The 72089-nt window shown below is 41.0% G+C and overlaps 1 protein-coding gene across 10 annotated transcripts; it reads left to right on the top strand.

The window, feature by feature from the left end:
* Positions 1-14022: 14022 nt before the first annotated feature.
* LOC114049754 (Fc receptor-like protein 4) lies at positions 14023-44228 on the top strand. Of its 10 annotated transcripts, XM_027871146.1 has the most exons (9): positions 14023-14110; positions 14351-14474; positions 20007-20027; positions 21167-21412; positions 21806-22072; positions 22317-22601; positions 28556-28843; positions 29453-29590; positions 35482-35601. In XM_027871146.1, the coding sequence occupies exons 2-9, from the start codon at positions 14444-14446 to the stop codon at positions 35535-35537; spliced, it is 1332 nt and encodes a 443-aa protein (XP_027726947.1). In that variant the 5' UTR covers positions 14023-14110; positions 14351-14443; the 3' UTR covers positions 35538-35601. The 10 variants fall into 10 exon arrangements, with proteins under 10 accessions (XP_027726947.1, XP_027726951.1, XP_027726950.1 ...); XM_027871150.1 differs by lacking the exon at positions 35482-35601 and adding an exon at positions 44190-44228 and having other exon boundaries at positions 14034-14474; XM_027871149.1 differs by lacking the exon at positions 35482-35601 and adding an exon at positions 36382-36854 and having other exon boundaries at positions 14034-14474.
* The last annotated feature ends 27861 nt before the right edge of the window (positions 44229-72089 follow it).

The following is a 72089-nucleotide window of genomic DNA, read 5'->3' as shown; positions in this document are numbered from 1 at the left end:
TAGCTCCAGGATACAACTTTGAGAACTATCCCATCTTCAGCCTGGAATATTTCTTTACAAAACTATGGTAATTTTAAATGTTGTTATTCTGGTTTATAGATGAGCCTTCTATGAGTTTGGTGAATGGTACCATAACTCTTGAAACCTAATTTGTCCCTGAGGGAATGGGTAAAATGCAATAAACCTGAGAACCAAACTCTAGGACCATAGTGACCTTTCCAAGGGGCAGACATCCCAGGAGGCCCAGACTCTATCCATAAATGACAATAGGGAACCTACTAACCAGTGTCAAGGCCAAAGAACTCTGCCCAAATTTCTCCATCATTTGCTGTCACTTCCTTTCCCCTCTGTTGTAATAAGAGTACAATAACAAATGGTAGAATCATAAAGAGGAAATGTTTGGTATAGTGTCATCTGTGTCAACATCTATTTTCAAGAAATGGATACCATGAAAGGTTTCAACACACAAAAAGGTATTCAGGGTGCTGACATCTGGAAATCATTTTCTGATTCACTCTGGACCAAAAAGCCTTCAGTCATTAACTAAAGTTGCAGAGAGAGGCAGACTTCAGATCAATATAAGGTAAAACTTCTTGACAGTGCCTTGTGGGACTTCTAAAAGCCAAAATGGTGGAGTAAGCAGTAAATTGCCATAATTCTCCCATAGTCACCTCTAAACAACCACAAAATAATTCCCCAAGACAAATCCTGGAACACCAGAATCAGCCAAAAGACAGGGTGAAGCAATCATTGAACTCAAGAAACTTGGAAGATTGAAAGGAAAGGTCTGTCTCACTTAGGTAAAAGAAGAGTGAAGTCCAGGACAGAAGCATCCCTGCAAGTCCCACCTCAGCAAACCAGCACTAGATCCTAAGCCTCAGTGTGGTGGAGCAAGCAAATACCCACACCAGGACCCCCCAGTGCCTCAGCATAGCCAGGGAAACGTCAGACTCCGCCTTGGAGAAGCAGCACATGCTTCAGCATAGCCCCAGGGAAACAGGCAACTGCTCAGCAACACAATGATCCAAGACAAATACAAAGGACTCACAAAGAAAAATGTCATTGGGGGCAGCTAGGTAGTGCAGTGGATAGAGAACCGGCCCTGGATTCAGGAGGACCTGAGTTCAAATCCGGCCTCAGATACATAACATTTACTAGCTATGTGACCCTGGGCAAGTCACTTAACCTCAGTTGCCCAACCCTCAAAAAAATTGCTAAAAAAAAAAAGAAAAAGAAAAATGCCTTCCATAACCAGACAAAGAACTGATCGACTCTGAATGCAGATTGAAGCATATTCACTTACTTTATTCTTTTACATGTTTTTTTTCCTCTTTTGATCTGTTTCTTCTTTAACCATTGTGACTAATATGGAAATATGTTTTACATGATAGCACATGTATAACTTATTTAAAATTGCCTACCATTTTTAGAAGAGGAGACGGGAGGAAGGGAGGGAGAAAACATTGGAACTCAAAATCTCGTAAAAATGAATGCTAAAAATTGTTTTGACTTGTAATTGGGAAAAAATAAAATACCATTAAAAAAAAACCAATTAGAGCCTTGCCAAGACTGAATGTGCAGGCTCAGGATGTGGTAGGTTCCCCTACACTAGATATCTCCAAGGAAAGAGGCTGTCAATCATGAGAGGAATTCTTGCTCAAAGGTGGGTGTGACTAGGTAACTGTGAAGCAATGTGGTCTATGATTTTGTGAACCATCAGAAACTGAACTTAGGGAAGGGAAAAACAAGATGGAGGCACTGAGTTCAATCCTGATCCCTGGCTGCTGCTACTGTGAGTCAAAGAATCCACGTAACCCAACAACAGTGCACAGAACGACCCAGCCCTCCCAGTACCTTGAATCATGAAGTCACACAATGCTAGAGCTGGAAGTCAGCCAGTCAACCAGCATTCGTTAACAGCCTACTGTATGATGTCAGGCACTATGCTAAGTGCTGGGAAGATAAAGAAAGGTAAAAACAGGAATAAAAACAATGCTCTCAATTAACAGATGAGGAAACAATGCTAAAGAGATGAAGAGACTTGAAAGTTACACAGCTGGCTCACAACAGAACCAGGACTAGCATCTATATCTCTTAGTCATAGGGGCGTGCTTGTAAATGTATAACGACCAGGTCTGGGGTGGGGGATGTATGCAAGGCACACTTTTAATTTTAGTCTGCCTTATTAAGCATTTCTCCATCAATTTCTTAAGTCTAGATGATCAACAAAATGTGCCGGCCGCGCCGTGCACTCTCCTCCTATAAGGAGCAGGCTGCCAAGGTCATACTTACCAGTCTTCGGTGCCCACCCGGATAAACACACAGAGACGAGCTGATCAGGAGGTGCCAACACTGGAGCTTTATTCAGAGGCCATCACAGCAAGGCCAAGCAGGAAGGCCAGAGCAAGAGAGCAGGAGCAAAAGAGAGAGGAGCTCCGACCACTACTGTCCCTTAAGTACCTTCTTAGCCCCTCCTCCTCAGCCCGCCTACTAGTCATTGATTGTAGGGTCAGATACCGGAAGGGGATGTCTGGGGTTAGTGCTGCACCAAGGGAGAGGACGTGACGCAGGAGGCTAGGACCAGATACAGGAAGGAGACGTCTGGGGTTAGTGCATAGACAAAGGGAGAGTACGTGACACAGGAAGTCAGGCCCAGATACCGGGAGGAGGCGTCTGGGGTCAGAGCTACACAAAGGGAAAGTATGTGACCCAGGAAGTCAGGTTTGGACACAGGAAGGAGACGTCTGGGGTTAACGTTGCACCTAGGGAGAGGACTAGACAATGGGAACTCGTTCTCTGCCATCCCACTCCCACGTGCACAGCCCCTGCCTCAGGAGCACGTGCTCCAGCTACTTCCTTGTATCCTGTTCCTTCCCCAGCTTACCACAGCTCCACATAGCACTGCCCACTGCCTCGGGAGCGTGAGCTCCGGTTACTTCTCCGTATCCAGTTCCCATTCCAGTTCACCACAACTCTGCCTAGCACAGCCCCTGCCTCGGGAGTGTGAGCTCTGGTTACTTCCTAATATTTTGTTCCTACCCCATCTTGCCACAACTCTCACATGGCAGTAGCCAACATCAGACAATCCCTCACAAACAAAACAATAAATCAAACCCGTGGTGTTTGCAGATTTTAAGGTTTAAATGGTCATGGTGAAAATTTAACAATGGTCTCTTCTGAGCAAAGACAAGCTGGCTCCAGCATATCCCTGTTTAATCCCCAAGCCAGTGGTTGTCTATTTTTTAACCTTGCCTGAGTTACCTGTAGAAACTGGGGAAACGGGGGGAGCCATGCCCAGTGAACTCTTCTCCTTAGAAAGCACCAGTAAAGACCAGCTGCTGTCAATGTAGTTATACATGCCTGTCATATGCAGTAACCAGCATATGGTTAACCACCTTGTTCTCTCTGGATTTCAGAGGATTATAAGTCTCTGCTCATCAGGATTATCCTTCCAGTCAATCAAGTTTGCAATCTCCAAGTCACTGACCCCTCACTCTTCCTTACCTACTCAATCCAATCACTTGGTAAGTCTTGCCAATTCTACCTTCACACATATCCCCCATTCATCCCCTTCTCTGTTTTCTCATAGACTCCACTCTTCTTCAGGCCCTCATTGCTTCTTCCCTAGACCATAAAAATAGCCTCTTAATTTCTTGCCCTGCCTAGAGTGTCTCCTTTTCCTAATCTATCCTCCCCACTGCTGCCAAAATGATATCCCTCCAGCACATGTCTAAACAAGCCGCTCTCCTACTCAATCAGCTTCCTGAGGCAGGATGAAAGGCAAACTTCTCTGTGCAATAGTGAAAGCCCTTTTCAACCCAGTCCAGACTGGCCTTCCTGTCTTCTGACACCTTCTTCCACCTCACACACTCCACATTCAGTCTTCTTGCTGTTCTTCCCACAGCACATACTATGTTAGTTTCCTTGCCTTGGAACAATCTGTTTGTCCCCAATCACTCGTTTTACCTCTATCTTTTAGCACTCCTGTCTTTGTTCAAAGCTCAGCTCACATTCCACCTCCTCCATGAAGCTTTTCTTGATCCCCATCCTCCAACTTCGTTTGCTATTGCTTTCCCCTACTTTGAATTTCCTTGTATTTACTTTGTGTACGTTTTGTGTGTACTTCCATGTGTATACAAGCACACCTAGGAGATATTGCAGGCTTGGTTCCAGATCATCACAATAAAGTGATTATCACAATAAAGCAAGACACACACATTTTTCAGTTTCTCAGTGCATATAAAAGTTATGTTTATATTATACTATAGTCTATTAAGTGTACTATAGTATTATGTCAAAAAATGTACATACCTTAATTATAAAGTAATGTATTGTTAAAAGATGTGAACCATCATCTAAGTCTTCAGTGAGTTGTAATTTTTTTCTGGTGGAAGGTCTTGCCTTGATGCTGATGGCTGCTGACTGATCAGGATGGTGGCCTAGCATTCAGCCTATCTCAGCTTTTGACATACCTTTCTCATTAAGCTTAATTGTTTCTAGCTTTTGATTTAAATTCAGGTACATTCAGCTCTTCCTTTCACTTGAACACTTAGAGCCAACGGGCTCTAGGGTTACTAATTGGCCTAATTTCGACAATGTTGTGTCTCAGGGAATTAGGAGACCTGAGGAGAGGGAGAGAGATGAGGGAATGGCTAGTTGATGGAGCAGTCAGAACGACATTAATTAATTTAGTTCACTCTTATATGGCATGGTTTGTGGCATCCCAAAACAATTACAGATTACTATAATTACAAATTTTATTGATTTGTAATCAATATTACTGATTACAGATCACCATAACAGATATAATAATAATAAAAAAGTTTGAAATACTGAGAAAACTACCAAAATGTATCACAAAGACATGATGTGACTACATACTGTTGGAAAAATGGCACCAACAGACTTGTTCAATGCAGGGTTGCAACAAACCTTCAATTTATAAAAATGCTATATCTGTGAAGTATAATAAATGAAGTGCAATAAAAAAAGAAGTGTGTCTGTATGTTGTTTCCTCCAATAGGATGCAAGATTCTCGAAAGCAGAGAGTGTTTCATTTTTATTTTTTTAGCCTTATTTACCAATGCATTACCTGGTCCATTTCAACACAGTAAATGTTTATTGATTGATTGATTAATGCCATCCTTTTGTGATAGGCATCATTTTTTTCAGTGGTCTAGGACAAGGGGTCCTATGTTGGGGTCCATTAACTTGTTTTTCAAAAAATGCTAATAACCATACTTCAGTATAATTGGTTTTCTTTATAATCCTATGTTTTTTAACTTATGCACTTAAAAACATTATTCTGAGGAGCCCATAGGCTTTATCAGGTTGACAAATAAGGTCATGACACACACAACAAAAGTTTCCCTAGAGATTGATGCAAGTCTAGTGGGGGGAGGAAAACACATTTATTTTTCCACTGCCAGGCTAATGAATCACAGAAAGTCACAGGTAAGATAAGTGAGGAAGTAATATGATAACAAAATACAAAGATGTATCTAAGTCCTGCTATCCCTTTGTGAAGTGAGGAGTTCTATGTTTGAACTGGAAGGGCAACTGGTCATGAATTGAGAAAAGATTGGCCACACCCCTGGAGATCTTTAAAAAGCTAAGCCTACCGGGCCTAAGAGACAGTACAGTCTTAGAGATCAAGGTGCTTTGAGGCAGAAAGCAGTTTTGCGTTTCTACCAGAAGGCAACATGGTGAGGAAAGAGGATTTTCTCACCCCTGAATTGGTCTTGGAATCTAGCAGCAGTAGCAGTCACCACATCTAGCAATGTAGCAATAGATTCTCATGGTAGAAGCAGAGAACACAGGCATATGCTCTTCAAATACACTCAGACACAGAAGTAGCATTCAAGGCAGGAAGCAGATGCAAAGAATGAGTCTTTTGGCAGTAAAGAAGAAAGTTGACTCAGTATTCCAAAGAGAACTAACTCTGGAATTGGAGAATTGAACTATGGAAAGGAGCAAGTACAGAACACAACTGAGTGACCCACCCATCAGAGACGCTGTGCCCAGGGTGAGCAGCACAATGGCCCCATGAGAAGAGAAAAAAAATAGGAGCACTGCTCTATCAGAGGCATGAGATGCCTTAGTCACATTTATTCCCTATATCACTGCCTCATTAACAGTGCCCTCTAAATTAATTCCCACTATTCCCACTGACACTGCACACATTTGCAAGAGAATATACACCAGGATTATGATGTGTGTGTGAGTAATTTGTAGCTACTCATCTTACTATGCCATCTTAGTAAATACTTTTATTTTTAGGTAATTCTGTCTATGGACTAACCATTAAAGGTAAACTTATTGGTTACTGCTCATAGGTATGGACCCATTTGGGAGAATAATCAGTTCCTTGGAACCCACAAACCTATAAATGCTGAACTTGGAACGTAGTCAGTACTTGGCATACACTACATGTTTAATAAATGTTTATTGACTGAAGGACTGGTTGCTACATGTGAATTACCTGGTCAAATCTCAGGGCTTGTGTCCTACCCTAGGAAAACTCCCCTTCACCTCAATCTTACCCTTGCCCTTTATGTTACCTAATTACTCAAGATTCCATGAATAGTAGAATTTATGTTTAGTCAAAATATTAAAAACCTTATAAAACAAAAGTATAAATGAGGGTCATCATGATTCATATAACCATAAATAATCTTTAACCTCCCAACTCACGCTGTCCATTGTTCCACCAAATCCCTCAAGCGTGGACAGAAGGGAGTGTAGCCAGAGCTTAAGAGACTTATTTGCCCCATCTTTGAAGAATACATAGTATCTCCGTGGTCTGGCAATTATATACGCTCTTCTTGGTGGTTGGCAATCCATTTCTGCTCTCAGTATGGCTCCGCTATGCTTGCGTCTATAGTTCCCAATGCCTGCCTGCTTCTCACTCATCTTGAGATATTAGTTTTCTTCACCTGGATCTTTTCCATGCCCAAAGGCAGAAGCAGTCTCACTATTGAAATTCTAAGAAAGGAGGCCATTTGAAGGTTATAGGGAGAGTTCTGATCCAATCTGATTATCATTTTTGTCTTTCCTGTTTATTTTCAAAATCCCTTGCCCTTTCTCTGACATTTCACATTTCTTTCTAGATTTGAGAAACCTGCCCCTGGATTTGAGTCGTATAAGTGTAATGGCATACTGGACAGGACTGAATTAAGAGTCAGGAGACATGGGTTTGGGGCTTGACTCTGTATGACCTTAGACAAGTCGCCTCACTTTTCTGAACCTCAGTTTCCCTTTCCATGAAATGGAGAGTTTGAAACACATGACCTCTGAGATCCCTTCAACTCTAGCACTCAAAAATTACATTATTTTGTAGATGAAAAAACAAGTAAACCCAGCACAGAGTAGCAAAGGGACTCCTCAGTTCATTTCTGAGATGGAAAGATAGTCCAACTAAATAGGACAATAAGGTGAGAACTTTAGGAAGTAGTGAGAGGTATAGAAGTCAGAAAGGTTGGAGAATTTCTGCTTTGTGTTAACTTAAGTCTCTTGACTCTTTCAGCTGTGGTCATTCGTCAAGTCCGTGAGTCCCATGTTTGCTTGCTTTTTAGAGTTTCTCACTGAGACTTACACTTACAGTGAAAACCACAGGTTGCCTATGGAGGCCCCCATCTAAAGGGTCCCTCTTCTTGTCCAGTCCATTCTGTGTAATGTCTTGGGGATGTGAGTGTCACGCCTCTCCCCTGTTCCCGGGGGTTGGGGTAGACCAGGTGCTGAATACGCCAACGTACTCTCGGGAGAACATTGCCATTGGCCCTTCTACAGAAGCAGCCTCCCCCGAGAAGTGTCAGTGGTAATACCTGACCCACAGCATGTGGACATACCCATCCGAGATCAATGCACACCTATGTCTGTGGTCACACTCATTCTAATGCTGCTCATGAGACCCACGTGTCATACTTGATGAATAGAACTTACACTCTTTTTCTCAAGGCATTTCTGGGGTGTCAGAAGTTGGAGACAGAAAACTTGGGTTTGAATAACAGCTCTTCCTTTTACTACTTGTGTGACTCTGTGTAAATAGTTTCATCTCTCTCTGCCAATTATTTTTTTAAAATTTACAAAATGAAGGTACTGGACCAGAGAGGGTCACTAAAGTCCCTTCAAGCTCCACATCTACGAGTCTATGATAGGAGCTTTTTACTGTCAAATCACCATTTAGGGAGGGTGGAAACACCTGCAAAGGAAGAGCAGAGTATGCAGATGGGAAAATTTTTTTCCTCCAACCACGTATCTATAAGGCCTTTTGTTTTCGGCCATTTGTTTTCACCTGAAAGAGTGAAATACATTTTATATACATTATAAAACACACACACATATAATATATAAAATAAAAATTGTATAAACATATTACATTATATAAAATCATATATCTATGTGTAAATATGTGTGTATACACATATACATACACACACATGCCTTATTTTATATAGAAGAATACTGAGAGCCAGAGTTCTCATAGTGGCATGAAGCAACTTGCTCAAGATTATAAAATAAGTAAAGGGTAGAGCCAGGATCCTCCAATCTAGGACTCTTTATATTATACTTCCAAGTATTTCACAGATTATTATTAGGAAATCACTTTGTAGGCCTTGAGATGTTGCATGAATGTGACATTATTAATAATAGTGTTCTTTCATTCATTTTGTATACAATTTCATTTTTAAGGAATGACTGGGAATTGTGTTGAGGGAGAAAAAAAAAACAACCTCTCCATGCTACTATGTTCCACCCTCAAGAAATGTGGATCCAGTACTGTCTTTCTCTTAAACTACCCCAATTCTAGGGATGGGGCTGCAGACACCTTCATCTTAGTCCTTTGTCCATTCTCAACTTCAACTACTACACAGAAAACTATATTGTTGCCCAGTCCTCCATGGAAGCTAGTCTTCACCAAGAGAAAATAACCTCACAGGTCCTGACATGCTGTGGGCTCTATGCCCCTGAACCTGGAAAAACTCAGTGGTTTTATAACAACGACAACCATGACCACTGCAACAATTGACACATGGCATTTTAAAGTTCACAAAATATTCTTATTAGATTATCTCTATTGGACCTCACAATGCTGTATTAACATAGGTACTAATGGTATAATTATCCATTTTATAGGTAAGCAAATTGAGGTTTTCCTGACTTTGAATCCAACATTTTATCAGTTACCAGCTACTGGAATTGATGGGGACAACTTCTTTGTCAGAAACTCCTGTCATCAAGGACCCCAATCCCCATCCGTGGATACTCCCACCATCAGACATTGGAGGCAGGGCATCACTGATAAAGTGGGTTAAATTCATTACAACAGCCCTAGCCTCATCCCCACCTGTGCAGGCACAAGAAGGCTATAACCATCAGCCCCATAGTGTAGGACTCCCTCAAAAACTATAGCCCAAATTTCCTTCTACCCATGTTCTCTACTACTACTACGTGCTGGAGCACATAACTCTTTCTCCTATTTCTGCTTGAATTGGTAGGTTGGGTCTCCAGAGGGTTTCTACAATGACAACCACCAACCAACTTAGCTGAGGAGAGAGGACTGAATGCAAAGAAAATACCTTTCCTGCCTAGCACATTAGCTACAAGGATTCCCAGGGTACAGAGATACTTCCTGAAAGGTACTGAGACATCCATAGACCATCTGAGTGTGTCTGAGTCACAAATCATGGGAAGAGAGACAAGATGGAGACCTCCAGCTCCCCTCTTGTCTTCCCAGAGTCTTTTTCTCCAGCAACCTGAAGTGGGGTTGGCATTGTCCATCTTCTTTCTGGAAGCTGGAAGCCACAAGTGCTCAAAGCTCAGAAAGCCTGAAGAACCCAAAGAAAGCTATAGAGATTCACAGAGCTTGAAGAGACCAAATCTCTCCTCTTCTTTGCTCACACAAACTCCATCCAACCTCTCACCCAAGCACAGGGCAGTGATCTCTACTAGTGAGGAGAGAGTCTCACATCAAAGCGCTTTGGAAGTTGGATTACATAAACATAAGGTAGTTTTTTTAAGGTAGTTAGAGAAGGAAGGAACTAGCACTTGGGGAAATCAGATATAGTTTCATGCAAAAGGCATTGCTCAGATTGCATATTAAAGAAAGAGAAGGTTTTTATAAGTTGCAGTTAAGGAGGGAGTACATTCTAGGCATGGGGGACAAACACTGGGTAAAGGCTCAGAATCGAGAAAGGTAACGTCATGTGTCACAAAGAAGTCAGTTTGCCTGGATGATAGAGTATGGGAAGGAAAGAAACATATAGTGAGACTGGAAAGAGGTTGGGGGCAGATTGTGAAGGGCTTAAAAGCTAAACAGGGGAGTCATGATCCCAGACCTTTCTTTTAGGCCAAGGGAAGGGAGGAGACTGAAAGAAGGATAATACTACTTATATGGAAAACTAAGGAAATGTTAAAAAGACTGGAATTTGAAAGGGCTTAGGGATTGCCACTCTGGTTAATTTCTGACTCTTATCTCTTTCATAGTGTTTAATCAGTGAACAAGGTTGAAGGTTACCCTTTTCTAGACTTCTTAGGTTCTCTGGGTAATGTCATTCCCCTGACCAATGGATTCCCATGGTGTTCTGGCTGAAATCTATCTCTGTTACACCTTTTGGCTGAGGGCTGCAGTCTCACTACTTTGCCTGCTCCCATGGGCTGGTTGCTGAGCTCCCACATAGTTTCTGCTGAAGATGGTCCTTTCTATCAGACATGAACATCAGCATCGTTATCTGTTGCCCTGGAGACTTGAGCTTCAGAACAAACTCAGCCTCTTGGGGACATTCTGCTGTTATAACAAAATCAGTCCTGATCCCCTGGGTCCACTTTGTCACAGTTCGGTCTCCACCACCAATCTCTGCCTTGTATCTTGTCTCTCCTACCAGTTTGGGACAGAATTAGGTGCGAGTTATTCATGTGAGGGAGTCAAGGTGCTGTCCTCTGATATTTGTGGCATAGAGTATTAGAGTCAGGAAGAAATGAGTTCAAAGCAAGCCTCAGATACTTACCAGCTGTGGGACCCTGGGCAAGTCACTTAACCTTTCTTTGCCTTAGTTTCCTTATATGTAAAATGGGGGTAGTAATAACACCTAACTCACAGGGTTGTTTTTATCAAATAAGATACCTATGGGAAGCATTGCAATCTTTAAAGGGCTATGTCAATGTTAACTATTATGATTATTACCACCACCATCATTATTATCCCATGCATTTGTGTGGATGTATTATGAATGTGTAAACAGACATGTATGGACAAGAACATAAGAACTATAATGGTGAATAGGTGGAATGTAACAGGAATACCACCAAGAGCCAGAGAGTTTGAGTGTGATTGTATGGCGGTATTCTACTACTGCGAATCTAAGGCAGCTAGGTGGCAGTGGATAGAGTGTCAGGCCTGGAGTCAGAAAGACCTGAGTTCAAATCTAGCCTCAGACACTTACTATCTGTGTGACCTGGGCTAGTCACTTAACCCTGTTTGCTGCAGTTTTCTCATCTGTAAAATGAGCTGGAGAAGGAAACGACGATTTCCAGTATCTTTGCCAAGAAAGTGGGGTCAGTCATTAAGAGTTAGACACAACTGAAAATGACTCAAAAACAACAGTTCTATCACTGGGAATCTAGACATGGCAGGGTGAGGGAAAATTGGAACAAGTGAGCCAACATAGAAAAATGAGTCAGTGCCCACACGTCCTATGAGAAGAGTAATATTGTGGTAGTCCTCCTGAAGGGTCACACCTCACATAGGCATGCCATTGCCTTAGAGGGGATATATAGGAGGCCAAAATATGGTTCCCTGTTCATATCTTGTTTTCCTCCCTATCCTAAACATCCTCACTATCTATCCTATATACATAAAACACATTCCTTAGCCTGGTAAGCCAGAACCTCTCTTAACTTTCAAAGCTTCTGAAATCCTGTCTTCTTCAAGACACCTTCTTGTATTGATTGGAAGAAAAAAGCTCATAGATTCTTCTGACTTCTTTGGTCATGGAGCTCCATTGCCTCTTTCCTATCTCCTCGCCTCAAATATACATCTGCTTTGGAAGCATGTCACTTAAATACTTTTATTTTGCTTGTTTACGTATTAGCTAAATGTTTTCTTCTCCTTTAGCCTTAGACATATGTACACTTAATAGTGTGCCTTTCTTAGACTGTAGGATCCCTATGGACAGGGAATCTGGCTAATTATTCTCCATAACAGTGGCACAGCAGATTGTTGTTCATCTTTCGTTCTTGAAGAAGACCAATGACATGAGGAGGGTGATGTCTTGACTTACAAGTGAATGGGATTGGAGTAAGACAGAGCTGTGCAAACTCATCAGCCTCACTCTTGCCTCTAGAGTCATCAGAATCCAGTGGCCAGATGGAAGTCAGGACGATTGGTGATGGCCCAAGATGCAGTGGGAGAACTTGGCCTTTTTAAGCTAAGGTCTTTCCCAGGTCTCAGTTTGTCTGAGGCAACAGCCATTCAATAATTAAAGGCTAGGTAAGAATGAAGGTGAAAGATGGACTAATTGGCCTTCACAAAAAAATCAATCTGGGAGAGTAAGACCCTCAGAGTTTCTGGCCAGAACTGAAACAATTGCTATTTAAACTCACTGAGTCATCAAAACCCAAACAATGAGGAAGTGAAGCTTGGACTAGGACCTATTATTTGTCATTCAATGAGAGCCAGAGTGATCTGAGTTTAAAGGCATAGTCAAGTAGCTCCATTTGAATCCCAATGGACTTTATCAAAGCCTGGTTTTCCAGAGCTATATTTCAAGAAATCATAAATGAAAACTACATGAGGAGAGGATTCTGGGAAGATGGTGGAGTAGGTCAGAAAATTTCAAACTCTCAAGAAGGAATAAAATAGGAAAGGAAAAAAAATCTTGCCCCCAAAAGCCAAGATACTTTGCAAAGTATAAATGATTAAAATTTATATTCCTTTAGACAGAGGATCCACATATAAGGGTATGACTCCCCCATATAGATAGAGGGAGAAGAGAAAAAGGAGGAGGAGCAGAGGAAGAGATGAAGGAGGAGAAAATAGCAGCATTGCCCAACTGGGACTGGCTGGTTGGGTCCCCAGGGGGGCAGCTACTATGACTCACAGATTGTTGTTTGTCCTTTGTTCTCGAAGAAGACCAATGACATCAGGAGGGTGATGGTTAGGTGACTAACTGGAGTGTTAGAGGAGACAAGGAGAAAGAGAAAAAGGATGAAAATGAAAACTCATTGACCTGACATCAGAATGAGAGACCCATTATACTGTGACCCTCAAGTGTGAGAAAAGAATATTTCTCTTTTATATTTAATAACTAATTATTATATTAGGAGAAAAAATTTTCCCCTTTTCTCCTTCCTCATCCAGAAACCAACCAGTGTGGGAAATCTCTCTTAATGATTTGCCCAGGCCAAGATTTAATCAGACAATAAAATAAATTCTAGGTTTGGGCTAATGGGTATATTCCTACTCATTGTTTTTGCTCAGACAGGTCCTGGGAAAATGTTGATTCTCCCTATTATCAAGACAGGTGATAAGGAAATGTCTCTTTGAAAAAGTTTTGAGTATCCTAAGTCACATACCCCAAGACAGCCCACCTCTCATTTGCTTAACCAATCAGAGCTGAGTATGAACCTCCTGGGAACACCTCCTCTTTGAAGATCATAGTGCCATGAGGGGTCTTTGGTCTAAGAGAGATGGCCAAATTGACCATCCTAATAACTTCCTGGACTTATTGATAAAATGATTAAATTACCCAGAAACTATGTCTCATGAACTTTTTTTTTTAATTTTTTTAAGGCAATTGGGGTTAAGTGGCTTGCCCAGGATCACACAGCTAGTAAGCATCAAGTGTTTGGTCTGAGGCCAGATTTGAACTCCGGTCCTCCTGACTTCGGGGCCAGTGCTCTATTCACTGTGCCACCCAGCTGCCCCTCTTGTGAACTTTTTAGTCATTACACAAGTGAGCGATCAGATTTTCACAGGGATGACTATAAATGAGGAAGGAAACACTATGTGTCTCAAAATAGTGGAAGGAGATGCCCCATGAAAGATGCAAAGCAGATATAGTTGAGATTCAAAAAGGATCGCAGTCTGACATTCTCCCTGAAATCAGGAAGAGTAAGTTGAGGCAATTTCTCCTGGGAAACTGGACCTGAAGAAACCTGTTCTGTTGGGGTGTAGCAGATGAAAAAGTTAATGATTGTTACAGGCCAAGGCAGGTTAGGGGAGGACGAAATGTCTACTGCAGCTGTTCTACTAAAGAGAATGTCTTGTGATTTTTCAGTGTCTACAGGGGAGGAAATGTTGGTTAATAGCAGAGGGAGGTCTCTTTGACTTCTCTTTTTCTAATTTCACCAGCTCTGTTTTGAAGAGCATGTTGGAAACTCACTAATTTTGATCTTCAAGTTGCCATTTTCTATTGCTTGGAGAATCTCCCTCCTACTACCCCTCATGCTGCTGTGGGCATTGCTATTGATCCTTGGTGAGTACAATGACTCAGAGGAGGACCTGGGGTGGGGCCAGAAAGAACCCTGGTTTTCTGAGAATGTACTTCCTTCTGGAACAGAAGAGTCTGTCCTAAGGAAGCTGGGATAGAAAGATAATCTATCTCTTCAAGAAGATGGAAAACTTAGTCTCTTCTTTAAGGTCAGGACCATGGGACCAGGGCAAAGCTGAAGAGAGGGAGGACAAGGCAAATCTGGGATGCTAGGAAAACGAGAAAATGGACAACCTTGATATTGTGGAAAAAAGTACTGACATCAGCTTCTAAGTGACCAATGTGTCATTTTTAATTTTAAAAGTTCCAGAAAATTGCCTAGATACAGATTTTAAAGACTAATTGATCTGTGTTCTTTTGCAAAGGAACCAATTTAATTCAAAAGACTTTTTTTTTCCTGAAGCAAGGCACTGAATGAGGGGACTGGGGTTGCAAAAGCAAAAATTGAATGGGGCCTGTCTTCAGGTTTCACAGATAGCTAAATTCAAAATATGTTTATAATAATAGAGAGTATTTTCAAGAGGGTGAATCTGTAGACGACTGAGCTAAGGAAAGACCTGCTATAGGATACAAAACTTGAGCTGTGTCTTAAAAGGACCTAGAGATTCCAAGAGGAAACAACCCATTTTACATGGAGAGGGCCATTTGTGCCAAGGTACTGAGGCAGGAGACATAGAAATGGTGCATATTCTCTACAAACAGTATGTATTTCTGTCTGCATTTCTGTCCTGGTACAGCAACCATCATATCAGTTTTATTGTAATGGAAAGTACACCAAAGCTAGCAATAGGAAATAAAAACAGAAGGGTAAGTGGGAGGCAAATTAGTGAAGGACTTAAATGCCAGGTGGAATTTTTTTTTATTATTTTATCCTAGAGGGATAAGAGTGATTAAGAATTCTTGAGCTGGAAAGTTATGTGGTCTCATTTGTGTTTGAGAAAAATTAACTTGGTGCTATGGAATAGATGGATTAGAAAGGAGAGAGATTGAAAGAAGAGAAGCTAAGTAGGAAATTATTGCAGTGATCTCTGCCTGAGATCTGAAGTAGGGTAGTCAGCCAGTCATTAAACAGCTATTGTTTACTATGTGCCAGGCATTGTGCTAAGCACCAGAGATACAAAGAAAGGCAAAAGACAGTCCCTGCTCTCAAGGAGCTCACAATCTAATGGGGGAGACAACATGCAAATGACTATGCACAAACAAGATAGGCAAAGCACTAGCATTAAGGGGGATCAGAACAGGCTCCCTATAAGAGGAAGGATTTTAATTGGGACTTGCAGAAAGCCAGGGAAGCCATGAGGTGGTGTGAGGAAGAGGGAGAGAGCTCCAGTATGGGGGACATTGAGTGAAAGTGCTCAGGGTTGGGAGATGGAGTCTCTTGTGCAAGGAACAGCAAAGAGGCCAGTGACAAAAGATCACAGAGTGTGTTTGGGAGGAGGGGAATGTAGGGGGTAGGAAGAATGAAAATCTGAGGGGTCAAGTTATGAAGGGTTTTGAATGATTGAAGTTTTGTATTTGATCCCAGAAGTGATAAGGAGCCACTGGAGTTTATTGAGTGGGGGTTTGATGTGGTCAGATCTTGCTTTTAGGATGATCATTTTATCAGCTGACTGGAGGATGGATTAGAGTGGGGAGAAACTTGTGGTAGGGAGACCAACCAGCAGGTTATTAAAATAGTCCAGGTATGAGGCAATGAGGATGTGCATCATGGTGGTGGCAGAGTCAGGAGAGAGAAAGGGATATACCTGAGTGATGTTAGGAAGGTAAAATCAACTGGCCTTGGTAACAGATTAGATATGAGCAGTGAGAGAGGGCAAGGAGTTGAGGATGACACTGGGTTGTAAACCTAGGTGACTGGGAGAATGAGAAGTATCCCCAGTAGCAATAGAAAAGTTAACAAGAGGAAAGGGATTGGGTAGAAAGATAATGAGTTCAGTTTTGGACATGTTGAGTTTAAGATGTCTAATAGGCAGTTGGAGGTACAAGACATGAGGTCAGGAGAGATCTTAGGGCTGGATAATAAGATTTTAAAGTCATCTGCATAAAGAAGACAATTGAATACATGAAAATTGATGAAACCACAAAACAAAATAATATAGAGGGAAAAGAGAAGAGGGCCAATGACAGAGCCCTGTGGAACACCCATTGTTAGTAGGTACAAGCTGAATAAAATCCAACAAAGGGGACTGAGAAGTAGTCAAATGGGTAAAAGGAGTGGTCAGATAGTACAAGGAGAATCAGAAGAGAGTGGCATCACAAAAACCTAGACAGAAAAGAAAATCGAGGAGAAAGAGGGTGACTGATCATGTAAATGGCTACAGAGAGGTCAAGAAAGATGAGGATTGAGAAAAGGCCATTAAATTTGGCAATTAAGAGATCATTATTAACTTTGGAGAGAGCAGTTTCATTAAAAAGATAAGATCTGAAGCCACATTGTAGAGAGTTAAGGAGGAAGTGAGAGGAAAGGAAGTGGAGGCATCAACTGAAGAGAGCCTTCTCAAGGAGCTTAGCCATGAAAAGGAGGAGAGATAGAGGACAAGAACTACTTGGGATGGATGGACCAATTGAGGGTTTTTTGAAGATTAGTGAGAGATGGGCACGTTTGTAACCTGTAGGGAAGTAGCAAATAGACAGGGAAAGGTCAAAGATCAGTGAGAGTGCAGATGATAGAGGAGAAAACCTGCTGGAGAAGATGGGAAGGAATGGGGTCACTTGTGGATAGAGAGGGGTTTCCTTTGGCAAGGAGAAGGGCCACTTCTTCATGTCAGATGAGGTGAAGGAAGAGATGGTAGCAGAAGACATCTGAGTGATTTGACATAAAGAGGAGAGAAGAGGGAATTCTTAGTGAATAGCCTCAATTTTTAAATATGAGGCAAGGTTCTCAACTGAGAGGGGAGAAGGAGGGGGAACTATGAAAGGTATGAGGACAAATGAAAAGGTTAGAAAAAACTGTCATGGTGAATGGGATAGTGAGTACATTAGGGAGGGGACCATTACCAAATAAATTTGATTATTATACTTCTTTATAGGTCTGGAAGTAGTATCCCCCCATCATGCTTACTTCTACTCATCACTTTCCTTGAGAGATCATATCTTCTGTTCCTCTGAATGAATTGTGTTATTATTTTGAGTATAGAGTATTTCATTGGCAATTTAACCGGTATAACAATACATTTGTACATTCATTTATGGAGTATCACAATTTTTATGATATTGGCACTGCCCATCCAGGAGCACTAAATATGCCTCCTGATAACTTAAACTGTTCTTTATTTCTTTAAGGAGTACTTTGTCATTGTATAAATATAGGTCTTGAGTGTGCTTTGGCAGATTAACTACTGGATATTTGGGGGGGGGGAGTTTAATTAAAATTCTAAACTAAAACATCAAAAAAGAGCATTTCCATACACATAGCAGAACACAAAAAGATTATTCTGTATGAGCTGATGAATCACCCTTTTATATTGCTTGATTTTTTAAAAAAAAAAAAAGTATGCTTACATGCTATTTTTAAAACTGTCTTGCTTGTCTGTGGTCCCTTCTGAACTTCCTTTTCTCTTCTTAGCATTAAAAAATGTTTCAATGGCACTCTTGTTTTATGTCATCATTATTTCTAATCCCATCTGCCTCTGTCCCCAATTAAAACATTAAAGAAATAAAGAAAAAACTCTATAACAAATAAGCATCGTCAAGCAAAATGAATACACATAGTGGGCATGTCCAAAATGCACTTCTCTCTCTGTACCTTTTGTCTGCCATCTCTGTCAGGAGGATGGTAGCATATTTCATCATTTCCTTTGGAGATATGGTTGGTCATTGCATTGATCAGAATTCTTACGTCTTTCAATGTTGTTTTTCTTTACAATGTTTCTGTACTTCCATAAATTGTGTCCTGTTTTTGCTCACTCCACTTTATTTTAGTATATGTTGTTGTTGTTGAAAGCCCTTCCTAACCACACACACATACACATCCATTCTCCTTACCCTTTATGTGTCATTCGCACCCCAAGCCAAATCCCACTTGCTCTTTGATACAGTGACTTTGGCTTTCTTGCTGTTCTTCAAACAAGACACCATGTCTCCTAATGCTTGGCATTTCCCCTGGCTGTCCCCCATGATTGGCATGCTCTCCCTCCTCACTTGTGACTCCTATGCTTGTTTCCTTGGCTTCCTGGCTATCTAAAATCTTGTCTTCTACATGAATCTTATCCTAATCCTTCTTAATTCTAGTGCCTCCCTCTGTTGATTGTTTCTTATGGAGCGTATCTCTAGCTTATCAGCATGCAATTATTTGTCTGTTGTATTCTCCATTAAATTGTGAGGGAGGCACTAGAATATTTCCTGGCATATAGTTTTTTTTTTTCATAAAGGCAACAGATAGTACTGAGAAATATATTTCCCTTTAATTATACCATAAGTTTTTCAGCTCTAGGTTATCCAATTGTATTTTCAGCACTATCTAGTCTGTGTTGTTTATCTTTCTCTTTGATTTGTCCTGCCCTGAGAAAGAAGTATGAAAGTCTCCTATGGATATAAGACATCTCCAAGGGATTCATGATGGAAAATGCTGTCCTCATCCATAGAGAGAACTATAGAGTCTGAATGCAGATCAAAGCATACTATTTGCCCTTTTTTCTGTCCTTCTTCTGTTTTGTTTTGTTTCTTCTTTCTCCTGGTTCCTCCTATTGGTTCTGGTTCTTCTTTACAACATGACTAATGTGAAAATATGAAATATACATGTAAAGCCTATATCAGATTGCACACCATCGTGGGGAGGGAAAAAGGGAGGTAGGGGGAGAAAATTTAAAACTCAAAAGCTTATGAAAGTGAATGTTGAAAACTAAAAATAAATTAATTAATTTTAAAAATGAATAAAAAAATAAAGAAAGAAAAAGATAAAAAAGTATCCTATAATATAGTTTTAGTGTATATATCTTTTTGCAATTCAGTTAACTTTTCATTTATATATTTAGATGCTATGCCATTTGTACTTATATGTTTAGTATTGATAGTAGTTAATTGTCTATGGATCCTTTGAATATAATAGAATTTCATTGTTTGCCTCTCTTGATATTATGAGGGAGGGCAGTAGTACTTGAGGGATTGGGAAAGGTGTCATGCTGAAGGTGGGTTCTTGAGGTGAATCATTAGGAAGACAGGGATTTTATGAGTGGATGTGAAGAGGACATGAAATGCAAGCATAGGGGACAGACAATGCAAAGGAGAGAGTCCAGAGATACAGTGCATGGGGAAAGAACATATGGACTAACGTTTTAGCAGGCTCACAAAGCCTAGGAAACAGCATAACATATGGTGAGGCTGGAAAGATTGGTTGGGGCCAGGTTGTGAAGACTTTTTTAAAAAGAGACTTGATCTTTTAGGTCAAGTGTTGCAAAAGAATTGAAGAAAATAGATAATATCTTAGAAGGATCTGAAGAATTTCTGAGAAGCTGGAAAAGTTGAAAAGTTTTGGGACTCTCCACTCAGTTTAACCTCTGGCTCTTATCTCTTCCTCAGGTTTGGTCAGCGCACAAGCTTGTGAGTTACCTTTTTCTTTGCTCTCTGGGGTCTCTGGGTAATGCAGTCTCCTTCAGCATCACCGGATGTCCACAGAGGTCTGCCTGAGGTGGCCCTGCCTGCCCTGCACCTCTTGCCTGAGGTCTGCGGTGCCACAACTCTCTTCCCTGACTGATCCCATGGGTCAGGCTCAGGCTGCTCTGAGTCCCACAGTGGTTTTTGTTCAGGATTCTTCTGCCCACCAGATGTGAACACTGATAATTATTTGCTATTTTGAGGATTTGGGAGCTGACCCTGGGCATCCCGATGCAAAAAGGACCATCCTTTAAATCATAAGCTCTTATATTTTAGAGCAGGAAAAGACTTTGCAGATGATCTATTTTAACCTCCTCATTTTACAGAAAAGGGAACTGAGGCCCAATTAGGTGAAATCTTGTGTCCAGAATTACACAGCTTCAAACCAGAATTCAAACTTAGGTCCTCTGAAAATGGTGCAATGGAAAGAGTATGGATCAAGAGACATGGGCTCAAGTCTAGGCTCTGACACTACCTACCAGTGTGACCTTAGACCAGTCACTTCACCTCTGAGCCAAATTTTCTCATCTGTAAAATGGTGATAATAACAATCACACTGTCTCTTTCACATATGTGAGGATGAAATATGATAACATGTACAGATAGCATTGGAAACACTCAAGTGGAAATAAACTACATCTTGAGTGTCTAATTTGATTGGATGTCAGTTTCCAAGGAGGCTTCAGAACCAACCCAGTCTCCTGGGGATCTGGCTTGCCATTTAAGCAACACAAGTCCTGATCTCCTGGGTTCATTCTGGCACTTTTGATTTCTCCTCCCCCCAACCAATCTTTATTCAATATCTAACCTCTCCTGTCAGTTTGGACTGGAATCAGATGGAGGCTCAGCATTTCAGGAAGCCAAGGTGCTAGTCTCTGGTTTTTATTAGATTTCAAGCTGGTAAGTGGACTGTGTATGTGTTGGGAGCCAGAGACAGGGGACCTAAATCTGGAACCCTAAGCTTCAGGGTTTCATCCCACGGTAGTGTGGGGCCAGGACTTCCCTGCTTCTCTCCTACCTCTCCTCTACTCCAGGAATTGTGTACAGGCACCTTCATCTTCTGCTGTTCTTTTTCTCCCACCCAGCCATTTCAAAGAAAGCCGTGGTACATCTCAGCCCTCCATGGACCACTATCTTCAAAGGGGAGAAAGTGACTCTGACTTGCCATGGATTCAACTCCTCCAAACCAGGGACAACATGGTGGTATGAAAACCAACAATTGCGAGACAGTTGGTCTACAAACAGCATTGAGACTAATCAGACTGGAGAATACAGATGCCAGACCCAGGACTCAGCCCTCAGTGACCCTGTGAACCTGGTAGTTTCTTCTGGTGAGGACAGAGAGCCTCACCAAGCCTCAGGGCATTCTAAGTGCAGTCTCCCACAGGGAGGGAGGGACAAGAGGAGAGCACTGGGGGCTCTAGAATGCCACATGATATCACTGGGACAGCAGCAGAGCTGAGGGTAACAACCTTCACTACTCCCCTTCAGTGATTTAGAAAGCAGTTGGGTACCCTGAGATCCCCTGGCAGCTAGGGGCTAACCTTGACCACTGAGAGTAGTACAGTAAAGGATGGGACTCCCTTCCCCAAGCAGATATGTTGGGATTTATCTGAGATACACCAGATAATCTCCAGGTGCATGTCCCTTTAGAAACAATCGGAAGGAGGACAGGGCACAAAGATGGGAGTTGAGTCTCCAAGGTCTTCTGGGTTCTCTTACAGATCTGTTGATCCTGCAGGTCCCATATTCTGTATTTGAAGGAGACACATTGGTCCTGAGATGCCAAGGACGTGATCATGTTGAGACCGCCACAAATGTGACATACTATAAGAATGGAAGGATATCTTCTTATTTCCTTAAATACTCTAATTTCTCCATCCCACGAGTTGGCTTAAGTTACAGTGGCAAATATCACTGCACAGGAGTTTTTAGGGGTACTTTTTTTGCTCAGAAAAGAAGTTCGAGAAAAGTAAACCTCCAAGTCCAAGGTATGAGCTTCAATCTTGGGGGGCAGAAAGAGGAAGGGGAAGGGCTATTCAGGATCAAGGTCTATGCGTGGAGGGCTGGGTAGGCACATAACAGAAGGGAGAGCTCATGGCTGGAGCATAGAAGGGAAATGAGATGGAATCATCCATGTGTCCTTTTATCTGTTCATCTGAGAACACAAGACATGTCACCCCAGGAGCTCTGACACTCACTATCCAGGGCATTGTGTTTGTCTCCTCTCTCTAGAACTGTTTCCATCTCCTGAGCTGAAAACCACAACCTCCCACCCCACAGAGGGAACCCCAATGACCCTGAGCTGTGAGACCCAGCTTCCTCCACAGAGGTCAGACATAGAGCTGCACTTCTCCTTCTTCAGAAATAACAGAGTCATCATGTCAGGCTGGAAGAAGTCTCAGGTGCTCCAGATCCCAGTCATCTGGAGGAAAGACTCAGGGTCATACTGGTGTGAGGCGAAAGCAATGACTCAGAATATTTGGAAACAGAGCAACCATGTGAAGATCAGTGTGAAAAGTGAGTGTCAGTAATACAGGGCTGGGATTGAGAAGTTAGGGAAGGGCATTGGCATTAGGTTAGACATTGGGATACTTTGTAATGTGCTTTTCCTCTTCCTCTGGGAATCAAAGTGGTATTGGAGACAGCCAGCTAGCTTTCCTGTGGGTCTTCTCTTGCATTAGGATATTGATAGAGTTGTAAGTAACTTGCTGGGGGTCAAGCAACAGAAATTTGCTCTAAGCAAGTGGTGTGAATTCTATTCTAAGTAAGCACCCTCAAATTAATTTTAACAGTATTTTTTCAAAATTTTGACTTTTAAATTCTTTCCCTCCCTCCAGCCCCTTCCCCACCAATTGAGAAGAAAAGAAATACTATATCCATAATACGTGTAAAATTATGCAAAATATATCTCCATATCAACCATATTGCAAAAACAAAGCAAGCAAAATAAAAGAAAATAAAAAAATATGCTTCAGGCTATGCTCATAGTTCATTAGTTCTCTCTCTGGAGGTTGATAGCATTTTTCACTATAAGTCCTTTGGAATTGCTATGGATCATTGTCTAGTCAGAATAGCTAAGTCTTTCACAAGTGATCATCATTACAATATTGCTGTAACTGTATATGATGTCCTCCTGATTCTTCTCACTGCCATTTGTATCAGTTCATGTTAGGTTTTTCCTAAAATCATTCCTCTTGTCATTTCTTATATCACAACAGTATTCCATCATAATCATATACCACAACTTATTCAGCCATTTCCCAACTGATGGGCACCCCTCAATTTCCAATTCCTTGCCATCACAAAAAAGTGCTACAAATAAATAAAAATATACATAGATGTATATGTGTGTATATTTATGTATATATATGCACATGTGTATATACGTATATATACACACACACATATGTGTGTATATGTGTGTATATATACATACACAGACATATATACATATATACATATACATACACATATATATGTATGTCCTTTCCCTTTTTCTTTGATGTCTTTGGGATACATACTGTATAGTATTGCTAGGTCAAAGGGTATGCATGGTTTTATACCCCTTAGGGTATAGTTCCAAATATACATATACATACATATTATATATATATATATGTTTCTCCAGAACTGTTAGACTTGTTCATAACTCTACCAACAGTGGATAATTGGTCTTGCTTTTCCACATCATCTCTAGCATTTATCATTTCCATTTCTGTTGTGTTAGCTGATGTGATAAGTGTGAGTAGTATCTCTGAGTTGTTTTAATTTGCATTTCTCTAATTCTTAGTGATTTAGAACTTTTTTTAATGTGACTATTGATAGTTTTTTTTATTTCTTCCACTGAAAACTGCCTATTCATATCCTTTGGTAACTGATAAATTGGGGAATTGCTCTTTTATAAATTTGATTCAGTCTCCTATATATTTGAAAAATGAAACCTTCATAAGAGAAATTTGCTATAAATTCCCTTCCCCCATTTCTTGCTTTTCTTATAATTTTGGCTGCGTTAAAATTTTTTTAATTTCATGTAATCAAAATTATCTATTTAACTTCCCATAATCCTCTCTGTCTTTTATTTGGAGATAAAATCTTCCCTTATCCATAGACCTGACAGGTAATTTTTCCATGCTTCTCTATTTGCTTATGATATCATCATTTATGTCTAAATCATTTACCTATTTTGACTTTATATTGGTATATGATGTTTGATGTTGTTCTATGCCTAGTTTCTGTCAGACTGCTTTCCAAATTTCCCAGAAATTTTTGTTATATAGTGAGTTCTTGCCCCAAAAGCTTGGATCTTTGGGTTTATCAAACACTAGAATCTATGGTCATTTACTTCTATGGTTTGTGTACCTAATCTATTCCACTGATCCACCACTCTATTTCTTAGCCAGCAACAATTTATTTTGATGATTACAATTTGGTAACAGTTTGAAATCTGGTACTGCTAGACTTCCTTCCTCCACGTGTTTTTTTTTTCCATTGATTCCCTTGACATTCTTGACCTTTTGTTCTCTAGATAAATTTTATTTTTATTTGTTTCTGGCTCTATAATAGAATTGTTTGGTAGTTTAGCTAGTGTAGCACTTAATAAGTAAATTAATTTAGGTAGAATTGCCATTCTTATTCTATTGCCTCAGCCTATCTGTGAAGAATTAATATTTCTCCAACTGTTCAGATCTGATTTATATGTGTGAAAATATTTTGTAATTGTGTTCCTGGATGTCTTGACAGATGGACTTTCTACTCTTACAGGGTTTTATTTTTTATTTTATACTATATTTTATATATTCTATTATCATATATCATATTATATATATATATATATATTTGTACTATTTGCAGTTATTTTAAATGGAGTTTCTTTTTCTATCTTTTCCTCCTGGGTTTTATTGGTAATATATACAAACACTGATGATTTATGTGGGTTTATTTTATATCCTGCAACTTTGCTAAAGTTGTTAATTGTTTCAACTCCTTTTTTAAATTGCTTCTCCAAGGCTCTTTAAGTATACCATCATATCATCTGCAAAAAGTGATAGTTTTATTTCCTGGTTGCCTATTCTTAGTCCTTCAATTTCTTTTTCTTGTCTTATTGCAATAGCTAGCATTTCTAGTACAATATGGAATAATAATTGTGATAGTCTTTGTTTCACCCCTGATCTTATTGGGAAGGCTTCTTATGTAGCCACATTACAGATAATGTTCTTTGTTTTAGATAGATAATACTTAACATTTTAAGGAAAACTCCATTTATTCCTATGCTAGCTAGGATTTTAATAAGAATAGGTGCTGTATTTTGTCAAAAGCTTTTCATGCATCTATTGTAATAATCATAGAAGTTTTGTTATTTTTGTAATTGATATGTCAGTTATGCTGATAGTTTTCCTAATGTTGAGCCAGCCCTGTATTCCTTCTATAAAAACCACCTGGTCATTGTTTATGATCTTTGTGATATATTGCTGTAGTCTCTTTGTAGTCTCTCTATTTATTTAAAATTTTTATTTTCAATATTCATTAAGGAAATTGGTCTATAGCTTTCTTTTTCTGTTTTTGCTTTTCCTGGTTTAGGTGTCAGCACCATATTTGTGTCACATAAGTAATTCAGTAGTAATTCTTTGCCTAATTTTTCAAGTAGGTTATATAGTGTTGGAATTCATTGTTCCTTAAATGTTTGGTGGAATTCGCTTGCAAATCCATCTGGTCCTGGATTTTTTTTTTCTTAGGGAGATCATTTATGGCTTGTTCAATTTCTCTTTCTAAGATAGAGTTATTTACTTATTCTCTTTCTTCTTCTATTAATCTGGGCAATTAACTTTTTTGTAAATATTCATACATTTCACTTAGATTGACAGTTTTATTGGTGTATAATTGAGCAAAATAACTCCTCATAATTGCTTTAATTTCATTTTTATTAGTGGTTCATTTGCTCTTTTCATTTTTGATACTAAATAATTTGGTTTTCTTTTTTAAAAATCATTGGCTTTTTCATAAAGCCAGATCCTAGTTTTATTAGTTCAATTTTTAATTTTCAATTTTATTAATTTCTGATTTTCAAGGTTTCTATTTTAGTGCTAAATTGGGCATTTAAAATTTGTTCTTTTTCTAGTCCTTTTTTTTAGTTGCATGTCCAATTCATTGGTGTGTTTTTTCTCTCTTTTATTGATGTAAACACTCAGAGATATAAATTTTTCCCTAGTATTGGCTACATCCCATAAATTTTGTCATGTTGCCTCATTGTTTTCATTCTCTTTAATGAAATTGTTAGTTGTTTCTATCATTTGTTCTTTGACCCATTCATTCCTTAGGATTAGATTATTTTGTTTCTGATTAATTTTTAATCTATGCATCCAAGATCCTTTCCTGAATGTAATTTTTATTGCATAATGGTCCCAAAAGGGTATGTTTAATATTTCTGCCTTTATGCATTTGTTTGTGAGGTTGTTATGACCTAATACCTGGTCAATTTTTGTGAAGGTGCCATATACAGCTGAGAAGAAACATATATTCCTTTCTTTTCCTATTCAATTTTCTCCAGAGGTCTGTCATCTCCACCTTTTCTAAAATTCTATTCATCTCCTTAACTTTGTTCTTATTTATTTTATGTTGAGATTTATCTAGTTCTGAGAAGAATAAATTGAGGTCTCCCATTAGTATAGCTTTACTGTCTATTTTTTCCTGTAACTTATAACTTGCTATGCCATTTATTGTATATATTTTTAGTATTGATACTACTCCATTGTCTCTGGTACCTTTTTAGCAAAATGTCATTTCCCTGGTTATCTCTTTTAGTCTACTTTTGCTTTTGCTTTGTCTGAGATCATGATTGCTACCCCTGCCATTTTACTTCAGTTTAAGCATAATAGATTCTGCTTCAACCCCTTATTTTAACTCTATATGCACGTCTTTCCATTTCAATTGTATCATGTGTAGACACCATATTGTAAGACTCTGGTTTCTAATCCATTCTGCTATCTGCTTCTATTTTATGGGTGAGTTCATACCTTTCACATTCACAGTTAGGATTACTAACTGTGTATTTCCTTCCATCCTATTTTCTTCTGTTTATCTTTCTCTCTCTTCTCTTTTTCAACCCCATCCTTCCTCAAAGGTTTGGATTGCTTCTGACTGCCACTTCCTTTGATCTACCTTTCCTCTTATCATCTCCCTTCCCCTACTTCCTCTTAGTCTCTTCCTCTCCTACTTCTCTGTTAGGGAAAATGTAATTCTATACCTAAATCAGTGTGCATACATATTCTTCCCTCTTTGAACCAGTTCCAGCGAGAGTCAGGTTCAAGCATTGCCTGTTCCCACTCCACCCCCATTTTCCCTTCCACTGTAAAAAAAAACAAAAACACAAAAACACAAAAACCTCTTCCTTGCAGTCTTCTTCTATGTGAAATAATTTTCTCCATTCTTCCTCTCCCTTTTTACTTTTCCTAGTGCATCCCTCTTCCTCACTTCTCTATTTTTTAAGATAAATCTGATGTAATTGACTCACACCTATGCCCTCTGTCTATGTAGACTCTTTCTAACTACCCTAATAATGATAAAAGTCTTAGGAAATGTATATATCATCTTCCTATATAGGAATGTAAACAGTTTAACTTTATTAAGTCCCTTATGATTTCTATTTTATGTTTACCTTTTTATGCTTCTCTTGAATCTTGTATCATCAAGATTAAAATGAACACAGGAGTCCCAGAATTGCAGAATTAGTTAATATTATTTTTATAACCCTATACCACTGTTCTTCATGCCAATCCAGTCACTTCCAAAAAAAGTATTTATTGAACATTTGCCAATATCACTCTCTTGGGTGGGGGCAGGAGGAAATGGTATATACAAAGAAGCTTCAGGCATGGCTTCTGAATGCAAGGAGCTGACAATGGCATTAGGAGATACAAGACATTTCCAGGAAACAATCAGAGAACAGGTTAATGTTGAACTGTATTCATCATCTAATTCTAGAAGAGGAGGTGATAGAAGAGAGATAATTATGGACCAAAGGAATAAAAGAAGGTTTTCATCTGGGCCTTGAAGGCAAATGTGGTCAGAGTAACTTGAACAATGCCACTTTAGGATAGAGCTGACACTTCTCAGTAGCCTCTCCATTCTATCTGACAAAAAAAGTCTACCCAGTGAGGCATCACTCAAATGTCTTAATTCCCCTCTAGGTCCTGCCTTGGAATGGCCCAAAGACAAAGCTGTGGTTCAGAAGCCTATGGGTGGGGAATTGACGCTGTGTTAAACTGGGAAAAGATGACTCCTCCCTATTAATATAGTCAGGATAATTCCACATGTTTAGTTTTAATATACCAAGGACCCATTTTCTCTTTCTTTACTAAATATTTCCCTAAATTCCCATTGTACAGACATGTACAAGTTGGGTACAGCTTTCCCTGCCACCTCTGACATCCCCCAAAGTCAGGGGGGCCCTCATGTATCACTTTGTGTTCACCCAGGAATCCCCATCTCTGGCATCCTCATGGAGACCCAGCCTTCTGGGGGGCAGGTGACTGAAGGAGAGAAGCTGGTCCTCATCTGCTCAATAGCTCGGGGCACAGGGAACATCACATTCTCCTGGCACAGAGTGGGCATTAAGGCAAGTCTGGGAGAGAAGACTCGACATTCTCTGAAGGAGAAGTTTGTGCTCTCTGTTATGAATGAGACTGATGCAGGGGAGTATTATTGTACTGCTAACAATGGCATCAACAACATCAGCAGCCTGACGGCTAAAGTCACTGTGAGAAGTGAGTTCCACCCCCATTTGTCTCAGCTAACCTTTGTCCATCAGGAAAGGGCCCCTACAGATTGTTCCAAGGGGACAAGGGGAGAGCTCAGCTATCCAGGGTGATAACCCTGTGAAAGAAAAGAAAGATTTTTTAAATTGAGTGTTATTTCTCTAATAGATATCCAGGGAAATGTTAATTAAAAATTATCAGCCATCTCTGAGGAAATATGTCTGTTAAAGCTAGAAAGTTATTTGCACACAGCAGGTACCTAATAATTGTCTATTAAATGAATTAGTGACCAAAGGGATTATAGAAACCAGAAAGATACAGAATAGTTATTCCAAATTGAGCCTGCCCTGGGTCACTGTTTTATGTCTGCTAATCTGACAGTTTCTCAAAATTCCTTTCCTTATTCTCAGGCTGCAGTGTGGGATGTGGTGGCACCTTCTTTTGACACCCTCACAGGGTCTATATCAATACTGTATTTTTTTTTGGAGTCATCAGTTTGCATACATAAACTCAAAGCTACACCCGGGAGTAAATTAGGCTAGGTTGACTCTATTATCTCTAGTGCCACCAGCTGGGGCAACAGCATCATCCCCAAATTTATCTACTCTAATCCTTCAGGTAGAGATCTCTCCTCCCAAGCCAACTCAAGTGAAAATATTGGTCGCTTGGCCCTTGGACTGATTGTGACCCAGTTCATTTTGATTGGCCTCTCTGCTTCTGCTCTTCTATTTTGCTTTGGACCTTGGAGTAAGCCAGGTTGGTGACTTCTCTTTATTGAACTTTGGTACATACTGAATTAATCATCTTTGCACACAGAGCTATCCTCTCTTCTTGATTTCTGCCAATCTGTCATCATTTGTTCAGTAACCTCAGGCCTCAGATTTTTAGTCATTGTGGATGACTGTTTCTTCCAGACCTCATAGTCTCAACTAGTCTTTCACCACAGATATCTTATCTTCCCTCTCTTTTTCACTGTTCTTACCCTAGTTCAGCATCTAATTGCCCCATGCCGGTTTTATTGTAATAGCCTCCTAAATGGTCTTTTTGCCTCTCCAATCACTTCCTCCTCCAATCCACCCTATACACTAATATTGGGTTAATCTCCCCCAAACAATATTCACTACTAACTCCTCAAAAAAACCTTCAGTGGTTCCATTACATATAGGACAAAATCCTCAGTGAGGAAAGTCTGGATCCAATCTACCTCTTCAGCTTTATCCCTATTTATCCCCAATATAAAACCTCTGCTTTTGTCAGACTAATCTCTACAACTTTGCCTAAGCTAGTCTTTCTCCCTGAAGTGTTCTTTCCTCATTTTCTGCCTATCTATGCCCTCCCTTCCCTTCCTTTTCATTCTTATTCTTTCACAAATATTTAGAAATATTCACAAATACTTACTAAGTTCTTCCCAATGTGCTAGGCACTGGGAGAAAATGAGAAAAGAAAACTAAGTTCCTCCTTCAATCATAATAGTTATCATTCAATAATAGAGTCATAGTTTTAGATCTGGAAGGGCCTTTAGAGTTCCTTTCCAGATCTGAGAAGGCCAAGCCTGTTTGGTATTACCCTAGAGTCAATAGGGAACCACTAGAACTTATTAAGAGAGGGGCATTGTCATATCTGTGCTCACAGAAGATCACTTTATCACTTTGGCAGCTGTGTGGAGGATGGATTGGAGTGGGGAGAGACTTAAGGCAAGGAACCCAATTGGGAAGTCATCTAGGCAAGAGATAAAAAGGTCCTGAACCAAGGTGGTAACCCTGTGAGTAGAGAGAGGAGATCAGAAATGAGAGATGCTGTGGAGGTAGAAACAGCAGGATGTAGTGATTAGTTGGATATAGGGAGAGGGAGGAGTAGTTTAAAAAATACCACAGTTACAACCTAAGAGACTGGAAAAAATGGAAGGAGTTAAGTTTGGCAGAGAGGAGGGTTTGGGTGGAAAGAAAATGAATTTATCTTTATAAATAAGTGGCACCATGGACAGAGTGCCAAACCTGGAGTCAGGAAGACTCATCTTCCTACGTTCAAATCTAGCCTCAGACACTTAATAGCTGTGTGCAAGTTACTTAACCCTGTTTGCCTCAGTTTCTTTATATGTAAAATGAGCTGGAGAAGGAAATGGCAAACCATTCTAGTATCTTTGCCAAGAAAACCCCAAATGGGGTCAGGAAGAGTTGGACATAATTGAAAAGACTCAATAACAACACATAGGGGCAGCTAGGTGGCGCGGTGGATAGAGCACTGGCCCTGGAGTCAGGAGCACCTGAGTTCAAATCTGGCCTCAGACATATAACACTCACTAGCTGTGTGACTTTGGACAAGTCACTTAACCCCAATTGCCTCACCAAAAAAAACCAAACCAGCAACAACAAAACAAAAACAAAAACAAAAAAACCCCCCAAAAAACAACCCTCCAACAACAACCCACACATGCCAGGCACCGTTCTAGGCACTTTTACAAATGTTATCTCATTTGATCCTCATAACAACTCTGTGGGGTAGATGCAATCATTATTTCTTTTTGCACAGTGGAGGAAACTGAGATAGACAAAGGCTAGGTAACTTGCTCAGAGTCACACAGGTAATAAGTTTCTGAAGCTAACAAACTCTATGAATTAGGTCTCGATTTATTGTTTTGCTGATTTCCTAGACTTACAAAAGTGATGGAGAAAACATTAATAATGCAGATTAAACTTTAAAAGTGTATGAGTGGGTGGTTATGTGTGCTTCCAAAAAGTTAATGAGATTCCAATTTTGAGATTCCCTGTTATGGTATTTTGATAACCTCCAGTGTACTCCTAGATATATTTCATAGATGACAAGTTATAACAATTGGACTCTTGTAAAAACATAAAACTTCAGGGATGAAAATGATGAAATTGATTCCATAGCATGTGATTTCAGGGGAAGTACTGTACCCACTCCACAAATCATCCATAATCCTGTGACTAAAGCCTGAAACCCCACCTTTGTCATCCCTTTAGCTTGAGGCTTTGGGTCTTCTTGGAATACATGATATTATCACTCATTTATTCCAGTGCCAATGAGTTTCAGATCCTCTTTGTCTGGTCTCGGGAGATATAATAGGTCCTAATAAGAAAGAAGACAGCATCTATGGGCCCTGAGAGGACAGTTGGCAAGCCTCCAGGCTATTTAAGGCTATAAGGAAGTAGCCTCCAGACCTGTCTCCAGTCAAGAATGGTTGAAAACTACCCAGAGCATGGTAAAGAAAGGTCAACACAGGCAAGGAAAGTTAGTGTTAGGAGTACAGCTAATATGACTGGGTGGAGGAGAAAAGAGGGGAATGAAGAGTGGGATGACTTTGGTATAAGGCAGGACCCAGTGTTGGAGAGGACAGTGCCAAGGTGATCTAGGCAGCAGGGCCATAGAAGATGGTGCTGAGGGACTGGATAGTTCATCAGGAGCTAGTGGTCCAGGAATAGTGACTGCTTGAGGGAAGGCTGAACTGAGGAAGGCCAAGGCTGCTGTGGATTGAGCCCTACCCTTCTGGGCAGGAATAATGCAACAATACATTAACTGACTGAACACCTTCAGAGAGAGAAAAAGGAGCAATGATAAGACTAGATTTTGCCTGGGACAATACTTCAGATCATCAATTTCCTTAGCTTTACCTAATTTGTTTGGGGAAGAACTGGTTCAGTTGCTGGGGTAGGGAAGGAAGTGATAGGAAGAGGAAGGGGGGTGGCAAAGGGTGGGTGACCTAGGATGCAGAAACTACAGAGTAGGAAGTTGTGGCTTAATGAATTTTTTAAAATGTAGAGAAGAGCCCCACACATAGAGGAGAGGCAAGGGCTACCATTGTGTGGCTTGAAAGGAAGCAGAATAAACATCTCTAGCCTCTTCTCCCCTCAGCCCTTCTCCAGGAGAGGTGTTAGTTCTTGCCAGGAAGGGAAAGCAAGAAGTTGGGCCTGAGACTACCACTCTACTCTCCCCAGAAAGAGAGAGGGTACCACGCTAGAAGTGTATATATATCAGCCCCCCTTAAATATTAATTTAGGGGACATGATCAGGTTCCATCGAACTTCTGATCACTTTGTCATTTTGGGGGAGAAGGAGGACCCCAAGATCTACATCCAAGGTTTGACCCCTTTCTCATCACATACCAGTTCCACAACAAATCCACATAGCGAAATAGCAAAGAAAACTTTTTTGTTCAAACTGGTAGCAAAAACAGACAGTACAAAGTGAAGGTACTCTCCCATTGGGAGTTAAATAACTCAGCTCAACAAAGAGTGTCCTGAAGCTCACCTAAAGGGAAATTCCCTGGAGTCTGTAGTGTAGTAAGCTGAGAATAGGGCCATGATGGAGACTGCCTGCTCCTATTTTGTCTTCCCAGAGACTTTTCCTTTAACAACCTGAAGCAGGATTAGCCTCTTCCATCCTCTCTCTCAAGGTTGGAAGACAGAAGCATTCAAAGCAACTCCATCCTTGAAGAGTACCAAAGGGGAATTTGAAGGGGACTCATGAAGACTGGATCTCTCTTGCTTTTTAGTAACTCATCCCTGTCCCTCACATATAGCAGGGGCTTCACCACCAAAAAAGAAAGAGTCCCATACTAGTGGGCTTTAACCAGGGGTTTAAAAAAAAGTGATATCTTTTGTTTTTACAAAGTTATTTCTAAGTATTTCCCCTACCCCTTCATGAGAGAACTCCTGAAACTTTCCTAGTCTATTTGGAAGGCAGACAGAAAGAGAGAGCTTTAGGGTACTTTGAGACAAGCAGGAGATGGGGTAGGGAATGCCACCAAGATGTTGAAAAAAAAAAAGGCATAGAAACAAGAGTTGAAGGCACCAAAAAACCACTCTAATGATTCCTTGATTTTGCTCAGAACTGGTCTTGACTATGAAGATAATAGCAAGCTCACATTTGTATAGCACTTTAAGGTTTGCAAAGCTTTTTTCTACGCAATGACCCTTCACAGTAAGTGGTGCAAATTGAATCCATTTTACAGATGAGGAAACTGAGGTTCTTAAATAAGTAGTGAAGCAACTTGACAGTGATCACACAGTCAGTGGCAGATATACATTTGGGAGTCAGGGCTTTCTACTCTAGATCTATTATTCATATATATATACACATACATATATACACATATATATTTGGGGTGGGTATGGATGTATATACACATATACACACATCTATACATATCTATACACATATATACACATTACATATATATGTATATTTTGTGTGTAAACTATATACATATATGTACATGTATGTTCATACACACTTGCATGTATGAAAGCACATGTGTATATACACACATGTATGTGGGGGGGAGTGGATGAGTGTTCGAGGAGTTCTAGCACCCCTGGTGTGAGGGCTTGCCAAGCCCTTTTCAGGGCTGCTCATCCACCTTATTGTCCACCTGGCATTCAACTCTTAGCTGTGGCTCCAAGAAGCTGTAGCATGTGCAGGCCACACCCCGGTAAGCCATCTTGACAGATGGGCTCAATCAGATTGAGGGCAACAGACAGGCCACAAATCTCTCCGTGAGTTGGGAGGTGTCTACCCCAAGTGTGTGAAGATTTACCCCACTGGAATGGGCAGATGAGAACAGTTTGCTTCAACAGCAATGAAGGTGGCTGAACCAGGTGCTGTGGAGCACTTAGAGCTTGGTCAGACGACAAAGGTGCCAATGTCATCCACTGCATCCTGGGCTGTCGCTCGTTGTCCTAATTTTTATCTTGCCACTGGACTTCAATGATTGTGGAAGAGAAAATGAGACTGGGGACTTTGTGCAACTCTGCCTCACTTAAATTCAGTTCATGCACAAGTCAAGACATCACTCTGTGATGTCATTGGTCCTTTTTGAAAACGAAGGACAAACAACAATACACATAAATGTTATTATACAGTATTATATGTTATTATATGTTCTTTCTTTTCTATGTACACAATTCTATATATGTATACATATACATATACAACAGTATATGTATACTATATGTATACATATAACATATACTATATAGATAATATATATACAGATAAAGAGACAAAGTATGCTTTAGTGATTTGACATCTTCTGTTTCAATCTCATAGTCATTTCCAGATAGTCTCCTCCTCCCTCTTCTCCATGACATGCCTTTTCTTGTGTAGCCAGGGATTTATCAGGGGACCCCTGATGAATTGAGTCCCCCCAATCCACTTGATGAACCTTTCTTACTGGCTATAAGGGATAGATAACAGAGATAATGAGGTTTAAGGTCTTGTCCTTTAGTTCCTGTCAATGCAGCAACTTGAATTCTGAAAGGGGAAAGCCTTATGCCTCAGCAACTCTGTTTCTTGCATCTTATATCCTGCAGTTTTATCAAGTGGACTTTGGAGATCCCCATTAAACCAATGAGCCATGCTTCCTAAAAGGGGTGACATTCCTTACTTAGCTCTCCAGTGAAAGAAAGGAGGTACATTTCCTTATCTCTTCTCCATAACCAATATCAATCATGATAATTGACTTTGATTTCATGGGGGGGTGGCGTTGTTTGCCCTATTATAGTCTCTGTGCATGTTATTTCTTCTTGCTTCTGCTTACTTCACTCTGCATTAGTTCATATAAGTCTGTACATGTTTCTCTGAATTCCTCATATTGATTGTTTCTTATGGATTCCATTATATTGCAGGCACATCTTGGGGACATTGTGAGTTCAGTTCTGGACCACCTCAACAAAGTAAATAGTTCAATAAAATGAGACACAAAAATTTTTGGTGTCCCAATACACATAAAAATTATGCTTACACTATACAGTAGTCTATTAAGTGTGTAATTGTATATGTCCAAAAAAGTATATACCTTAATTAAAAAATACTTTATTACTAAAAAATACTGACCATCATCTGAGCCTTTAGCGAGTTGTAATCTTTTTGCTGGTGGAAGGTCTTGCCTTGATGTTGATGGCTTCTGACTGATCAGAATGGTGATTGTTGAGGGTTGGGGTGGCTGTGACAACTTCTTAAAATAAGACAACAATGAAGTTTGCTACATCGATTGACGCTCCACTTCACTTGAATACTTAAAGGCCATTGTAGGGTTATTATTGGGCCCATTTTCCATATTGTTGTGTCTCAGGACATAGGGAGACCTGAAGAGAGGGAGAGAGCAATTGGTGGAGTTGTCAGAACACATACAACATCTTATACGGGTGTGGTTTGCGGTGCCCCAAAACAATTATAACAGTAACATCAAAGATTGCCATGACAGATATAAATAATAATAATAATAGTAAGTTTTAAATATTGTGTAAATTACCAAAATGACAGAGAGACACAATGTGAGCACGTGCTATTGGAAAAATGGTGCTCTTTGCAGGGTCGCCACAAACCTTCAATTTGTAAAAACAAAACAAAATAAAACAAATCCCCCCACCACACACACACACGCGCGCACACACACACACACACACACACACACACTATCTGGGAAGTGCTGTAAAATAAGGTATGCCTGTATATTTCATGATTTATTCTGCCATTCCCCAAACAATAAGGACTCACTTTGTTTGCATTTTTTGCCCCCCATAAAGTGTTCAGCACTCATTCAGTTATGCCGTATTGATTCTTCATGACATAAAAACCATCCACCCAGAGAACTCATCCACTTCGGAGAAGACTGGTACAATAGAAAGCACACTGGCTCTGGAGGCGGAGGACCAGTGTTCAAATACATCTGCTGATGTGCAGTACTTGTGTCAACTTTGTCAAGTGATTTAACCTCCCTGGACCTCAGTTTGCTCATTTGTAAAATGAGTAGATTGGATTAGATTATCTCCGAGGTCCCTGACAGCTTTATCTATATGCTACTATATTACCTTAATATGAACCTTAAAATCCAAAGTCACCGATGATTTCTTAATTACCAAATCCAATCAGCTTTTCTCAGTCCTCATTCTTCTTGACTACTCTGCAGACTGACACTGTAAATCATTCTCCTCTCTGCCATACTGTTTTCTCTAGGTTTTCTCCATAGTTGGTCTTTTGTTGTCGTTCAGTCATTTTTCAGTCATGTCAAACTCTTTGTGACCCCATTTAAGGTTTTCTTGGTGGGGACACTGGAGTGGTTTGTCATTTCCTTCTCTAGTTCATTTTACAGATGAGAAAACTGAAGCAAACAAGGTTAAGTGACTTGCTCAGAGTCACACAGCTACTAGGTGTCTGAGGCTGGATTTGAACTCATGAACATGAGTTTTCAATAGATGATCTACCCACATACAAAAATAATAAACAGCCTACTGATGTTAAAAGTGTCAGAGTATAAGGAACTAGCAAGCTGTCTCTTAGAATACTACTGAGTTCTTAGGATAGGACACCATGTTATTGTTCAGTCATTCAGATGTGTCTAACTCTTCATGACCCCATGGACTATAGCATGCTAATACTGTCCACGGGGTTTTCTTGGCAAAGATACTGGAGTAGTTTGTCATTTCCTTCTCTAGTAGATTAAGGCAAACAGAGTTTAAGTAACTTGCCCAGGGTCACACAGTAAGTGTCTGAGGCCAGATTTGAACTCAGGAAGATGAGTCTTCCTGACTCCAGGCCCAGTATTCTCTCCACCATACCACCCTAAGAGGTCCTAAGGGTCTTCTCTAAAGTCACCCAGCAAATTTTAACAAACCTAAGATTAGACCTAGCACTAGGACCCAGGCCTCTAGACTCCCAATCTAGGGTTTTTTCCACTGTGGAACACAATTGGGTCTAGTAAGATGTTTGGTTGCCTTCAAATAATACCACATTTTCCACCTACATAGAAAGGGAGTGACTTAAGTAGAGGCTATGTGAAAGACTGGGCAATACCGTGGCCAAGGGCTCCCTCTGCTGTCTAGAATTCTCCTCTCCTTTGCAGAAAGTGTATTCACAGGTGGAATCCCTAACTTGCCACTGATATTCTTCCTGTTTCCTGATTTCCCACAATACATTAAGTGCTGGGAAAACAGAATTAGGCCCAGTTGCTGTCCTCGGGCTCTATGAACTGGGCACCTTTTACTGTCCGCAGATCTTCTCAGAGCTAGAAGGGTCCTTAAAGATACATTGGTCTAGAACGGTGTACATGGTAACAGCAATATTGCATAGTGAATTGTAAACGACTTAACTTCTCAGCAATACAATGATCCAAGACAATCTCAAAGGACTCACGATAAAGCATGCTATCTGCCTCCAGAGAAAGAACTGATATTGTCTGATAAAGAATGTAGCATGCTATTTTTCTCTTTTCTTCCTTCTTTTCTTCCTTTCTGTCTTTCATCTTCTTGTACAAAACAACAATATGGAAATGTTTTAAATGATTACATGTGTATAACCTATATCTGATTGCTTACTGTCTCAGGGAGGAGGGAAAGAAGGATAGAATTTGGAACTCAAAACTTAAAAAATGTTTAAAAAATTGTTTTAACATGTAATGGGGAAAATAAAATACTTTATTAATTTTTTAAAAAAGATATATTAGTCTAACTGCCTCATTTTATAGATGAGGAAAGCAAAGCTAGGAGAGGAAAATAAAGCGTAGAGCAGTCCTGCACAACCTGTGGCCCACCAAAGAATTTCCTCTACATACAAAGGATGTTTTCCTCTGTATTTTTCTCAGTCTGCCCAAAATCCTTTGGCCAGGTGCTGTACTAAGCTGTGGGGATACAAGGAAAGGAAAAAGACAGTCTCTGCTCTCAAGGAGTTCAGTCTAATGGGGGAGACCACATGCAAACAACTGTGTACCATTAAAATAAGTAGGAGATAAATAACAGAGAGAAGGCACTAGAATTAAGGGCTATCAGGAAAGGTTTCTTGTTGAGAGTGAGACTTTAGCTGAGACTAGAAGGACACTAGGAGGTAGAGGTAAGGAGAGTGGGCATCCCAGTCATGGGGGACAGCCAGTGAAAATATCCAAAGTCCAGTGATGGAGTGTCATGTGCAAAGAACAGCAAGAAGACCAGTGTCACTGGATGAAAGAGCACATGGGGGTGGGTGAGGAAGGCATCTTTGGTATCTTTTACAGGGAGGGGTCTTTTAACCTGGAGTCCCTGAGCTTTTTTGTTTTTTATTTTAAAATTTTGTTGACTGTATTTTAATATAATTTTTTCTTAATCCTACATATTCTATTTTATGCATTTAAAAACCTTAATAGAAGGTCCATAGGCTTCACCAGGGATGCATGACACAAAATAGGTTATGAACTCCAGCTTTAAATCATCTTACTCTCTGGTGTTTCCCTTGAAAGAGCCTACACCATTAGCATGTGTAGGCCATGAAAGGTTCGACTTCAGAATTTCTTCTCATCTATGCGGGCATCCTTTCATCCTTTCTTCCCAACCCTAGCACTTTGTTCTGTATAATTGCTTGCCATGTCTTACTATAGAGCCTAATTAGAGGATCGATGCCCATGCTGGGAGCTTTCCTTTTATTCTTTTAATATTTTGTGGATACCAGTGCTGTCCTCAGGCTATCCATCTGTTATCCTCACTCATTCTACATAACCAACCCACCACCTTTCCTGCTCATATTTGTTCCAGTGATGTCATGAGTATACGTAGAGGGAGTTATCACCCTATGAAACACCCAGAGCTCTCCATGTGCTCTTGGCTACTGATTTCCCTAAAATCCTTATGTTCTTCCCATTCTAACTGCACAAGACCATCACACCTTTCTGCCACCCTCCATGACTATCTCACTCATTATCAATATTCGTCATGTATTTCTATATCTCACAGGAGCCATTTCATCCCAAGTCCCCAAGAATCTGCCAATGCAGATTGCACCTTCCCTTGTGGAGCTACAAAAGAAATAGGAAGATGGTTATGTTTTCCTCATTGGGGAGGGTTTTAGGGGTTGGCCCAGAGAAGATTAGGTGATTTCTCTCAGGTCCTTCCACCCATCCCAGGCTCTACTGATTCCTCAATATCAAGTTCTTCCCCCTACTATTTCCAGTAAAAATACACTACTTGCTGGCTTACATTGGGAAATGGAAATAGGGGAGATGAGGATATTTTGTTGAGAGAGAGACAGACAGACAGACAGAAAGACAGAGAGAGAGAGACAGAGAGACAGAGAAAGACAGAGAGAGTTTATAAAATTGAAGAACTTTATAAGAGAAGAGTAAGAATGATGCAAAGGAAGAAGGACAAATAAGGTCAAACAACCTCCGCCATCACACCAGGTCAATTTGTCGTGTTTAAGGGGCTTCCAGAGATGCAATAGAAAGAGCTGAATTTGGTGTCAAAGGACCTGGATTTAAATCCTGACTCTGCCACTAACAAGCTGAGTAACCTTGGACAAATCATTTAATCTTTCTGGACCTCAATTTCCTTAGTAGTACACTGAGAGCATTAAATTAGACAACCTGCAGCTATATATCTGTGATCCTATGGTCCTGGGATTCAGGTTAGTGGCTAGTCAGAGAGGCTTGTAAAGCCACTTTTCCTGGAAAGTGCCAGACACCCAGAAAGTCCCTGAGCAGCTGTCCAAAGGTCATCTTGATTAGTCCAACCCAGCGGTTGGGGGAGAATGAGAATGAATTGGTTTCATGTCCCACACAGCCTGCCTAGAACTATCAACAATGGGAAACCCGATATTCCATGAGTCATTTCATAGAGTTTGACCTCTTGCCATAGTCTGCTGGTTTCTGAAGTAGCCATTAACTCTGACTTACTTCCTCTGACACTTTTCATCTGGCTGGGAGTTGGCATCATTCTCCAAGTCCTCCTGACTTACTAACCCTAACAGTACAAGTAAGAGGCTAAGGGTCTAGCCTAGAGTACTCTTTGTGGGATGCCTAATCATGTTGTTATTATGGAACCAAGAAGTTGTGGCCAACTGATTTACAGGGAGGAAAGAGACAAAGCATTTTTTAAAGAACCAACCCTCTATTTCTGATGTTTTACCCCTCTTGATCATTGCCTCCAAGGAAACCAGTCCTTCATCCTTCTGGGAAACCTGTTTTTTTTTCCTATTTTGGGAAATATAACATTTAACAACGCTGTCTAAGGCAAGAACTGAAAAACTGGTCTTAAAAAGGAAGGTGGGAGAATAGTTCTTGCCCTGAATGGCACCTTGTTGTGCTTGGAGCACAGATGGAATGCTTCATCCATTATTCTGCTTTGCATCAGCTGGGACCATTGCAAGTATTGAACACTGAAGATGGCCAGTGACTCAGTCTCTGTTCTCCAAGCATCACCAAGACCTCATTCAAACCAAAGGCCATTTCATCTCCAATGATTGCATGACTTCTCCACTGCTCTGGTGGCCTAGTTATCCACAGTAATGTCACATCAGCTGTCTTCTTGCTTAGGCTGGCCCCCTCAGCTCTCCAAATGGCAGCTATGGAGGTAGTCTTCTCCTGATGTGTCTTCCATCCATTTCCCATTCACAGACACTGAGAGTTTCAATGAATTTTACTTTAATAGAGGGACTGACTGTTTCTAGGCCCTCCAATTCTTGTTCTGTAATAGGGGGGAAAGGGAAAGAACAACTTATCTGTGTTCGCTTGGTTGAGTGCCTTCCAGCCCTTGGGCATCATTTGTAAGTCTCCTCATTTGTAAAATGGGGGGGCTGGAGTATATGGTGTCTGAGGTCCCTTCTAGCTCTACATTTATGAACCCACGATCTCCCCAATCCTTGCAGCTCAGATGTTCCTCAATGGGGGAACAGTTGTACAATGACCCACAAGAAGGTACTCTGCTAGGCACTGGGGGAGGTGGGGAAGGGCAAAACCAAAATAATCACTGCCTTTAAAGAGCCTGTATTTTACTAGGAAGGATATACATTACAAATGAGTAAAAATAAGACTAGATAAATTCAGAGAATGAGTACTAATAGGGGAGTTGAGGAAGGCATCAAAGAGGAGGCAGCTCCTGAGCTTGGCTTGGAAGGAAAGAAAGGATTCTAAGAGGCAGGAGTGAAAAGCAGTACATTCCCAGCATGGGCAAGACTACAGACCTCTCTGATGTTATTATAAGGTAGATAAAAGGCTTCCCCGGAACTTCTCAACGGAGTTATCAATCACCACTATACTTTCTTTTCCTCTGACCGGACTATGTCCTACCTGAAGGCACACACATGGGTCCATACCAGTCCTTCTTTGGAGGACAAGCAGTTGCTTCTTCCTCAGAATGCCCAACAATCCCATCTTTGGGAAAAGGCATTGTAGGGAGCACAATGGTTTTGGTTGCTAGTGGGGAAAAGAGCAAAAGTTGGCCAGCTCTAATGACTCCACTTGGCCCATTTCGGTCTGGTTCCCAAGCTGATATGTGTGATGACTTGGGGCACTTGGGTACTAAGGCTGGGGATGTTAAATAGAATTTCCTCATCCCAGCTCTACCTAATTCCTTTGAAATTTAGCTAAATGGAGTTCCTGGGGGTGATTTGACCGGGAAATTGTAGGAGGTAAAGGGAATTTGGAATTGCAACTCAGACAAGGATAGTAGGAGAAAGAGGTCTTCAAATTTAAGCCTAGTTAGCTGGCTGTGGAGTAGCTAGGTTGTGCAGTGGTTAAAACACCAGGCTTGGAGCTAGGAAGATCTGAGTTCAAACCCAGCTTCAGACACTTACTAACTATGTGACCCTGGGCAAATCACTTAACCCCTATTTGCCACAGTTCTTCATCTGTAAAAATGAGGACACACTGAAGAAAAAAGTGGCAAACCACTCTAGTATCTTTGCCAAGAAGACTCCGTGGGAAAAAGCACATGTAGGGGTCATGTAGAGTTGGATATGACTGAACAACAACAACAAGTTGGCTATGAGCAGTAACCTGGGGTTTGCATCACAAGAAAACTAAAAACAGTCCAAACTAAAGAGCTGGAAGAAACTTCTCCTTATGGAGAAGAAGCCACACCACAGCTGAAGACTGGTTTGTCAAAGCAGAGATCAGTAGGAGCTCAACAAAGAAACTACATTGTAATTGAAGATCTATAGATGACAGCAGAAAACAGTAGCTCAGCAAAGCAGAATCGCTGCCACCAGCCAGAGAAGAGGGACAGCAATTCAGAAAAAAATGACCAGAAGAAAGCAGCAAAATGATGTCACCAGAGGACATCAGTGTCTCTACAGTGTTAGACCCATGTTCCCTATGACTGTCTTCTATATGTGGGCTCTCTGTGTGTATGTATTTTCTGGTCACGAGTGTTCACTCTGCGTGTCCCTTGGGCCCAATGGAAAGTAAAGTGGCGAATGGTAATAGAGTGTATGCAAAGGCCCTTTCTTGTCACTTACTTTGCATATACTAGGCACTTAATAAATGCTTGATGTTATCATTGAATTAATGCAATCTTTAACTAGCCTAGAAAATTAAACATATTGTCAAAAGTTCATTTAGCTATGATTTTGAGAGGTTACTGATCCCCAAAGTGCCTTAAACCTGGGGACCCACATGTGAAGAGGACCCTGGGTGCTACAGTCATATTTCTTAGTTCCGTATATTCAAGGGCCCCTCTTCTCACCTTCCTCCTCTGTGTCAGATTCTTCTGACCACCAACCTCCTGATCTGGGACAGGATTCCCCTTTGCCTCAGCAGACATTTCCGTTTCTTCGTTCTCACGTGATAAACTTTCCTCCATTTCTTTTTATAGGATCATTTCTTTTCTCCTAGTTAGGCTGGAAACCAAGAGACGTTTGTGAGTCCCTTTATTGTTTCTTCTAAGAAGGAGACCAACTTGCACTTTGAACATAGAGTAAAATTACTTAAGTATAGTAGAAAGAAAATCATACGCTCTAAGCAACCTACTGCAAAATCGTCTGTGCTTTCTATAAATCCTGGAAGTGTGATCCTCAGTCCTTCACCACTCTTACTAGTAACTCTTGTAGCCAAATCTCTCTCAGTACTCCCCTCCCTTCACTTGAAGTTTCTCCCCTGGTTAGGCCTTGATAGCGGCACCCAATTTCTTTTTTCTTGTCTTATTAACTCCCCTTTCCTCCTCCCCCTGCTCCTGCTCCACCCTGCTTGTTCACTTTCTTCAGCTTGAATCCTTCCCCTTGGTTTTCTCATATATAGAATGGGGATAATGACAATCATACACTTTCCCCAGCAGAGTTATTAAGTTCAATCTAGGTAATGAATGCAAAACACTTTGTTAACTGCAAAGTTTATACATTTTGAGTTATTCAGCTCCTATATGGCCTCCTAATTTCTCCTAAAGAGGAGAAACTGAGTTGAGAGAATTGAAATACATTTAACCTTGGATCCTCCAAACCAAGTTCATCCACAGAGTCAGAGGATCATAAAATTTTGCATTGCAAACAATCTGCCTTTCTCTTTGTAAAGGCTGTTGCTGAAAAACAGTTCATCAAGTCATAGGGATTCCAGCTGCAATAGCCGATATAGTCAGACCCCTTCATTTTTTCTTTTTTTCAGGCAATTGGGGTTAAGTGATTTGCCCAGGGTCACACAGCTAGTAAGTGCCAAGTGTCTGGTCTGAGACTAGATTTGAACTCAGGTCCTCCTGACTCCAGGGCCGGTGCTCTGTCCATTGCACCACCTAGCTGCCCCAGACCCCTGCATTTTTATCGAGGAGGAAACTGAAACCTACAGAAATGAGGCGACTTGCTCAAGTTCATGCAGGTACAAAGCAGGATTTGGACCCAGGTTCTTTGATTCCAAATGCAACTAAAGAGTTTTTTCTTCTCCAAAAAACAAGAACCAAAACCAGCTCGTTTCTGCAACAAAATCCCAACTCCAATTCCTTTGTGGCCTCTTCTTCAGGGAGGCAGAAACAGGTCGTGACATGAGGGAAGGAGCTTGTACAAGGAGGACCAGCAGCAGAGACCAAGGCAGCCATAGCCTTTCCTCCGAGAGTCCAGCTCTGCTGTCTAATTCACCCCGCTAAGGGTCTGATTCATGGAGGGGAGGGAACAAGGGATACGGGGTCATTGAGTCTGAGTGACAAAATGCCGAGAGGTTCCCGTTGACTGTGCTCCCTGCTTATTGGGGTCAAGGGAGATGAGGTGAGCATGTTTGCAGGGAGGAGAAGACAGAAAGAGGAGGCAGAAACAGGCCGGAGGGGGATGTGGGAGTAGGCAGAGAAGCCGTGAGAACCCCGAATCTTAGCTGCCAGTGAGTGACCGTTCGCAGCTGCAGTGGCCCAGTGCAACGGAGGCCCCACTGATGGAGAGAGATATAAGATTAGAGACATTCTCGAGGGGAGGAGGGTCTGATTCGTCCTGCATCCAGCCTCATAATAATAGTGGCTTAAATCCGTACGGTGCCTTACATTCTCCAAAGAGATTGCTGTTAAGTACTACTAATAATACATAATAATGCTTTCTATAAATAGCAATAACAACACAACAATAAAAACTGAAAACTATACAGGGTTTAGAGGTTTGTGAAGTGCTTTACATATATCATCTCATTTGGTCTTCATGATAACCTTGCGAAATATGTGGTGAAAATGTTAATTTTACAGATAGGAAAAGTGAAGTTCAGAGAGGTCATGACTTATCCAATGACATACAGCTAGTCAACTGTCCTGTTCAACTTTGGAGCCTTATCCAATTTACCTTCAGTCCATTTGCTCTTCTTATGCCCCATCTATGTTTTCAAGGGACAAGACCCGGGGAACTTTACTGTTGGCAGTTTTCCCATAATATTCATAAGAACTAGAAATACAACAGGATATAGTAACAAAGAGCACTGACTCACTGACTAGGTAAGCCTCAGTTTTTTCATTTGTAAAAATAGGTAGAATTACGGAGTTTTAGATTCAGAAGGCACACTGTCTATCTTACAGAGTTGTTTGTGAAGGGAAAATGAGATCATGTATTTAAAATATTTTGTAAATAATAAAATGCTATGTAAATGTCAGCTTCACCTTTCTGGGCTTCAATGAGGGGTTTGGACTAAATTAGCGCTAAGATCACTTCCAATAAAAAAACATCTATAATTCTATGTGGTGGAAAGAGTATTACATTTGGAGTCAGAGGACCTGGTTTAGAATTAACTACTAATTAACTGCATGACCTTTGGCAATCAGTTCTCTCTGGCCCTTAATTTCCTCATCTGGCAAGATTGTGTGTGTGTGTGTGTGTGTGTGTGTGTGTGTGTGTGTGTGTGTGTGTTGGGGGAGGAGGAGGGAGATAGGATAAGAGTGGCTATCAGACCAGGCAATCTCTAAGAGCCATTCCAGCTCTAATGGCTATAGTCCTACAACTTGGGTGGCCAGGTTCCTGCAGGGGGAAGGCACTGCTTTCAAAGGCTCTCTAAAGTTTAGGGGGGAAAAAGGCCAAGGTCTTTGCTGCATCTGGGGCCTTCTCCAGTTGTCCTGATCTATATCTTTCCACTGGACCCAGATGGCTCCAGAGGAGAAAATGAGGCTGGTGACTTTGCACAGCCCTCCCTCACTTATATCCAATTCATTTGCAAGTCATGCCATCACCTTCCTGATGTCATGGTCCCCTTCGAGAAGGAAGGACAAACAACAATAGCAAAGTCTAGGAGTTGAAGGAAAGAGTTCAGAGTCAGGTTTTCCAGAGTTCTGCTGCGATTATAATATCGTGGGTAAGATACCTTTAGTAAACTTTGACAGATTTTGACAGTGCCCTCCTCCAACCCCTAACCCCTAGCCCCAACCGGCAGCACCACCACACACTGGGCCCTGCTCCTCAAAATACTCCTGCACATAAGTCTTAAGGAACAGATACCTGAAGAAAACTGCGAAAGGACCACCTACAATAATCCTGTTCCCATCACAACTTTCCCCATCGTGGGTTTTGATATGTCTCGGGTCAGCACGAGAAATTAAATGGGAATTTTGGGGGAGTTTTGTGGGAGCCGCAGATAACATGCAAAGGCCAGAAGAAGACACAGAAAAAGTTTAGAAACTCAGAAATACAGAAAATATTTGTATAGTATTGTAAAACATCAACCCAAATTTTATAATAAGGTACTATAAACACTGCATAAAAGAAAAAGAAAAAATTTAGACTTCTTCTCTGGTCTGAAGGGTCAAAAACTTTATTCATATTTTCCAGATCACAGAGGCACTGCACCCCAAAGCCCCATGATGTAGAAGGGATAACTCTAGGTTTCCCAAAAGTCAAGAACAACAAAACTCATTTCAAATACAAGGGGCAAATTAGTGCTGCATTCTTCAAGTTAAAGCCCCTAGGTTTTTTTTTCTTTCTGTTTTTTTTAAACTACCAAAAAGGTAAATAAGGACAAAAACAAAAAGCAAAACTTTTTTTAGTTCCCTGGGCTTAGCAGTCTTCCTTTGTGGGAGTTTGTGCACTGGGATGTCAAAAGCAAATATTAATTAAAAAAACCCAAACCATTCTTCAGTGCTTCCCACTTTTTTCCTTTCAGCGGCCCTGGCTTCAAGACCCACCCTGAAGCTGGTCCCTGGCAGTTCAGGGCTCCCATTCCAGTAGACCACCTAGAACCCAAATGGGGGAGGGGTAGAATTTCCTCCTGCCATAGAAGACTGGATTCTTTTCCTAGTCTGTGCCCATAGGACTGGCCATGCCCAACTTCCATCTTTAATGGTTATTCAAAAGTTGGTAAGTAATGAGTTGCCCATCACTAAAGTTCTTTAAACAGCCCTTCAACTATTCAGGGATGAGGAAGGATTTCCTAATCAGGTATGGCTTGGACTGTTGTTGTTTGTCCTTCATTCTCAAAGAGGACCATGACATCAGGAAGATGATGCCAGGACTTGCAAGTGAAATAGATTTAAATGAGGTGAGGCTGTGCAAAGTCACCAGTCTGATTTTCTCCTCCAGAGCCATCTGGGTCCAGTGGTAAGATTTAGGTCAGGATGACTAGAGATGTCCCCCATGGCTTGGACCAGGGGATTTCTGAGGTACCTTCTGACTCAGAACCCATGATTCTAGGACTTATGCTTCCAAGCAATGCCCAATGCTTTACAGAGCCCCATCCCCATCCATAACATTCCTGGGTGTTCGTGAGTTGAAAGCCAATTGTTAAATTTTCACTGTGAGCATTTATACCTATGAAATCAGCAAACCCTACAAATCCAGATTTGATTTATTGTTTTGTTAATTCCTTAGACTTAAGTAAGTGATGAAATGTTAAGAATTCAAATTAAACTTGTGTTGTGCATATATACTTTTTCAGAGAGTGGGTTGTTAAACATTTATGAGCACATCCCTGGTTCCTGTTTCCTGGAGGGCTTTAAGAAGAGGCAGGTTGACTACTTGTGGGGTATATTACAGTGAGATTCCACTGGGGTAGGGGTTGGACTACATAGTTTTTGAGATCTCTTCCAACTTTGATATTCTGTGATTCAATGGATTGAGAAGTCCTTTATTGACACAGATCCCATCTTTCCATGGATGTCTATGGTGACTGAAAAATTCCAAACATACTGTGACATAACAAGGGATGTCCTGGTAAGTGTTTAACAACAATCTCTCTGGGGAAAATGTGTGCACAACACACTTTTTTGTTTAATTGCATTACTGATATACTCTACATCACTTTCTTAAGTCTAGACAATCAACAAAACAATAAAGCAAGCCTCAGAATATAGTATTTGCCAATTTGCAAGTTATAAATTCTCACATTGAAAATTTAACAGTCATCTTGAAGGCAAGTGCCCCGCCACCAAAGAAACCTAGATAGGGATAATTCTTCTCCCTCAGTCCACAGAAGCCCAGCCACAGTGTATATTCTTTGTAAAGCTACAGGACTATAATTGTGTCTTGGGGTCCATTCAGGCAGCACACCCTACATCTTCAGTTCTCATCGTTAATGCTGAATGGGGTACAGTGGACAGGATCCAGAAAAGGTTATTGGGGTAGGGACTAACTTCTTTTTTTTTCTTTCCTCTGTCATAAATTTAAATTTTATTTACAAATCTTTATTCTTTTTCTCCCCCCTCTTCTTCTCTCCCCCCACCCCAACCCCAATGGAGAAAGCAAGAAAGACAAATTGGGTAGGAACACATTTTTTAAGAGCCTGAGTGGACCTCGAGGGAGCTGGTCTTTTCAAATGCCACTAAGATTCGAGACAGCCCCTGTAGGATCAGTCTTTAGAAATTATTCTATCCCGGGAAGCATTTGGACAATAAGTTGTCACGCTATCCATATGTGCATAGGAGAAAGTTGGTGGTATTGTGACAAGAAGGGGATGAAGTATTAGGGAAGGGGCTGGTTGCTGGGAAGCAGTTGAGGAAAGGCCCACCAGAATATCCCAACCATCTTTATGTCAAAAAGGCAACAGCAGAGGGCAGCACAAAACCACCGAAACCGGAAGCAGAGTTGGGAATGTTACCATGGCTGGGGAAGGCAGGAGCAGCCTTGGCAGAGTAAAGGAGGTGGTGGCTTAGAGATCAAGGCTGGGGAGAAGAGAGAGGAAGCAGTAGAGTTCAATAAAAAGAGCATTGGTCTTGGAATTTACTAGTCTAGGTTGGAGTCTGGTTCTTTTGAGCCCTGGACTTTGACAAATCATTTCCGTTGCCTGAGTCTCAGTATTCTCAATTATGTAATGACACTGTCATACTAGCTGATTCAGAAGGTTTCTTCCAGTTCTGAAATATTCAGGAAGTCTATAAAACAGAGATGGAGACAGAAGCAAAAGGACAGAGAGAGAAGAGACGGAGAAAAAAGAAAGAGAGAGGAGAAAGAGAGACTGACAGAGAGAGACATGAGAGACAGAGAGAGGAGAAAGGAAAGGAGAGTGTGTGTGAGACAGGAGAGACACACACACAGAGACAGACAAAGAAAGAGGAGAGAGACAGACAGACAGAGAAGCAGAGAGAAGAGGGAAGGAGAGAGAGAAAAGACAGAGACAAAGACAGAGAGAAAGGAAAGAGAGACAGGGATGGGGGGAGAGAGACAGAGAGAGGAGAGAGGAAAAGAGAATGTGTGTGACAGAGACAGGAGAACCACATACACAGAGATAGACAAAGAGGAGAGAGACACAGACAGAGAAGCAGAGAGAAGAGGGAAGGAGAGAGAAAAGAAAGAGGCAAAGACAGAGAGAAAGGAAAGAGAGACAGGGATGGGGTGAGAGAGGGACAGAAAGAGACAGAAACAAAGAGAGACAGAGACAGAGAGAGAGAGAAAGAGAGAACACTAGCACAGTAACAACTAGGTGGATTATGAAGGGGGATAATTGAGACATGGTAGCATAGTCCAGTGGGTAAAATTTTGGACCTGGAGTCAGGAAGATTTGGGTTCAAATTTTACCTCAGGTAATTACTAACTTACTCCATGCTCTCTGAACTTTTTCACCTCTTCCATATCAACCATCTCACCCTGCAGATGCCTCTTCTTTTCTGTATCTTCTCTGATTGGTAAGTCCCTGGCTCAGACCACCATTCTATGAGGTGCCCTGGACACCATGCTCATTTCACTTCCGGCTCTCCTCTTCATCCACCAGACTTCTCCTCCACCTCCTTGCCAGCAGCTTCCCTGACCTCCCACCCTATCCCTCCACACTTCCTTCTAGCTCTCCTTTATATTTTTCTTTGCCTCATTGGAATGAAAGTTCCTTGAGGTTAGGAATGGATTTTCTTTTGTTTGTATTTTCATCACCAGGACTTAGGACAGGACTTGAAACACAGTAAGTAGTTAATAAATGCACAATTTTCTTCCTTCCTTCTTTCCTTCCTTCTTTTCTTTTTCTTTCTTTCTTTCTTTCTTTTTTTCTTTCTTTCTTTTTCTTTCTTTCCTTCTTTCTTCCTAGCTGTATGACCCTAGACAAGTCACTTAACCTCTCTAGATCTATTTCCTCATCTATAAAATGAGGAGACTGAACCTGATGACCTCTGAGGTCATCAGTGCCTGGGTTGAGCCAGAATCCAGGCTACCTAAGAGGCAGAGATGAAGAGGGTGTGTGTTCCAGGCATGAACACGTGGAGAACACAGAAGCAAGGATTTGGAGCTGGGAAAGACCCTTAGAGACCATCTAGTACAACGCTAGCCTTTTACAGATGAGCAACCAAAGCTTTGAAGGGTGAAGCGATTTGCCTAATGTGGTGGAAGTAGTGAGTAGCCAAGTTATTCCTACCAGAGCAGCAAAGAGCAGAACCCAGTTCCTCTGACCCAAAAGCTACCACTCCCTTCACTGTAACACATTGTCTTGACCTCCTTAAAGTGAACTGGCAACAAGTCACCTGAGGAGTGCAGGACCTGGAATCAGGAGAGGAGAGGCCCAAATTCGATCCCTGCCTCTGCCATTTACTAATTTTGTTACTTCCTGTCACCTCTATTTCTATGAAATATTTGTTTCTGGATCTGTAAGAAAGACAGAGTGATGCTTATACAATCTACCTCATAAGGTTATGAAGAAAGCTCCTTATGAACTTTAAGGTGCTGTAGGAGTATGAGTTATCTTCCTGATTAGAAGGAAGAGGTACAGGGCAAGGGATCTCTATTCAAAAAGGCAAAGTGAATCCCTAGGAGACTAACCTAGCCCTGCGCTGTGGGCGGGACCACATTGGTAGGAATTATCTAGGTTCTCTGTGAGTTTACTAGGGCAGTGGTATCAAACTCACACAGAAATGGTGGCCACTAAACTATTCTAAGGTGAAGAGGGAATGCATCCCTGCATATTAAGTGACATATATGCATATGTGCATACACACACACACACACACACACACACATACATATATATAAAGTTGTTGGAACAACCAAGTTGAATGTCTTTTTTTCAAATATTTTTTTCCAATCACATGTAAAAACAATTTTTATTGTTCTTTTTTTTAAATTTTGAGTTCTAAATTTTCTCCCTTCCTCCTCTCCCCCCCATTGAGAAGGCAAGCAATTTGATGTATAAGGGCTGCATATTGACTTAGAAAATAACATATTAATATTATCTATGTTTTATTGTATTTTTGTTAAATATTTTTCGATGACATTTTAATGTGATTTGGGTCACACTTGAGAGGGTGATGAGATGCCAGGTTCACGTGGTTAACACCTCAGTATTAGGGTTCAAGGTTAGATTTTAGACAGAGCTCAAGCTGGAGTAAGAGAATCATGTATGGAGGTGATCATGTGGGAAAATTGTATTGGGATTCATATGAATTATCTCCAACAAGAGGAGCTCAAGAGCTGACCCCTTACTACCCTGTTCCAGCACCAATCTTTCCACTCTATTGTCTATTTCCCTCCATCCTCTACCATCTAGGATCTCAAAGCTCTTATAGATTTGACTGTGTACTATGTTCCAGGTACTGAGGTAGTCCCTGAGAATACAAAGACAAAACAGAAATAGTTCCTGCCCTAAAGGAGCTTGCATGCTTTATGCAGAGACACGTACACACATAGGTATATTCAAAACAAATACAAGATCTTTTATGGCACTAACGGCTAGGGGGAATGAGGAAAGGCTAAACTGGATCTTGAAAGGAGTTTTGAAGGAAATTCTAAGAGTATTCTAAGGTGAAGAGGGAATGCATTCCAGGCATGGAACACCAGAGCAAAGGCACAGACATGGAATGTAATGTGTAAGCAAGAGGAAGAGGGCTAATTTGGCTGGATAGCAGAATATACTAAGGGGAGGAGGGTATAATAATGTTGGAAAGGTAGATCGGAGCCAAATTATGAAGGGTTGTAAATAACAAACAGAGAAGCAAGTATTTGTTCCTAGAAGTAATAGGGAGCCATGGGAGCTTATTGAGTAGGAGAGTGACATAGTTAAATAATCCTGTGCCCCCAAATCCCTGCTTTTCAGCTTCCTTTCATTGCTGTCTCCCCCAACTAGATTATGAGCTTCTTGAAGGCAGGAATTGTCTTATGTCTTCCTTTGCACCCCAGTGTTTAGCACAGTGCCTGGCACATAGCAGGCATTTAAATAAATGCTTATGACTCTGACTTTCATATTAGAAAACTCTCTTTGGCAACTGTGTGAAGAATAGACTGGAGAGGGGATGGACTGGAAACCAGAACAGTTGGGAGGCTTTTTACAATAATCCTAGTGAAAACCTATGTAGTACTGAATTATGGCAGTGACTGTGTGAGTAGAGAAAAGAGGAAGAATGAAAAAGATACCGTAGAGATCGAACTAACAAAACTTGGTAAGTAAGTGATTGGATATGTTGGGTGAGAGAGGGCAAGGAGTCGAGGATGACTTCTGAGTTTGGAAACCTGGGTACCTGGAAGAATGATGGTACCTGCTACAGGAAGAGGGAAGTTTTAAAGAGGAGTGGGTTTGGAGGGAATCATTCCATTTTGACTAAATTGGCTCTTGGAATGAAATTCCATTATGAACATTGTTGATTTGAGTTTGAGGCACCTTTGGGACACCCAATTGGAAATATACAATAGGTAGTTGGTGATGAGGGACTGGAACTCAGAAAAGAGAAATCTTATGGTAATTAAGCCTGTGGGAACTAAAGAGATCACCATCAGAAAGTGTAGAAAGAAGAGAAAAAGGCCCAGGGCAGAGCTTTGAGTCATACCTACAGTCAGGATTTGCTCATTCACCTTTGGTGTCTGCCTGGCACTCAACTCTCACCTGTGGCTCCAGAAAGCTATAGCATGCCCAGTGGCCACACCCTGGTAAACTGTCTCGGCAGACAGGCTAAACCAGACTGAAGGTAACTGATGGGCCTCAAACTCATCAGTGAGTTACGGGCCTTCTACCCCAAGCACGTGAAGATTTCCCCCCAGTGGAATGGGTAGATGAGAACAATTTGTTCTAAGTTATGAAGTCAGCTGAAGCAGGCACTGTGGAGCACTTAGAACTCTATTGGTTATCAAAGACACCAATGTCATTCATTGCATTCCTGGCCATCACTAGTCATCTTGGTTTTTGTCCTACCACTGGACTTCAGTTACTCTCAAAGAGAGGGTGAGGCTGACAATTTTGTGCAAGTACAACTCTGCCTCACTTAAATCCAATTCATGCATGAGTCAAGACATCACCCCATGACATCATTGGCCCTCTTCAAAAATGAAGGATGGGGCAGCTAGGTGGCACAATGGATAGAGCTCCGGCCTTGGAGTCAGGAGGACCTGAGTTCAAATCCAGCCTCAGACACTTGGCATTTATTAGCTGTGTGACCCTGGGCAAGTCACTTAACTCTGATTGCCTCACCAAAATAAATAAATAAATAAAATTGAATTTAAATTTAAAAAAGGATAAGTAACAATTAGAGGTAATGATAAGGATCATGATTGAGGAAAGGAGACAGAGAAGGAGTGGACAGTCAAACAGAAGAACCAGAGTACAGCAGTGTCATGAAAAAGGAGAGAGCAGTACAGTATGATACAGAGGACAGAGAGTTGGACTTAGAGTCAGGAAAATATGGGTTCAAATCTCACCTCAGATACTTCTTAGCTGTGTGAAGCTGGGCAAGTAACAATTCTTCTGTGCCTAAAGTTCCTCCTTTTTTAAATGAGAGGATTGGCCTCAATCACCTCTAAGATTTCTTCTATTTCTTTATGATTCCGTAAACACCTGGTGAAGAGAGAGTACCCAGAAGAAGAAAGTGTTCAGTAGCTGCAGAGAGATCAAGGAAGATTAGGATTGAGAAAGGTCATTGGATTTGGCAATAAAAAAATTGCTAGTAGTTTTGCAGAGAGAAGTTTGTGTTGAGGGCTAACAATAAGTTCATAAGCCAGATTGCAAAAGGGTTTAGAGAAGAAGTAGAAGCGATGAGTATAGGTAGCTTTTTCTAGGAGGTTAACTGAGAAAGGGAAGAGATATATAGGACAATAGCTTAGAGGGAAAATAGGGGGAAGTCTGCAGGTAGCAGGGAAGGATCCAGTAGCTTGAGAGAAACTGAAGATTAGCTAGGGAAAGCGGATGATAATGGGGGGCAAATTGCCAAAGAAGAATTATAGTATCATAGATTTGGAACTGAAAAGATCTTAGAGGTCAACAAACCCAACCTCTTTCTTTTACAGATGAGGAAACTGAGGCACAGAGAAGTTAAGTGACTTGTACATGTTCACACAACCAGTTCAGTATTTGAGGCAGGTCTTTGTGAGAATAATCCCAATGATTTACCCACTACACCATGAAAGCGCATGGATGGGGTCAGGGACACATATAAAGTTCTTGGCCTTGTCTAAGAGACAGGCCTCTTCTTCATCATAGACTGGAGTATAGGAGAAATGAATGAGGGATGATCTCAAGGGAGCTGTAGAAAACAGGAGGAGGGGGAGCTCATCATGAATGACTTTGCTTTTGGCGTAGCATGTACTCCAGAGCTACTCTCCCAACTCCCACTTACATCTGTTGTAGGGTCCCCAGAGGATGTTTTCTCTATGTCTCTTCAGGGCTCTACGAGGTAACCCTGAAGAGTAAGAGGTGGCTTTCTAACATAATAGCTTATGAGCCCCCACAAGTGAACTTCTTCTATTATCAAATAATATCAACTAGCCAGCCAAAATGAATTAGCTTTTAGATATGGGTATTTACTAAAGTGGTTTGGTAAGAATTGGTGTAAAGTATCCCCCCATAATTCTGTGATACAACACACCAGTATATATAGAGTCCAAGGGGAAGTGGCCCCGATATTAGAGAACAAGTGTGGTAAAAGAGTAACTCATAGCTCCTGGTTCTCCTCTTTTCCCCTTCATGGAGCCCTCATCAAGTTCCTTTTAAGTGCTACATAGTTTTCTACTAGGCTCCTTGTAGAGGCCTGAAGTTGCTTATGCTGAGTGCATGTAGTTTGTCCTAAGCTCCTGAAAAAGATGCTGCCCCAGTCACTACTGTTCTGGGGACACTGGTAGGGTGCTGGTAGGAAGTCCAGACCTTCCAAACCTTTGAAATTCACAAGGTCCTCCTCTGATAAAAGGGGGGGAGGAGAAAGAGGGACTTTACTCCCTTCTCTCTCTCCCCAAGCAATTTCCTCTCAAGGGTTTGGTTGAGATTGCTTCCACCATTCACTGGCCAGAGATTAGAATCCCCAAATTTGAACTAGCTTGATAGTTTTATAGAAGTCCCATAAGTTATGATTAAGTATCCTCAACCAATCCAAATATATCTCCTGTCACACCTCTTGAAATGCCTTTGATTGACTGATGCAGTAGAGGTACAATAACTTTAAGTGGGGTGGGATGATTGATTGACTCAATCAACCCTCACCATTACAAAAGCATGAGGCAAGTTTCTCAGATGAGAGAGAGGATAGGAGTGGGTGGAAGTAGATTAAGTAAAGAAAAAAAAATTTGGAACAGCTACTGTGGGGAGTGTGATAAAGAATCAGTTAGTGGAGTGGGTAATAAGATTGCCTTAGTGTAGTAAAGGCGCACTTGTTATTAGAGAAAATAAATTTGTAGAGAACCTAGTCATAACAGTCACATGACTTCCACCAGCTCTGTTCATAAGCACATGAGTAGGACTATAGGAGGCAGATGGCAAGAGTAAACCAGGGCTGGGGTTTAGCAACATACAAGCTGTGATAGGCCAAAGAAAATGGGATTTGAGAGTAGAAGAGAGTGGTCAATGAATGAATCAATCAATAAGCAGTTATTAAACAATTACTATGTACCAGCTACTGTGGAAAGCACTGGGGATACAAGGAAAAAGCAAAACTAAATCCCTGCCCTCAAAGAACTTACATTTGAATAGGGAGACAATATCCACATAAATAGGTATAGTCAAAATACAGAGTAGATAGAAGACAATCTGAGAGGGGAAGGCTAGAAGCTAGAAGAACTAGAGAAGTCCCCCAGAAGGAGCTATCATTTGAACTACGTCTTAAAGGAAGCCAGGGATTCTCCAAGGTGAAAGTTGGGATGGAGAGCATTCCAAGCATGAGAGACACTCAATGCAAAAGCAGGAAAATGGGAGACGGTATCATGTGGAAGGAACAGCAAGGAGGCCGGTGTGGTTGAACTCTATTTTTTTTTAAATTTTTAAAAAATTCTTACCCTTTTTATTAAAAAAAAAACCCTCTTCTTACATTAGAACCTTGCTTTTATTTTTTTTATTAATAAATGTATTTATTTTTAGTTTTCAACATTTTCTTCCACAAGATTTTGAGTTCCAAATTTTCACCCCATCTCACCCCTCCCTCATCCCAAGATGGCATGCATTCTGAATACCCTTTCCCCTAGTCTGCCTTCCCTTCTATCTCTCCCCTCCTTCTATTATTCCCTTCCCCTTCTATTTTCCTGTAGGGTAAGATAGATTTCTGTACCCTATTTCCTGTATTTCTTATTTCCCAGCTGCATGTGAAAACATTTTTTCTAAATATGTGTTTTTAAAACTTTGGGTTCCAAATTTTCTCCCTTCCTCTCTCCCTACCCACCCTTATTGAAAAGGCAAGCAACTCTATATAGGTTATACATGTGCAGTTATGCAAAACACTTCCATAGTAGACATGCTGTGAAAAACTAACTCTATTTCCCTTAATCCTTTCCTGCCCCCCCATTTATTCTATTCTTTCTTTTGACCCTGTCCCTCCTCAGAAGTATTTGCTTCTGATTACCCCCTTTCCCAATCTGCCCTCTTCTCTATCATCCCCCTACACTCTTGTCTCCTTACCCCCCATTTTCCTGTAGGGTAAGACAGATTTCCATACCCAATTGAGTGTGTATATTATTCCCTCCTTAAGTCAAATCCTATGAGAATAAGATTCACTTATTCCCTCTCACCTTCTCCTGTTTCCCCTCCACTGTAAGAGCCTTTTCTTTTCTGTTTTTTTTGTGAGATAATTTACCCCATTCTACCTCTCCCTTTCTCTTTCTCCTAGTATAATCCTCTCTCACCCCTTAATTTTATTCTCCAGATATCACCCCTTCATCTTCAACTGACCCTGTGCCCTCTATCTATCTGTCTACCTATCTATCTATCTATCTATCTATCTATCTATCTATCTATCTATCTATCTATCTATCTATCTATACATACATATAATTCTTTCCCTCCAACTACCCTAATACTGACAAAGGTCTCATGAGTTATAAATATCATCTTTCCATGCAAGAATATAAACAGTTCAACCTTAATAAGTCTCTTATGATTCCTCTTTCCTGTTTACCTCTTCATGTTCTACTTGAGTCTTGTATTTGAAAGTCAAATTTTCTATCCAGCTCTGGTCTTTTCATCAAGAAAGCTTGAAAGTCCTCTATTTCACTGAATGACCATTTTTCCCTTGAAGCATTATACTCAGTTTTGCTGGGTAGGTGATTCTTGGTTGTAATATTATCTCCTTTGCCCTCCAGAATATTATATTCCTTGCCCTGCAGTCCCTTAATGTAGAAGCTGCTAAATCTTGTGTTATCCTGATTGTGTTTCCACAATACTTGAATTGTTTCTTTCTGGCTGCTTGTAATATTTTCTTCTTGACCTGGGAACTCTGGAATTTGGCTACAATATTCCTATGAGTTTTCCTTTGGGGATCTCTTTCAGGAGGAGATTGGTGGATTATTTCAATTTCTATTTTGCCCTCTAGTTCTAAAATATCAGGGCAGTTTTCCTTGATAATTTCTTGAAAGATGATGTCTAGGTTCTTTTTTTGACCATGGCTTTCAGATAGTCCAATAATTTTTACATTCTCTCTCCTGGATCTATTTTCCAGGTCAGTTGTTTTTCCATTGAGATATTTCACATTGTTTTCTAATTTTTCATTCTTTTGGATTTATTTTACAGTGTCTTGATTTCTCATAAAGTCACTAGCTTCCAATTGCTCTATTCTAATTTTTAAGGAAGTATTTCTTTCAGTAATCTTTTGGACTTCCTTTTCCATTTGGCCAATTTTGCTTTTTAGGGCATTCTTCTCCTCATTGGCTTTTTGGACCTCTTTTGCCATTTGAGTTAGGCTATTTTTTTAAGGTGTTATTTTCTTCAGTATTTTTGGGGGGGTACCCTTTAGCAAGCTGTTGACTTGTTTTTCATGATTTTCTTGCATCACTCTCATTTCTCTTCCCAGTTTTTCTTCTACTTCTCTTACTTGCTTCTCAAAATCCCTTTTGAGCTCTTCCAAGGCCTGGGACTGATTCACATTCTTCTTAGAGGCTTTGGTTATAGGAGCTTTGACTTTGTTTTCTTCTTCTGGTTGTATGTTTTGATCTTCTTTGTCACCAAAGTAAGATAATAGAGTCTGACTCTTTTTGTACTGCTTACTCATGATCCCGGCCAATTACTTGAGTTTTAAACTCTTTGTTAAGGTAAGAGTCTGCTTCCAATGTGGAGAATGTACTGTCCCAAGCTTCAGGGGTTTGTACAGAGATACTTCTAGGGACCTGTAAATTTTCAGTTCTTCCAAGGTGGTATGATAAAGGGTGAGGTGTTTCTTCTCCACCACCACAACAAGTTCCACCATGCCAGCACTCCTCCTCACCCCAGGACCGCCGCTCAGAACTGTGACCCAGATCCAAGCATGGGCAAAGCAAGAGATTCCTGCCTCAGCACTGGCAAAGAGATCCCTGCAATCCCCCTCTGATCAGCCACTCAATTCCCCCTCAGTCTGTGGGCTGGAAGCTCAGAGGCAGCCACCACCCCGGGTCTGTGCTCAGGACTTGCGGCTGAGACCTAGCTTCTCCCTCACCTTAGTCACAGACTTTTCCCACTGACCTTCTAAGTTGTCTTTGGTGTTTGTGGGTTGAGAAGTCTGGAAACCACCATAGCTGCCAGCAATTCAGTCCTCTGAGGCCTGCTCCAGGTTTACTGCTGTGGACCCACTCTGAACTGTGCTCTTCTCCCCGTCTGGTGCGATAGACCTTTCCGATCAACCATCCAGGTTGTCTTGGGCTAGTAATTTGTTTCACTCTGTCTTTTTGTGGGTTCTGCTGCTTTAGAATTTGTTTAGAGCCATTTTTTTACAGGTATCTGGAGGGGTTTGGGGGAGAACTCAAGCAAGTCATTGCTTTCACTCCGCCATCTTGGCTCTGCCTCCCTTGTGTCTGAACTCTAGAGAGAAGGTGGTTAGTTAGGAGGTTGAGACTGGGAAGGGAAGAAAGTATAGCTAGAGGGGTAGCTAGGTGGCACAGTGGCTGGAGCACTGGCCCTGAAGTCAGGAGGACCTAAGTTCAAATCTGGCCTCAGACCAAACACTTGACACTTACTAGCTGTGTGACCCTGGGCAAGTTATTTAATCCCAATTGCCTAAAAATTAAAAAAAAATAGCTAGAGAAGGGGGTGATGTTCTGGCAAAATGCTGAGGGATCCAGGTATTGGAGATCATGGTGAGAACAAACGTTAAGAAGGAATAAGGCACAATAGCACCTAATGATCAGATAAACATATTACTGTCCTCATCAGAACATAAGTTCCTTGAAGGCAGGGACTGTTTTTGCCTTTCTTTATATTTCCAGTCCTTAGTATGGTGTCTGACACATATAAACATTTAATCAATGCTTGTTGACTGACTGCCTGAAGTGAAAAGGGAGTCCATTCCAAGTTGTGTGAATAATGAACCTTTCCCCATTCCTCCAGCTCTCCCCTACATATGACAGTTACTTCTTCTCCAGCCTCTTCAATGCCCATTCATTCTCCAGGAAGTGGGGAGATAGAGAGGTAGGAAAGCACATGGCATGTTTGTGATTAGATCTGACTGGATGAGCAAAGTGTTCAGCTCGACTAAGGTCCTTTCTTTCCAGTCCTAAATCACCTTGATTTAAAGTAGGGGAAGCAATGAAAGAGAAAGCTGGAGAGGTAGGTTGTGTTATTGTTCAGGTGTGTTCAGTGACCCCATTTGGAGTTTTCTTAATGGAGATACTGGAGTGGTTTGCCATTTCCTTCTCCAGCTTAATTTTACAGATGAGGAATTGAGGCAAACAGAGTTAAGTGACTTACCCAAGGTCACATAGCTGGTAAGTGTCTGAAGCCAGATTTGAACTCAGGAAGATGAGTCTTCCTGATTCCAGGCTTGGCACTTCATCCATTGTGCCACCTGGCTGCCCTAGAGGTAGGATAGAGTTAGACTATGGAGGGCCATGAATGCCAGTCTGAACAGTCATGTTGTTTAAAACTGATGGGTTCACAATGGAATACGGTCAGAGGTGAGATGCAATGGAGCTCTACAGTGAGACCCATGGATGGATGTAGGCTAGCCAAAGCTTAGAACTGACAAGAAAAAAAAAACCATCCCTGTGCTATCACCTCACTTGTTTTCCACTCCCTGCCTTGTGCATCTCTCTTAGGGCAGAATACCTTCATCTTGAGGACCTAAGAAACATTTTAATGCCTCCAGAATGCCAGTGTTCCTAGCTCCTCCCAGCCTGTATCCAAGGAGAGGACCCCCTGATACCATCCTCCCTTCCCTGGCCTTCACTTTCCAATTTCCCAGTTCAGATCTAGTGTGAGATCATAAGTCACAGCATCATAAACCACTCCAGAGTGTGTAATAAGTGAATTATTTACCAATGACCCTGGCTAAATGTTCAGTGGATAAATGATTAAGCCACAGATCTGTCAAAAAGTTCTCATAAATAAGTAATTCTAGGCCTCCTTAATGGGCTCTGTATATTACTCATTCTTGCTGTGGTGGGGTGAGATTTCTCTCTGGGGTAAATTCCTCACACCAGGATGATTTGTGGCTGACGCCTTCAGCCAGGTGGGACAACTTCTGCCCAGTGTGCTTGGCAAATTCCCAGTCTGGCAGGCTTCTAAGCAGACCACAGCTTGAGGTGCGGTTTCCCAGGAATTGTGCCATCTTGTGTGACATCACCAGGAAAGTAGGGTCAAATGTATAGACTGGCATTCAAGGCTCCTGATCCTTCCTGCTGCCTATAATTGTAGTGGAAGGAATGCTATCCTGGGAAGCAGGAGGCCCCCAAATAAGACTTCATCTTCCTGAGCTTCATTTGCCTCAGTTGTAAAATGGGAATAATAGTTGTTTAGGTTTGTGATGGTAGGAGGTCAATGGATGTCCCTTCTGGCTTTAGGATCTATGATTCAATTCTCCAGTTACTATCACCTTCCTCCCCTCCCCCATGTGCACCATTTTGTGATCTTCCTTTGATTAAATTCTGGGCTATGTCTAGTGTGTTGCCATGTTTTTTTTTTCCTCCTTGGGGCCTGTAGCCCTCTCAATATCAAGGCTATGAGCCAGTGGGCCCTAGGAGAAGAAGGATATGCCAAGCAGATATGATTTGGGCTCCCCTGACTCCCCTGAGGCAGGGAGACATCTGTTCTTATGGGCATCACAACATGGGCACTAAACCTGCTCGGAGGGAACAGAGAAAGGAAATCATATAAATTGGCTCATTTTGTACCATCATTTTATGCTTGCTCGTAAAGGCATCACCCGTATAACAGGAGGAGGGCCCTGGACAGCCACCCACTCCTGAGGCTAGCTCCCTCTTTCCCTCCCTCCCTCCTTCCTCTGCTTCTACCAAGGGCTTAATGAACTGATTGTCTCTTTAGCTGAAAGAGGGCACAATTAAGAAGAAGAAGGTCATGGCCTGTGCTACCCAGGCAGCCTTAAAGCAACCAGGAGGCTTTATCTCCCACTTCAGAAAGAGGAAATGTTTTTCCATCTTCTATAATGTAACCACCTCTCACCTGCTGCTTAGCTGAATTCCAGACTCTTGTAGGCTGATTTTTGTTTTGTTATGTTTTTGTTTGTTTTTAATCCACAAAGCCGGTCATTTCCCTCTTCGGCACAAAAATTGTCAGAAAGCTTTATCTACCACCTTCCCCCAAAGCCTTTTCTTATACTCCCAATGGTTCATTGCTACAGCTATCCTGTATTTATTCTATACAGACATAACTTATGCACATACTATCTCTCCTGATAGAATATAAACTCCCTGAGAGCAGAGATTGTTTCATTTTTTTGTCTATGTATTCGAAGCACCTAGCATATTGCCAGGTACATATTTGTTTATTGATTAATTGATTGATGGAGTACTGAGTAAAGTTCAAACTTGATGACCTGGCACTTACCAACTGTGTGACCCCAGACATTTAAGCCCTCCAGGCCTTAGTTTCCTCATGTGTAAAATGAAGAGGTTGGACATGATGACCTTTTAGGCTCCTTCTAGATCTAAATATTTGTTCCTGTGATCTTTATGATATCACTTCCCTGAACGCACTCCGCATTCTGACCAAACTGGACTATGAGCTTGTGGACTGCTGGATCCCCAAACCATAGACCCTGCAGGGCCTTTCCTTTCTTAGTGCTTTTGTTCATTCAGATTGGATGGTCTTTTAAGCTTTAGATAAATCAATCAATAGATATACATTAAATGCCTACTATGTGCCAAGCATTCTGCTAAGCACAAGGGAAACAAAAAAAGGCAAAAGACATTCCCTGTCCCCAAGGAGTATATAATCTAATGGGGGGGACAGCATGCAAACAAATATATACAAAGCAAGGTATATACAGGATAAATAGGAAAGAATTAAAAGAGGGAAGACACTAATTAAGAGGGGTTGGGGAAGGCTTCCTGTAGAAGGTAGGATCTGGGGACTTAAATGAAGCCAGGTAGGTCAGTAGTTAGAGGGGAGGAAGGAGAGCATTCCAGGTATGGGGGACAGCCAGAGAAATGCCCAGAGCCAAGAGATGGAGTGGAACAGCCAGGAGGCCTGTGTCACTGGATCGAAGATTTTGAGTTGCATCCATGATTCTGTGTCTGATAGTCTGAAGTGAACTTTTCCCATCTTCCACTATTGAATTCTGGTTGCCTCTTCCATGAAGCCTTCCCTGATCACCTTGCCTACCTCACACAGTACTATGAGCATCCTCTCTAAACTGTGGGCCTAGCGCAATGCATTCAAGTATAATAAATAATATTTATTATTTATAGTAAATGCTTAATGAAGATGCATAATAAAGGTTTGTTGAATGGAACCAGACTCCCATAACTCACATTGTTAGTGCCTCCATTTTGTCTTTATCATACTCCCATGGAGTGATATGTATATTTCTAAGTTGTATAGGATTTAACCATGGTACACATTAACGTATTTATCTAATCTTCCCATTAGACTAAGCTCTCAGAAGGTAGGTGTGTATCCTCTACAGCACAAAGAGCACTATAAGCGTATCATATACTTTAGGAATCTATGATAGTATCAATCTAGGGGCTCCCACTCACCCAGTTCATGGCTTCTCTTTGCCTGAGTAAGTCTTTGATAGATGCTGTGATCCAGGATTTCATCATTGTGTGGCCAACCTGGGGATGATTCTCTCCTAACTGAGGCAGGCTACTGTCCATCATCAGGCCATTACTAAAAAAAAAAATGACTTCTAGCTTTGCAAGACCTGGAAGAGATTATGGTCCAGCTTAATGACCTTCAAGGACCCAAGATCTTCCGTTGCACAATGAGACATCAGAACAGGATATTAGTGGAGGACACTAGTAGATAGTCAATAATCCTTGTCGAATAAATAAGTGAATTCTAACAAATTCCATTTAATAAGCATCTATTAGGTGCCTGTTATTATTATTTAGGAAGTACAAAGATTAATTAGACATGATCTCTTACAGGAACTTACAGTTCAGTGGGGAAGATAGGCCTAATGTAGGAATAACTATGTAACAAAGCTTTGACACATACCTAGATCATCTAAGATGGAGGCACCCACATGGTGAAGAAATGCTGAATGTCTTCTCTGGCTTTTCTTAGTACAGCTGTAATATCAGATACGATGCAATAAAGGTATGGAAGAGTTGGAGTGAGGCAGTAAGAGTACAGAGGAGGGAAAGAATACTTATGGCTAAGGGAACTGAACTCACCCTATGGAATGGTGAGTGTGGCAGGAGTAGGGAATATGAGAAGGGGAGGAGTAGGTGGCAAGGCTGGCAAGTTAGACTAGAGCTAACTTTAGGATGGCCTTGGATGCCAGGTTAAAGAATTTGAACTTTATTCACATGCAGTGGGGAGCCATGGAAAGTTTTCTTTTTAGAAGGGGAGTGATATGATATATATATATATATATATACACGTATGTATACACATATATACATACATAATACAGATATAAATATATAGGCATGTTTATAGATATATACATGTGTGTATATTTATACACACATGCATATATAGACACACATAAGAAAGACAATTCTCAATGATGTAATGACTTAATTACATTTTTGGATAGATATAGCTTCCTAACAAGGAAGTTTTTCTTCACCTCAAGATTACATTTTCCTTTCTGCAGCTTCAACGCATTGTTCCTACTCTTTTTTGGGGGGGTCAAACAGAACCGACCTAATCTCTCTTCCACAGTGACAACTTTTCAAATACTTGAAGACAATAATCATTTCCCTCTCTGGTTTCTTTAATTGATTTTTATATGCCTGGACTCAAGATCCTCTGGACACTTGCCAGATAACCACTGTCATTGTGTGGTGTGGTGTGGTGTGTGTGTGTGTGTGTGTGTGTGTGTTCTATCTCACCCAGGCTGGAAATGCAATGGCCACTCATTGGGCCAATCCCACTGCTAACTGGTATAGAAGTTTTGACCTGCTTTGTTTCCAACCTAAGCTGGTTTGCTCCTTCTTAAGCAGCCTGATTGTCTGTGGCTCTCAGAGGATCGCCATATATTGTTGCTACCTTAGTGCAGACACCCAATTGACTTTAGCCCTATTGTAGCCCAGAACTCCTGAACTCAAGCAATCCACCAACCTCAGCCTCCCTGGCAGTAGAGATTATGGACATATACCACCATGCCCAGCCCAACTGTGACTCTTAAACTATGATTTGGAGAACCAAATTCAATATTGCAGAGGCGGGTGGTCTTATAAGGGCAGGGCACAGTGTTCTGTCACCTTAATCCTAAATGCCATGCCTCTTTTAACATAACTAAGATTGTATTACCATTTTTTGTCAGCCATATTGCACACTATTGACTCATATTTAACTTGCAGCCACTAAAATTTCTGAAATAGTATGAATAGTATGAAAATGAAATAGTATCTAGCCATACCTCCCCTCCATCTTCTATTTGTAAAATTGATTTTTGGAACCTAAATGTAAGATTTTCAATGTATCTCTATTAAATTTCATCTAGTCAGATTTGGTCCAATATTCAAGAGTGTCAAAACCTTTTAGAATGCTGAGTCGGTCATCTAGTGGGTATACATTGCCTTTATTTAAGTCATTTTTTTTTAAAGTTAAACAGCACAGGACCAATGCATTCCCATGATATGGCAGGAGGGCAACCCAGTGAAGACTCCCTTCCAAGTTGATATCATACGAATAATGACTACTCTTTGGGTCTGGCAATTCATTCAGGTCCAAATCCACCTAACTGTAGCTATAATCTAGTCCATATCTCTCCAGATTCTCAATAATAATAGGTTGATAGATTTTGCCCATTGTTTTTTTGAAATCTGGAGTGAAGTATAATTACTATCTAGTATTCCTATCAAAATAATAATAATGATGATAATGATGATGATAGCATGTACGTAGTGCGTTAAGTTTTGCAAAGAGCTGTTACGTATGTTATCTTATTTGATCCTCACAACAGCCTGGGAGACGGGTGCTATTATTATCTCTATTTACAAACGAGGAAACTGAGGCAGACAAAGATCAAGTAACTTGCCCAGGGTCATACAGATAGTAAATAAATGAAGTTGGGTTTGAATTCAAGTCTTCCTGACTCTAAGACCATAATTCTTACTGTCTGTGACACCTCAGTGCCATTTTTTTTCCCTCCTAAGACAGAAAATGAAGCTACTTTGGCATGAAGGATTCTTAATGAAGCCATGCTAGCTTTTTATTATTGTCACTTTCTTCTCTAAATGTTCACTAGCCATCATTTTCACCTTGAATACATCCCTTAGATGACAATGATACCTGTACTTCCTAACTTGTAGGGCTGTTATGAAGATCAAATGAAATGATGTACATGAAAGCACCTTTGTAAAGCACTATAAAAATGCCAGCTGCCATTGCTACTAGTATGAGGAAGTTGTATGGCATTCCTTCTTCTTATAGGTAGGGTCTCCACTCTGTAGCTTCATTATTTGTGAAATGCTATGAATTCCCAAAATACTGAAGCCTCCATTTTTACAGGAAATTGATTCCCAAGACAAAGAAAGATTTTTTTTCATTTTTTTATTCATCTATTCTTTCTCTCCTCTCAATTGGCATGAAGAATGGAAAGTTAACTGAACTGTATTTCACCCATAAGTAGGAAAAAATGACTTGAAAATTGCCATTTAGCTAAGCCAAGGCCTGGAAAAAGGGTTTTGGGTAGAAGGAGGAAGAAGAGCCAGTTTCTTGCTCCCTGGGGGGAAATCATTGGTTTATTATGTTTCTCCCCAAACTTATGACTCTCTCATATCGCCAGGAGCCAACAGAGGAATGGAACAATGCCATTTGGAACAGTGTTTCCAATTCTGAAAAATTAATTTTAAATGGAAACCCATCACACCTCCCCATGGAAAACTTAGCAGGAAAGTGCTATTTAGACCTAACTTGGCTGCTGAGTCCAATCTGCCTGGTACTGTGGGTATTGGGTGGCAGAGACAGTCCTATAGGATCCCCCACAACTTTGACAGGAACTGAAGGCATAACCCAAGGCAAACACACTTTTATAAAGAGTAGAAAGGTAGCTTTGCTATTTGGGCTAATTTACCCTAGGTTCATGGGATCAAAGATTGAGAGCTAGTAGGGACTTCAGAGAGCATCTAATCTAATCCTTTCACTTTACAAATGAGTAAACCGAGGTCCAGAGAGGTTAAATAACTTGCCTGAAGTCATAGAGCAAGTAGTAGAACCAGAATTTGAACCCAGGTTCTCTAATGAGTGCTCATGGGTAACTCCTCTTAAAAAGTGGATAATAGAGCCCTTTGTGTCTTTTTTTACATTGTCCTTTCTACAGTGACTTCCTCTATACCTCAGCTTGTTAAAATCTTCAAGGATCATCTTGGGAGCCCTTTCTTCCATATCACCTTCCCCATCTTCTTCCCCACCCCAGCCCCCACTTCAGTACAATCTTACAATCAGGACAGGTTCCCTTGCTTGTAGAAATGAATGAAAAACATATTTATTAAGTGCTATGTGCCAAGCGTTGTGCTAAGCACGAGGGATACAAAATATAAAAATCATGCAAGGTACTTACATCTTAATGGGAGGTGGGGAGGAAACCACTACAATACAGGACAGTGAAGTATTTTCATTTGGAAAGTTACCAGGATTGTGAGTGAAGCCATAGGGGAGTAGATTGACTCACCCTTTACAGTAGCAATGGCTATATTGATTTTGATCAGAATTGCATTGTGGTCGGGGGAGGGAAGGGGTCAGAGGGTTAGTGGGAGGCCAAGTAGGCATCTGGCAAGAAGAAGGTCAAGGACGAAAATGAAGCCTGACTGGAACTAGCCTAGATGTAGTGGGGTGTGTCATTCTCCATTGTACTGCAACTCGAATACAATGTAAGGTTCTTTAGGAAAAGTTCTGTTGCTTTTGTCTGTTTTTCTGTTTTGTCCAGAAGCCTAGTTAAGTTGAATTTATATGACTATGTGGGTTCCTGTCTTGTCTCAACTATTCCCCACTATGAAGTGAGGAGGAGTAAGGTATGGAGGTAGGAAGAGGGGATGTCCACTGCCCCTTCATGGTGGGGTTGGCCTCAGGGTGTATAAGGGGAAGGGTGGGAGTAGGTCAAAAGTGCTGACAAATCAAGCTAGGAGGCAGTTAGATCTCTGGCAGCAAACAATCAACTTTGGCTTAAATCAGGGTGCAGGTGTGAGGTCACAAGACAGGGTTGCTGGGTTCTGTCATTTGTCACCTTGGCAACTCAACTATTGGCTTCATAGTCTGCCCTCTTGAGCTGAGTTAGCTTCTCCTCTCCCAGTTCACCTCAGCATCGTTCCCAAATGCACATGGGCAAACATACACACAAATACGCACTTGCACACATATCCACAAACACCCTCTCTCCTTGATGTGCCCCAGCTACTATTATACGCAACAGTGGACCACACAGCATGCCTCCTTATGGCTGGGGCCTTATTATTAGCAATTATTATTGATAATTATCTGTCAATCAACAGGTATTTATTAGTGCTTACTCTGTGCCAGGCACTGTGCCAGGTGCTAAGGATGCAGAGAGGGAAACAAAGTAGTTTCTGCCATTAAGGAGTTCACATCTTTATCAAGCTTAAAACTGCACCAAGGCTTTTGGGACACCCTGTGCAAGTATACACAAAATAAATGCTAGGTAATTGAAAGGGATGCTAGCTGCTTGAGGGATCAGGAAAAGGTTTAACGTAGAAGAGAATCCTTGAACTGAACTTTTAAGGAGATTGCTTATCAACAACTAGTAATCAGTAAGCATTAATTAAGCACCGCCAGGCACTGTTGCTAAGCTCTAGAGATAAAAAAAAATAAAGTCTCTGCTTATCAGCAACAGTTATTAGTCATTGTTACGTTTTGGAGTAGTGGATACAGTGATAGGTTTGGAGTCAGGAACACTTAGGCTCGAATACTGCCTTTGACACTAACTAACTGTGTAATTATGGGCAAGCCAATTAACTTCTTTTTTTTTTAGGCAATTGGGGTTAAGTAACTTGCTCAAGGTCACACAGCTAGTTAGCATCAAGTGTTTGGTCTGAGGCCGTATTTGAACTCAGGTCCTTCTGACTTCAGGACTGGTGCTCTATCCACTACACCACCTAGCTGCCCCAAGCCAGTTAACTTCTTGGGGCCTTAATTTTCTTATTGGTAAAATGAGAATAATAGCAATTTTATTACCTACATCATAGGGTTATGTTGAACCTTCTATGAGAAAATATAATCAGTTCGCAAATTTTCAAGTGCTATGTAAATGTCAGTTATTTTATTATTATTTCCATAGCACTTTAACATTTAGGAAACACTTTCCTTACAATAATCCTATGAGACAGATAGTAGAAATATTATTATTCCCATTTTATAGATGAAGAAAAGGGGGCTGAGAGAGCAACTCATGGCTGGATAGCAATTCATGTGCAAAGGACCTAGTGGGCTAAATATCATTATTATTAGTTAATAATACTTATTGTTTAGTCATTTTCAGTCATGTCTGACTCTTCGTGATCTCTTTCAGGGGCTTTCTTGGCAAAGATACTGGAGTGGTTTGCCATTGCCTTCTCCAGCTTAATTTTACGAATGAAGAAACTGAGTCTTCTTGCTCAGGGTTAAGTGACTTGCCCAGGGTCATACAACTAGTAAGTGTCTGAAGATAGATTTGAGCTCAGGGCTTTTTCCTGACTCCAAACCTGGCACTCCATCCACTGTACCACCTACTTTCCTGTTAATAATAAAAGAACCTTATATAACATGGTTTTAAGTCTCTCTCATTCAAGATGGTCATTCTCTTGTGGACATGATATAGACTGTTAATATCCTTCCTAAAATGTGGCATTCAGAACTAAACAAAACACTCCAAAGGTAGTCTGTCCAAAGCAAAGTATAGTAAAATTCTTAACTCTTTTGCTCAATAAATTTAAAAATTCAGTAAACATTTAAAAAGCCAATATTATATATTGAAGTGCAGTTAGGCACTAGAGATAATCAAATATTCAAATGGATCTGTGATGTCATTGGTATGGGTATTCCCTCTCACGGTGCTGATAGCAGCTCATCTTGTGTAGCTCTTATCTGTAGACTCCCATGTTTGCCACAGGGAGTTCCCCCCAACCTGCTGGAGCCCTTCCAAAGATTTCTCTTGGCATAGAGAAGATAGTAGCAGAACACACAAGCTATCCATTGGCTAACCTTTGTCTTGCCACTTGGCCAGCCTATTTTTTTTTCCAACCATACATTTCTTCAATGACATCTTTTACTCCTGTCCTTCATAGGTCCTTATTTGTTATACATTGTGTCCCCCTACCACTTCTGCATTGATGTTGGTAATGGAGAGGCAGTTAAGAATCACATGTGGGTAACAACCTACACCATTATCTTCTGTACTTGTCATTAGCATTTGTCTCTGTTCATTGCAGAGGAACCCTACCTCTAGTAGGAAGCATTAAGTTTCCTTTACACTCATTGGTACATTAAACCTCAACCCGGGGTACAGTATTGCTCTTTGTCTCAAGTCTAGAGCCCTCTCAAAAAGAGGAGTAGAAAAAAGAGGAACAAAATGTAAAATATATATTGGATAGAGGGTATTGGGTATTGCGTATATATTCTCTACACGTAAAGCAATGATAGCCACTTGTGAATTGACCATACTGGGCCAGTCCTTGCTTTCTGGTGGCCATTCTATCAGATAGACGTGCCTTCTTTGCTATCAGCTACTACCTCTATGGTGGACACCTCTGCCCTTCTTTGCCAGAGGTCAATGTTGTCCCACAATGGCATATTTCCAAACCTTTCAGAATTTGTAAGGTCACCTATTCAGGGAAAAATAAACAAAAAATGTAAGGATATACAAACCTAGGCATAAACTTGCCTAGGCAGGACATGTGCTCATGGCCTCATAGGGCAGCCACCCTTTTCCCCACACAACTCTCAGGGAAAGGGAGAGAGAAAGAAAGAGAGAGGGAGAGAGACAGAGACAGACAGAGACAGACAGAGCAAGAGAGAGACAACAGAGACAGAGACAGAGAAAGACATAGAGACAGAGAGACACGTAGAGACAGAGACAGGGCAGAGGAGAGAGTTAGAGAGACAGAGAGAGGCAACTGAGTAAGTTGCCCCTTTTGCATATCCATTGAATTACGGATCAGCAGGCATTTGGAGATTCTTCATCATTACACAGTACAAATCACTTAGTAGTGAGTCATGTAGAGTTGGAAGTAAGCACCCCGCCACCCCCGACAATGCTTCCACAGATTTTCCCCACTACTTATCTATGCATGCTCTGTACAACTATCAGAAGGCAAATCCAAGCCTGCTCAATGACCCTGTTACAAAACATTACCTTGGCTGTTAAAACTCTAAATGTAACAGACTTCTCCAAGGATGTACTATTGAAGGCCCAGGAGATATAAAGACAAAAGCAAAATAGTCCCTGCCCTAAGGAACTTATACTCTACTGGCCCTTTTCCTCACTAAGACCATCCCTCTTGATCCCATCCTTTCCCATATACTCCAGCAGATTGCCCCCACAAAATCATCCTCCCTCTCTCTAATCTTCAATCTCTTCCTTTCTACTGGCTCCTTCCTGGCTGGCTATTAACATGCCCAGATCTCCCTGATTTAAAAAAAAAAAAAAAACACACCAAAAAAACCTCACCCTCAACATCCCCTAAAGCTATTATCCAAAATTCCTCCTCCATTTCACCGCCAGACTCCTAGGAAAAAAGCTATCCACTCCTACTGTTAACAAGACTCCCTCTTATTCACTTCTCAACCCTTTGCAATTTGTCTTTAGACCTCATCACTGGAATGAAAACTGCCCTGTCCAAAGTTACCAATGACCTCTCAATGGCCAGATCCATTGGTCTTTTTGGAATCCTCCTCCTTCTTGATTATCCTGCAGAATTTAACATTGTTGACCTT

Source organism: Vombatus ursinus, unplaced genomic scaffold, assembly GCF_900497805.2.
Source record: "Vombatus ursinus unplaced genomic scaffold, bare-nosed wombat genome assembly UNPS02014798.1, whole genome shotgun sequence".
In the NCBI taxonomy this organism is placed as follows: Eukaryota; Metazoa; Chordata; class Mammalia; order Diprotodontia; family Vombatidae; genus Vombatus; species Vombatus ursinus.
The sequence above is the reverse complement of the archived record's forward strand: the minus strand, read 5'-3'. Positions and strand labels throughout refer to the sequence as shown.

Excerpts from the sequence above, each read along its gene's own strand:
- LOC114049754 (XM_027871146.1), top strand. The coding sequence starts at position 14,444 with ATGCTGCTGTGGGCATTGCTATTGATCCTTG. Across the intron at positions 20,028-21,166 it reads TTTGGTCAGCGCACAAGCTT|CCATTTCAAAGAAAGCCGTG; the intron begins GTGAGTTACCTT and ends TCTCCCACCCAG. Across the intron at positions 28,844-29,452 it reads GGCTAAAGTCACTGTGAGAA|GTAGAGATCTCTCCTCCCAA; the intron begins GTGAGTTCCACC and ends CTAATCCTTCAG.